This window comes from Xenopus tropicalis, chromosome 1 (assembly GCF_000004195.4).
Source record: "Xenopus tropicalis strain Nigerian chromosome 1, UCB_Xtro_10.0, whole genome shotgun sequence".
Lineage (NCBI taxonomy): Eukaryota > Metazoa > Chordata > Amphibia > Anura > Pipidae > Xenopus > Xenopus tropicalis.
In genome coordinates this window covers 122,701,327-122,773,415 of record NC_030677.2, presented here as the reverse complement: position 1 = coordinate 122,773,415, position 72,089 = coordinate 122,701,327, and positions in this window count along the sequence as shown.

Genomic DNA, 72,089 nt, shown 5'->3' with positions numbered 1-72,089 from the left:
TTATTATGTCCCTTAGGTGCCTTTTCTCCAGAGAAATAATCCCTAACCTTGAAAGTTTACCCTCATAGTTTAATTCTTCCGTTCCTTTTACCAGTTGCACATTGCTGCACTCTCCCTTTAATTAATGCCCTTTTTATGCAAGACATTTATTTACACTGCCTAGTGACACTGCCTAGAGTTACACAGTTTGTTATCCACAAAAACCCCCAGACCTTTTTCAATCAAGAAGGCCCCCAAATCACTATAATTTATAGTGTATAGTATATTACTCATAATTATGTTATTTCTATCAAAGTACATAACCTTGCATTAATCCATATTGAACCTGATTTGTCAGTTTGCTGTCCAGTTATTCAATTTTATCAAATCTTTCTGCAAAATGGCAACATTCAGCATGGAACTTATAGTTTTGTACAATATAGTACCATTAGTGAAAATAGAAACACTACCTACAATGCCTCAAGGTTATTAATAAACAAGTGGACCAAGGCGGTACTCCATAACAACACTGGTCCAATTAGAAAATGTTACATTTACCACTACTAATCTATCCTTCAGCCAGTTCTCTATCCAAGTACAAGTAATAAATGAGTCTGTTGTACTCCATAACAACACTGGTCCAATTAGAAAATGTTCCATTCACCACCACTAATCTATCCTTCAGCCAGTTCTCTATCCAAGTACAAGTAATAAATGAGTCTAGATTGTCCTTAATTAACAGTGTTATCAGTCTCTATACACTAGATTAACAACATGATTTGTCTGTACCTATCCTTGAAAATAGTCATTGTATTCATTATTGATCTCGTTGATTCTGGTTTGAGCAAGTTAGTACTGTGGTCCCCCTGCATCCCACATTACATTGCATTAATGTTGGAAATGGTGACAATATTTTAACTGCAGCTGTTCTCCACCTGACAGCAGCAATAAGCAAAACAGTCTGAGGCCTTTTTACCATGCTGTGTAAACAGACGACAGCCAAATACACAATACAAAAAATGGCGTACTTATCAAGCTGTGTGTTGATTTTCAAAAATTGCATACTTCTGTGTAAAGATCCGCCATAAAAGGAAGCAACCTCTAAAAAAAGATATGTGAAAATATTATTATTATTATTATTAACATTTATTTATAAAGCGCCAACATATTTTGCAGCGCTGTACAATATGTGGGTTTCATACATTGAACATACAGAGTAACATATAAAGCAATCAATAACCGATACAAGAGGTGAAGAGGGCCCTGCCCAAAAGAGCTTACAATCTACAAGGAGAAAGGGTTGAGACACAAGGTGTGGGAATGGGCATGACCAGAGTTGTGAGAGGTGGGGCACAGGGTATTGCTAAACTAGATTAGGGTAAGCTTCTCTAAATAAATGTGTTTTTAGAGATCTCTTGAAGGCAGAGAGATTGGGAGAAAATATGGCATTTATCGATCATGGGTTTTTTGTGTATTTTATTACAGAGCAACCTCTGCCAGAACCTACTTGCCACTTGTGTTTTTACCATAAACTTTAATGGATTATGCAAGAAATATAATGTAAAGAAATGGCTTCATTCCAGCAACATAAAATAAAACATACGCCTTAAAAATATGCTATTTATTTTTTCACAGCTTTTTACACTGTTTTTCTGGCATTAATAATTTTACACCTTATGGTATACAGGTATGGGATCCGTTATCCTGAAACCCATTATCCAAAAAGTTCCGAATTCTGGGAAGGTTATCGCCAATTGTCTCCGTTATAACCAAATAATTCTAATTTTGAAAAATGATTTCCTTTTTTTTCTCTGTAATAATAAAACAGTATCTTGTTCTTGATCCCAACTAAAATCGAATGTATCCTTTACTGGAGGTAAAACGGTCATACTGGGTTTAATTAATGTTGAAATGATTTTTCAGACTTACGGTATGGAGATCCAAATTATGGAACGATCCCTTATCCGTAAAACCCCAGTTCCTGAGAATTCTGGATAGCAGGTCACATACCTGTATAGGCCCCTCTGTGTACCATCAACCTAGCAGTGACTACAGCATTTCTGACCTGGAAAATGAGGTTAAAAAGGTTTGCTATATTAATGCTTTAAACAAAACTTGTTACTAAATGTTACTATTAAAATGAAATTAGATTTTTATCTTGTTATTATTTTTCAAGAAAGAAATATTAAAATTAGAATGTATAAACCTACTACAACAACTGTATATATGTAGGCATTGAAACCTTTCTTTTTTATATGACTAGTTATATCTTATTTACAGCCAAGTTCCATTTAATACTACAGTATATATATTTTTTTCATTTTTCTTTAGTACACAGTTGCCTAGTGTTGAAGAAATACTTTAATTAGACATTTTAAAGTAAGTTCAAGTTCTAAGTCCAGTATAGGTTACAGGAATAATGTATAGTTGAAAAGCATTTTTTTTCTGTATCTGTATTCCAGGCCATAAAATCTTTTACATTATGACAAATTACTAGTACGATCGAGGGTGTTTATTGAAGAGTCTATCAATGAGGGCAAAGAGGTCAAGCCCAATATAGTCAAGAGTGTTTGCTGTGTCCATTAAATGATCTAGAGCTCTCTGTCAGGAACAATACCAATGCCTTCAAGAAAACATTTTATATGCCTGAAAAATAAAATCATATACATATATAAACATTATAAACAAAAACATGACAGGAATTTTCTACATTAAAGACAATAAACATGTTCAAGCAGCATTAACCCTTCCTGGCTTTGATTGACCTATTGTATCTGATACCTAAATTGAAATTTTGTTTTTCAAGAGGAAATGCAAAAGCATCTATTCTTTTTTTATGAAATTTCCTTTATAGGTTAGATATTGGCCATCAGCTGTTCTATGGTTTTCCTAAAAGATCCTGGCCCGCTGACAATTAGTCATACCACGGCAGACATAAAATGCATCTTTGCCAAAAAGATGGCATAAAAGGGACCTGGGAATAAAGCTATGAATTCATGGATAAAAGTAAAAAAATAAGAATGATAGGTTAAGGTTGCCACATTATTTTCCTCTTATTATTGTGAAGTCAGTGCTTTCCGATGCCTTAGCCAGATACAGGTATAAAGATACATGTGGGCAAGAGGGCATTTGTTTAAATGGTTTCTTTTAGATTTTACTGATAGAGACTTTATTGAGACCAACATCAAGCTCTCTATGGATCATGAATTTTTTAAAAGGTAATTTGAATATTTAGTTTACATAATTATAGCCGTTTAGCTTTTAGAGGCTTAATTCTACCTACAGCTGCAGCAAGTATAGAATTGCCTATGTGAATGTATGATACAGTCTTTATGATTACAGGCTTTTGCTACTCTATAACATTCTCTTGCTTTATAAAAAGCAAATATTACCCCCCTGAATTTGAGGTGACACATACTGTACATTAACAGACATCTGTTTCAGATATTTGTGGGTGCCAAATGGTTATTTTAGACAACAAATATAAAAGATTGGAGGTGCAGCTTTTTTATATACTGCAACATTGTAAGTGTACAAAAAAACAGCGGAATAAAATGGAGTATCACTCTATACAGAATTATAGTTACCCTTTAATAAAAATAATAACATTTTGATAAGACTTTAAAAAGTCAGAAATTAAGAAATATTAATAGAATTGAGATCTCATTCAGACTTTTTTGATACAGTAAAGCGTATATTTCGTGACTCTGCTTACCTTTTTATATATTAAGGTTTCTCTTCTCTGCCAAGCCCATTCCTAGGTCTTTTCCTTGCCAGATACATGCTTAGAATTAATCTGTTAACATTGTACAATGTGCCTGCTGCCATTTCGAGCTTGTAAATGAGCCGTGACACCTTGGAGAACCTACCTTGCATAAACAATTTTAAAATTACAAATAAGGATAGTCTCTCCTAAAGTGCTAAAATGTAATAGTACAACACTGCTGGTAATTAACTTTTTCGTTTACAAAACTAACCTTAATTAAACGAACAGCAGAATTCTATTCTGCTTGGTTAAAATGATAAATTAAATGACATCCTAGTCCCAACAAATCAGACTGCCATAAGTGGTCCACTGAACCAGCCATGATGTGTAATATTCAGCCTATTGGAAAGTTGTGACCTGCCATATGTTGTCAATTTCCTAATTTCTTGGCTTTATCTAGCGTGCCCTACAACAATGCAACAACCAGCTGTTGATGAACCAATGTGCTAACCTTGCCAGACAGCATTAATTTTTACATCTAGCTGCTTCTATGTGTCTTCCTTACTGATGATGTACTGTAGCATGCATAATCACAAATGTGCTGTCTTTGTTTCCAGGAAAAAAAAATTATAAATAGAAAGCATAGCACAGACACCATGGAAATTGTAGATGTACTTATTGGAAGAAAATTAAATTAATGTACTATGAAATAGGTCATTATAAACCTTTGGTGGTTTGCTTTGTCTCTACAAGGAACCATATGTTTTTCAAGAAATAGCAATGACACAATTTGGCTTGACATAAGATTACGATTGCAGTTTACTATGACTTTATATAGAAAAAAATGTAACCTGCGTTTTATTTTTAAGAATATAAAACAATTAGATATCAGAAAATATATAGGAAATGTATATTGGAATGTGAACTCCTTAAAGAATAGACAAAAGCAAATTATATTAGTTAAGGTGTTTCCTTACCTGTTGGTAGTTTTTGTTGTACATAATGTAGGGATTTTAGCATATGCTGTGGTAAGCACTGCACATACAACTAATTCTGATTTATTTTATATGATTTTATATGTCCACAGTGTTTTATTAGTACCTCTACAGATGAATATGAATAATAATAATTGGAAGCCAATATGCTTCACTTGGGATCTAGATCTTATTTATACTTGAGAAACATACTGCTATTGCAATCAATACGTTTATTTAATGTATTCAGCTCATTAGTCCAATAACTTACAGTTACAACCATTGTTTTTCAAACTACTATTCAGGAACCCCACAGGAGTTATTGTGAAAGTCAATGGTAGCCACCAATTTCTCAACTGCCACATTATGTTTAAGGTTTTAATATTTACTGTTAGTGACTGGTCTTTTCTAGCAGCTTCACAATTTGTGCTATTGAGCAACTGTTAAAAAAAGAAATTGAAGTATCTGTATTTACTGAACTTCATAAGAACACAATAATGATGTAAACCATTTATTACAGTGATGCCAGACTGTACTGCATCTTAAAGTACTTTTAAAGACCTTTATAAATGCAAAAGCCACTCGGAAAAATAAAAGTGCAAATAATGTCTTGGATTATATTCCCATATTGTAACCAAAGCAATATTAAGTGATGCTGACTAAAGTTGGCAATGGCATTGTGAAGGAAAGAAATAGCTCACGGACATTGATCTCTGGGCAAAAAGAGTAACTGAATCTGCAATGACCGTTAGTCAATAAGTGTTTTATGACTAGACCACAAGTGTAAGGTCAAGTGCAGGAGCTAAATCTGTTATTAGCATAGTGATGATAGGGGAAATTGAAATGACTTGACTGCATGCGAAAACAATGTACGTTTTTATTAGCTGAGTTAAGTTGAACTGCAAATATGCTTTGGACTGTTTGTCAAAACTAAAATATATAAATATGCTAATGTAAAACATAATATTCATAAATGAGGAATGTTGCATGCATTCATTGTTTGCCCTTTAATGAATCTTTTAGGCCAAGCAAGGGCAGGGTAGATTTCCTGACTGTCTAAGTAGCAATGGGACACAATGGGGCCTTTGCAAATCTTTTTACACCATTTCTTTTAAGGAAACTCAAATGCTTTTACAAAAAAACAAAACTACCTTGAAGTCAATGTCATGCCAATCCTCTGGTGACCAATTCTGAACATTCCATTGGCATATGATCATATCACAACAGCACAACAGACTTTACAGGTGCTCTGCACTCCCATGTTTTTCAAATATTTTATGAATTTTAGTTTATTAACCTGTTTATTGCCTAGTACATCATTCATGTATATATACTCACTGTGTGTAAGGCAGCGGCTGTGCATTTTATCCCTAAAACTTTCCTGTGTTTGTCATATGCCAACTAGTTAGCCAGTGCCGGATTTCATATGCCCCCCCCCCCGTTTGTTGAACAGCGCAACCCCCCCCCCCCCCCGCGCGCATATGGAGCAATGGGGAAAGGTCCGGGAGCTACAAAATCTGCAAAAGAGGCTAAATCATAAATCATAAAAGTATATTTTTTGCTTCTGCTTTGGAATTTTTGTTGTATTTTGGGGTCATGATCAAAAACTTTCTAATATAACCACTAATGCTTAGTGACTTTTTAAGATATCATGCCTTTTAAACTTGTTGCTTCAGGGGTGTTTACAATATGTATTTTTCTCAACCCTCTCTCCTCTGTCTTTAGATGTTTGATATGTTATTGGAGGATTCACTGCCACTATCTCACATACATTTTTAGCATAAAAAGTCTCCAGTCATTTTAGCCTTTTCAGTGCAAGTGCTTAATGGTCTTTATTGCATTGTTTACCCCTTTTCTGAACTATTTTAAAAGCATTGCACTTGCACTTTGCAATGGACTCAATATTCTTTTCATCCGTTTATACAATGCATTATTATATAAGGCACTAACCATAAATCCATATTGAGATCAAAACAATATTATTGGTTTATTTTTATATTTAAATGTCAAGGCCCAGGCCTTTATCTAGAAAACCTCAGATCCCAAGTATACAGAATAATAGATCCCATACCCAAATATTGCTTATAAACTGTAGGATAAGCTGTTTTAGCAAACTAGTTGCCGAAAACAGAACACAAATTGGATTCAAATGTTTCAAATCTTAGGCTAAAAAAAGTAGGTCATTTTTATAAAATTGCTACAAATAGCTGTGGTGATGACTAAATGGCACTTGAAGGCAGCTACATGCACTGCTGTAAATGGACCAACCACATCTAAATAAAAGCTGCATATTTTCCTGAACTCCATTATCGTATTTGCAACTGTTAATAAAAAATTGTTTACTTCTATTTTGTAAGCCTCTTGGAACTTGGGAAATTACCCAGCACTTAAAGTTGATATGACAATCACAATACTTAAATACAGAAATAAATACTTAAATTGCAGAGTAGAAATGGGAGGATTAGATCGCCCTGTTTTTTAAGCACAAGTGGGAAATATAATAATTTAGATATGTGTGGATATCACATAGATTATTTTCTTTATTATAAGTTGACGTTTAGTATTATTTTTCCAATAACACATACACTGTTGTTCAAAGCTATATCTGAGCCTTCCCTTTAAGGGACAAGCAATGTTATCTTATCTCTTCTAAGACACCAGTGAGATGTCACATATCACAATGAGTGTGTGGGGCCAATACGACACCTTTTTCGTGTGCATTCCTAATAGAGCCTGAAGCTGCTTTGCTTTTCAACTGTGATAATCTCTCTGCCTTGTGTAGTTTGTCACATTTTAAATTACTTACTAAAACTACACCACAATTCAAAAATCATTTTCCAAATGAAAAAAAGAATTGTATGTCTATAGAATGAAACAAACAGTACTGTAGCTGTCTTGGAGTGATGAACTGTCCAACAGGAAATAATGAAAGCTATGGCTAGCCAGTTACAAGCTCCTCCTCCTTCAAGGCATGAAGACAGGTTTGCTAAAACTGGTAAATTTGTTGGTAGCAATTCATCATATGAATCAAAAGGGTTAACTTAAATAAAACATTTTTTTTAAAAAATCTATTACAAAATGTATTCTACTGGTTCAAGTCATGTTTTTTTTCTTTTTTTTTATAACTGGGAGCTCTGAAACACAATATTTATTGCATATTTGTAGAACAGCATGAACTATGGTTTTGCAGAAAACAATAATTTTATATGAAATGTTAAGTTTAATCAGTGTGGCGAAAGTATAATGTATGACTTATTTTCAATTCAGTTTGCTGTAGAACTCCATTTATGTCTAAGTATAATGCATGCACGACTGCTTAAGCCACTTAAAAAACGCTTCAATTATTCTTGAGTAACAGTTTAATTTGGTGAGGCCTGAATTATTTCAATCCATTACAATACAACAGTATCATAATTTTATTTATGCAGACAAGAACCTAACCAAACATTCCCAGTTTGCATAATTTAAATGAATAATTCCAGACTATATGTGGACATTAGTCTGATACAGAATTATTCATGCTAAACTGTTGGAATATATTGAAAGCTTTTTGCTGGTTTTGGCATGGAGTCTTAAGCCGGTTCTTTTTTTATTAAAAAAAAGTTTACCAGAGCTTGTTACCCATTAGTCAAAGTGCAAACACAGCAGGCTGTTTAGTTTATTCTTCCATTATATACTAAACCCATGAGACTGAGATGCTTCGACTATAGACATTTTGGCTTCATAATAAGATATAATATATACCATCAAAATACAATATATATAGTGGCACGTTAATAATCAGTGAGTGGCCTACTAGAGATTTTTTTAAAGCTAAAGTCTTACTTTACAGATGGAGAGACAATAGCAGAACAGATTTAAAGAGATAGTGACATTTCTCAGGTCTTACCAGAATTGTATTCCTTTTGAAAATGTGCCTGTATGGCCTTTAGGTTGCTTCTCCTTTAAAATTGTGCTGGACTCACTCTTATGGTCCTTTGGGGCTTGTCAATCAGGGCTTTTTTATGGTGCGTTTAACTCATTCCCTCTTATTTAATTATTTATGTGTGGCCTTTGCCTGTCTGCTTGCCTTTTCTATATTATTGTAAAGATCTGTGCCAGGATACTTGCAAGAATAACCTTTCAGTCCCCAGTGCTGGACTAGATCATTTATAGCATATATGGAGCAATGATTTGAATACACCATTAAAAAATGAGCAACACAGAGCAGTGTAGAAGAGGAGCAGTATCCTTCTCCATTTGAAGAAGTGGAGTGTTTTCACAGCAATATATTTTACTAATTTGGTGTGTTTATGCTGGTGATTTTCTGATTAAAAGTTATTTTTATTAAAGGACAATGAAAGGTTAATATAAATTAAAAGTAAGTCTAAAGGCATTCTTTTTAAGTACTTACTGCATATCTAAATTCCCAGATCCCTGCTTGCTTCTCTGAGATATGGTGCTGGCAGCCTACAGCAGTGTGAAGACTACAGTGACATCACTGAAATCTCTATGTCCTTCCTGTAGGCTGCCAGCGGCAGCTTTCCTGTTCTCTGAGCATGTGTGTAACTGGATCCTGTCTCCTGTTCTGAGCTACACATGCCCACCAGCCAATCAGAAGTGGATCTGGCAGAGGGGAGGGAATGAAACACATGAGCAGTATGAAGCAAGGAGGGAAAGGAAGGGAGAATACCTTTTTAGAGATGGCTGCCTGTTCTAGAAAATGTGAAGTAAGTGTGACTGAGTAAATATTTGATTAGGTGAGCCAAAAGTGTGGCGTTTTTACTAAACAATAGGAGGACTATTGGGCAGTATGCTTTTTAAATTTTGACTTGCATTCTCCTTTAAAGAAAAAAAAAATTGCAAAACTAAAGGTGTCACTATCAATAAGTGATATGTTGTTATTACTTTGAACTCAAATCTGCTTCTATTTCACTGCTCTGTATTGTCTCATAATCTGTAAGGCACAGCAATACTTCGGACTGAAGTAGTTTATTTACTGCCACACCTTCAAAAAAATTAATTTGTGGACTAGGCAACTTTTAGGTAAGTCACTGCCTGTACATCCATCATGAAAATAAAGCAATGTTGGGGTTATATTTTAAACATTGTAAAGATTAATTTTAATATATAGGCCAAGAATACCATTACTTAATTTGAAGCATTAGTTTTAAATGACTTGCATTAGTATATTGAATTATTTACACTGGTGGGGTTGAAGAAAACAAAGCACATTGCTGTATTCTTGACTAAGGGGCTGATTTACTAAGACACGATTTCGAATCCGAATTGGAAAAATTCCGTTTGGAAACGAACATTTTGCGACTTTTTCGTATTTTTTGCGATTTTTTCGGCGTCTTTACGACTTTTGCGTAAAAACGCGAGTTTTTCGGCGTCTTTATGATTTTTGCGTAAAAACCCGAGTTTTTCGTAGCCATTACGAAAGTTGCGCAAAGTCGCGATTTTTTCGTAGCGTTAACACTTGCGCGCAAAGTCGCGCCTTTTTCGTAGCGTTAAAACTTAAAAGGTGCGACGTTTCGCGCAAGTTTTAACGCTACGAAAAAATCGCGACTTTGCGCAACTTTCGTAATGGCTACGAAAAACTTGCGTTTTTACGCAAAAATCGTAAAGATGCCGAAAAACTCGCGTTTTTACGCAAAAATCGTAAAGACACCGAAAAACTCGCGTTTTTACGCAAAAATCGTAAAGACGCCGAAAAAATCGCAAAATTACCGATCATTACGAAAAAAACGCAATCGGACGCATTCGGCCCGTTTGTGGGTTAGTAAATGTGCCCCTAATTCTGATTATGATGGCTCAAGATAAAAACACTTACATTCTGCTGTGTCTGTACTGGTTGTTATGGCTTCCATCAGGGGGCTCTGTCTTTAGACTACATTTGGTATAAATTTGGCGGAGTGTAGCTGAAAGCCTGAAATAGGCATCAGACCTAAAGGTAGACTAGCTAGGGTTGTGGTTAGATCATGTTAGTTTGTAGAGCACCCAAAAGCTCCAACAAGAAAACATGAAGAGTTAGTACCCTAGTACAGACACAAGTGGAAAGGCTGAAGCATACATAGACCCCAAGAAAAGGCACTGCTGTGGTGCTTTGTACTCTGGGGCTGGACACGTACTACTACAGCTGGCTGTAACTAGTTATGGGAAAAATAATTCGGCTAGGCATGGATTTCCGCACTTCGCCATTGGTGGATTTGTTCACGACACAGGCAACAAATTTTTTTTTTTTTTTTTTTTTTTCAAAATCTAGTTGCCCTAGCATAGTCCGACTTACTATATTTTAAAAGTAATATGCTAATATTTTGGCCATCCTGTTAATATAGCAAAAATCTTGTTTGCAATATATTACAGTAAATGTTCATCATTTCAAGTCTAAAGAACAGCTGCATGCAAGTTGAAATACAAGAGCCATTACCTGTGACTACTACCCCTACCTAAAATCACATTGTTGAAAAATACATTATTGCTTTTAGTTAGTTTCAGCTCTGTGGAACTGTGTGTCTTGCAGTTGAGAATAATGAGTTATCATCAGTTATAAGAAGTTATGAGCATGAATCAATCAAATCAATTCATGAGCACAGTAGGAATGCTTATCTTTCTTGTCTCTAGAAGCCTTTCTTTTATTGAACAGATACAGTACAGTCCTCATTAAAGTGGGGACAGAAATTAAACTCCAGCTTTATGGAGAAATGACTTTCCATACAAGAAGAAGGTGATCTTCTGGTTCATTAACCATTTCTACTGTTGGAAACAGGAGATTAGCATTGATTATTGTGTGCCACTTGCGCTTTCCACAAATAAGGGACAAAATTTATAGCTAAATCAAACACATTTCTATGAAAAAAGAAAACTAAAGCCCAGTCATAGCAAAAATTCAGATTTGATTTGAGTTCTCATCATGTGCTTATATGCTCAGACCTTGTTTTTTTGTATTTTTAAAACAAGAACCCAGTTTGGTCAGGGTACTTCAGAAACACAGAGGGAACAAATATATACCTTTTCAGTAAGGTAGACATAACAGGGGCACTGGAGGCACTAGATTTCTTAGCAGGTACAAGATTAATGGTCAGGACATTTTGTGTGGAGGTCATCACAAGCAAATGATCACGGTGAGTCTTTCAAAGTCATGATGTTGAGGGTACTATTCAGCAGTTTTTCAAAGAAGTGGAGTAAATAATGTAAATCCTGCCCAGAAGTGCAACACTGGTAATCCCATAACATAAAAGGTGCAGGGTATGCACCCTATGCTATATAATTAATATCAGCAAGTTTTCAGCAATAAGACACTATAACAGCAATTTAAACGGAATGAGAAAGTTTCTCAAAGGTCACACATGGAGAGACTGGAGAAGAAAAGGATGATTAACTGTGTCAAAAGCTGCAGAGAGCTCAAAGATTATTAGGAAAAGGAAAGACATTTGGATTTTGTAAATATCAGCTAAATAAAACATGTATATCTGGCCATAATAAGTACATTCTCTACATTTCCTGCATGCGTAACACACTTTGAAATATACCATACTTTGGCTGCATGTAAAAATACCATTTTGTTCTTACCCTGAAATACAGTTATGTATAAAAGAAAAACAGTTTTATTTTGAAAAGTACAAGTATATACTTTTTACCTCTTGATGGTGGCCTAGATATTTTAGCTCACAGACTAAAGTAACTAGCCCATGTAAAAGCTATTTTGATAAATGGTAGGCTTTTTATTTAATAATGTGCTTTAGAGGCATTGTATGCTATAGTGAATGCAGCTACCAACATTTCAGTCAAAACAAATTACTATTATTGGTGGAGAATAAGTCATATAAATCAGCTGATAAATTCATAGTTCAGTATAAGAAAAAAAACTTCTGCAGTGGTATAAATGACATGACCAGTTCATTTCACTGGACATAATTCTAAAAGAATTAGACCAATTAGCAAATTTTCAATGTCCAGAAGGTTATAGCTAAAATAATTATTGGTTATGTCAAAGAATGTAATGAAGGCAGCTGCTTCTGGACAAAATCGGATTGTAACACTCAGTAAAGCTAGCAAGTAACATTTTAAATTGCTAGTTATGTGGACAAGATCAGCACCCAGGAGTCATTTACTACCGATCAACGGCAATTATAACTGCAACGTGTTTTCCATTACTGGGCCCAGTAATTGCACAACCTGGCAAGTTATTTGTGACAGATTATATAGGGCAGTCTGTAATTTATTTTAAGCCATTATAAATGCAATTGTCCACCTGTTAATACAGTGATTATTGCAGGGCTATTAAGGTGGGGGAGCTTAGCTTTTTAGTTTTGTGCATGTTCTAATGAACCCAAATAATATTATAAAAACAAAAGAAATGTTGACCATGTCTTTCCCCAAATAAGATTACAGTAATATTCATCAGTGCATATGGTAAATGCGGAAAAGCACTCATAAATGAAAGCACATTTATATTAATTTTATTTTATTCTCCATAGTTGTTCCACCACTCAGATTTTTGCCTCACTTCAGAAGGTGCTTCATGCCGCATAACTGGCCTTGTATACATTTTATTGTGTAATGCATTTTGTAAAGCCAAAATATGTGACTTGTGCTGACAAAATGTCGTATTTGTCAACAATATACATTGAAAATGTATTTGGTTGTACAGGTATGGGATCCGTTATCAGGAAACCCATTATCCAGAAAGTTCTTAATTACGGAAAGGCCATCGCCCATAGACTTCAATATAAGAACATCATTTTAATTATTAATATAATAATAAATACAGTACCTTGTACTAGATCACAATTAAACTATAATTAATTCTTATTGGAGGCAAAACAATCCTATTGGGCTTAAATGATGTTTAAATGTTTTTTTAGTAGACTTAAGGTATGGAGATTCAAATTACGGAAAGATCCCTTATCCAGAAAGCCCCGGGCCCCGAGCATTCTGAATAACAGGTCCCATACCTGTACTAGGAAAAAGGCTTCTGTCCTATTTTGATAACCTGGTTGGTGCAAGCTGTAGAAGGAACTTCAAGCACACCACATGATGGAGTCTGCTAAAACACGATCTTTAGTCTTCCATTTAAAATCAAGGTAGGCACCGTGATTTTAAATGGAAGAATAAAGATTGTGTTTTAGCAGACTCTATCGTTCGGTGTGCTTGAAGTTCCTTCTACAGCTTGTTATCTTCCTTTTAGCTACGGGTTCGGGGCCTTGAGCACCCGGACCACTCCTGGGCCTGGGTGAGCCACTTGAATTTTGTTTGATTTGATTTGCTGACTTTTCAGTTGGTTTGGGATTCAATATCTTTGAGTCTATACACCCGAGCCTCTACGAGTGACTGGTATGCTTTACATTACCATCCCAATATACTTTATAATATAGTTATCATTTTACTTTGGATTTGATTCTGGGGGGGTTATATTTTTTGAACCTGGTTGGTGCACTCTCAGATTGTGTAACACTGTATATATTGTATGGCACCCAAAGGGAGTCCATTCCTCCTCTTTTATTGCTTTCCACCTCTATCTCTCTCTTCTCTACTTCTCTTTTTGCTGTTTCATTCTTTTCTCACCTTCTTCCCTCAGGATCGGTCTGAGACTGAAGCTTCTAACTTTATTTTTGGTTTTATATACTTGTTTGAAAAATGCAATAAAGAAAAGGTGCTTGGTCAATAAAAAAACCTACGCACAAAAACAACATTTGTCAGCATAAATTATTTTTGGAGATTGCTTAGCATCATCCACCATCATACGTGACGTTATGTGTAATTGATCCCAAGGACAGTGCAAATATAGTCCCACACAAAAAGAGACAGTTTTTCAGCAATAAGCAGGATTCATTTTTGCACCTTCTTACTATATGCTTGCTCAAAGTCACTTACGTGTATATTGGCATAAAATGTATAATCTTTACTATACTGTAAATTAAAAATCTTTGACCAAGTAAATACAAAAATAAGTCTACTGGGTAACAACTTCTCTGAAGTAATTAATTAACATTATTTAAAATAAATAAAAATAAAAAAAAAATTTCTTGGAGCCTGAGCTGAAAGGCGTCTGTACTGTTTGTTGTCCCTGTGCTTGTGTGAGCTTCCTCCCACACGCCAAAAAGATACAGACAGGTTAATTATAAACTCCATTGGGGCAGGGTTAGATGTAGATGATGAACGACCTCTGTGAAGCGCTGTGTAAACATGTTAGCACTATGTAAGGAAAATGTTTAATGTGTCTCTGCACCATGTGAAACAGTTATTTTTTTTATAAATTGGTGCTTGGTACTTAAGGAAGCAGGGCTTGGGAATTTGCACTGATAAAGGTGCATCTCTAGCAGATTCAAAGCTAAGGTAACTTCAGCACCTCAATAATCAGAGCACGAATTATAAAACACCTTTGAGGTGCTGTAACAGTCTATTATAACCTTGTGAAACTCCCACTTCTTATCAAGCATTCACAGCTGGTTTGAAGAATAAGCACTAAGTGAGAATTCTTTATTTAAAGGACTTTTTTAAAGCAATCTTCAGACCAGTGTAGGTAACAGTAATTGGCCCTCAAGGCTCCATTGTTTTGCAGCAGGAACTGCTTCACTGTAATCTTACCTGGAATCATAACCATACACAGCACAAAATAAAATGCCTTTGGAACTACAAAGTGTGATTAAAAATATATATCAACATGTACCTCTTGTTCCTCGTTCCAGTGTAAAGGTTATAGCTTTTGGAAATGAGTATGGCACACGGAACGCAGCATACTTATACCTGCCTTGTACAATGCATTGCACTGTACCTTTATTTTAAAACTGACATCAAATAATTCCGATGTTTACGGTTCATGTGCTGTTTGGAAAGTCTTCCTGTACTTTGCAATATCAATTTTCTGCTGCAACATTACCTAAGCTAGGTCAGATTCCAAAAAAGAACAGTGCTCATAAACAGTGCCACTTGCCGCACGTCTAATGTACTTGCTGAAGTAGCGGTCTCATCAAAAAAGTTGTAGCTTCCTCAAAAAGTTACGGTCGTGTATTGGCATCTAGGACTCTGTGTTTCGTTATTGGTGAATTTTTTTGTGAAATCACTACAAAACTTTGCTGCGCAGATTTTCATCTCAAAAAAACGAGAAAGAAAAACGAGAGAAAAATGACCCCATTCATTTCAATGAATTTGGAATGGGAATAAAACTTGAGATAAAATGCCTATTTAATTAAGTGTATTTGGAGTGTGAAAAAAAACTCCCATTGACCAATGCATTTGGCATGAGTAAAAACACCCTTTGACTTAGAAAAAGGACACAAAAAATGCCCATTGACTTCAATGCATCTTGTACATTTTTTGCCATTTCGCAAATTTTTCCACAGTTTGGCCAAGCGAAATGGGACAGATTCATTCATGACATGAGTAACGTTGGAACTTGACCCGCCCTTCTCCCAACCAACAACCCCCTTTTACCTCTTTACTTACCATCCCCAATAAACACACAGACACCAATTCTTGGGATAAAAATGGCCGCAGAAAATTTATTAACAACAAGTGAAGTTTTAATTTAAAACATAACATAAATAACAAATGTGAAACAACATCTCAAACATAACACAAATGTTTGTATAACAAACAAATCAACTTTTAAATAGCCAAACACTGTAACAATCCAATAACTGCGCAGCTCAACTGGCGCTGCCAGCTGCCCTTCTGGCCCGGAACCAACTACCCAACAAAACTCACCTCCTAATCCACTTTCTTACCCCTGAGGTTCCAAGCATGCCAGCCCCACTTAACTATAAAACTCCCCTCCTAACCCAACCATTGCTTTCCCCCAACTTAATCACCCCGCCAACGACACTCCGCTACCTCCACCTCTATAGGGAGGGAGGGTGGGCGTTTTACTCTGCTGACTAAAATGGAGTGAGAAGCGGGAACAGTTACCAGCATTTTATACCCCTTACGAACTAACCAATCACCTGCAACTGGGAGTGGCTAAGTCTGTCCAACGTGTCTGTCATGCCCCTGCTTCCCTACGTTTTACTACGGGTCATTGGGCTACTTTACTGATAAATAAAATTTTAGTTTGGAAAAGAAACTCTAATACTTAAACTAATATATTTGAGATCACTTTTTATCTCTATCATTTCTCACATAACAAACCCCCCTCCCACAACTTTGAATACTGATATCTTTGCCCCATGTGTTATAACTTATTAGCGAGAGGAGATGTTGGATTTTAGCTTCCTATTTGGTTCTCCAAAGAATTATTCTTGGCATTTAGCACATCAGATTATTGAAATAGAACATTTAATTTGCTCCCATTGTAGAAGTGCTGTTTCATAGCTGTGCCAACATGGAGCTGTGACTAACAGAGATCTAATCCCTCCACAGCATTTGGCTCAGTTAAACAGACATTTTTAAATAGCAAGGGGATGCCCCAGAACTGCACTTTTGCTCATTTGATTATATAATGTTATAGAAAGAAAGAACAACAGGTCCTCTAAATCTTACAAGCTAAAAAGAATTAGAAATGTAATATACATTCTGAAGTTGTACATTCTCTTTGTCCTAAAGCTATCTAGCTATGAAAAGTTCGTGAAAACAGAAATTGAACATACACATTTGAAGATGACACAGTAAAAATAATGACAATTATGCTATTTAGTTTGGATATGTCAAACAACACCACACTGAAAAAATGCCCAATATGTTTCAAAATGTCTATTAAAAACCTTAAAACTTGCAGTAATGTGAACTCTGTAATGGAAACATTATTATAAAATATCTTTAGATGGGATCAGATCTGCATGTACCCAAGCTAAAGGTCCCCATACACGGGCCGATTATAGCTGCCGATATCGGTCCCTTGGACCGATCTCGATCGGGCAGGTTAGAAAATCCAGTCGGATCGGGGACCGCATCGGCTCGTTGATGCGGTCCCCAAACTGACTGCCCCGGCCGCAAATGTAATCCGATCATTTGGCCCCAGGGCCAAACGATCGGATTATTTTTTTAAAGCTACTTGCTACCCGATATCACCCACCCGTAGGTGGGGATATCGGGTGAAGATCCGCTCGCTTGGCGACATCGCCAAGCGAGCAAATTTTATAGTGTTTGGGCACCTTGAGAATCTGTCCCATTTCGGTTCGCCAAAAAGCTTTGCGAAAAGGCGAAAATGTTGTGCAGCAAAAAAAAAAATTGTCATGCGTCATTCTTTTTTGCATGCCCCATTTTTTTTTTAACGAAGGCGACAAATTTTGAGGTCAGATTTCATGGTCTTATCTAGTCTTTCAACATCACAATGTTCGTGTCACAAAAAAACAGTGTCAACCATCAGCTCAATTGGTGTATAGAACACCCTCGGTTTTTTAGACTATAAATATAATACTGTATTGCTTGATATAAAAACAATGTAATACATTCTAAAGTCGTGGCGGCAGTGTTTAAATAGTATCCTGTCATGCACCATGGCTAAATGGTTACCACTGCTGCCTTGCAGTGCTGAGGTCCTAGGTATGATGAATGATGTGTAATCTTTGTAAAGCTCTGGGAATATGTTGGTGCAGTATAAACAAAAAGTAATAGTCATGTACCTTCAGCACAAACAATATTTAACTATAGCAAAAAAATGAGTGCTAATTAAAAATGTACGCTGCAAATTACTTTCATTTTAAATCATTTCAAATAATCTACGACTACACATATATTAAAAACACATTTACTGTCAGAAGTAATTCTTTTCACATGAGCTCAGTTGATGTAAACATTACTGTGCCTTCTTTGAGCCTTGGCTACAACGTCAAACAATGAATTTATGAATTCAGCTGAAACAGTAAAAACCATATTCTAAACTGGACTTACTGAGTAATATTTCAATTATTTCATTACTCAGCCTAGAGACTAAATGAAAGGAAAAGACCCAGTATTTAAATACATGATAGAATCCTATAATCCAATCACATTAGTTTTTTTTCAGCCAGATGTTAGTTGAAACTACAGAAAGTATAATCTAATAACTATGAAACTCAAGTCTTTGATGTTATTCTCTCTCCCCAACACTTTGGGCCAGATATAATTTAGTAAGAAAACCTTTTGGACTTCAACAGAAGTCTATGGGGAAATTTGAAATTGAATTAGGAGATACCTGGCATACTTAGAGCAAAGTAAAAATGTATCCAATAAAGAGCCATTGCAACCCACCGTGCACCAAATATTGCCTGTGCTGGCCTTTCATATTGTAAATATTTTATTCTTTTTAAATTGGAAGCACACCAGAAAACTTCACACCCAAAATGTCTCTATTGTATGACAGGAACAGAAAATAGAATTGCAAAAATGATTACTAGAATGCTTGGAATATAATTAAAAATTGGTGAAAATCCTAATAATTATCAGTAGAATACACACATCACAATAGCATTTTTTTCCTTTGCAAATATGATAAAATATGTATTGTAACTGTATCAAATATACATTAAAATGCAAATGATTCAAGAGCACAATGCAGTGTACATTTCATGACATAATAACCTTATTACTCCAAATGTATGTGTATTGTATTAAGTCAGAAAAGATGCTCTTGTATCTGTACTCTAACAGTCACAATCAAACCTTTTATGCTAGTGACAGAATATGACAATATTGAGTGATGGCACCAACTGTAATCTGACAAGGATATTTTTATATAGTTTCCTAAGCAACCAACACATTGCTGTGTTATTGTTGGATAGGTATAGGTGCTGCCAGATACCATATCCTTAGGGGCTGATTTACTAAGACACGATTTCGAATCCGAATTGGAAAAATTCAGATTGGAAACGAACATTTTGCGACTTTTTCGTATTTTTTGCGATTTTTTCGGCGTCTTTATGATTTTTGCGTAAAAACGCGAGTTTTTCGGCGTCTTTACGATTTTTGCGTAAAAACATGAGTTCGAAGCCATTACGAAAGTTGCGCAAAGTCGCGATTTTTTCGTAGCGTTAAAACTTGCGCGAAACATCGCGCCTTTTAAGTTTTAACGCTACGAAAAAGGCGCGACTTTGCGCGCAAGTGTTAACGCTACGAAAAAATCGCGACTTTGCGCAACTTTCGTAATGGCTACGAAAAACTCGTGTTTTTACGCAAAAATCGTAAAGACGCCGAAAAACTTGCATTTTTACGCAAAAATCGTAAAGACGCCGAAAAAAATCGCAAAATTACCAATCATTACGAAAAAACCGCAATCGGACGCATTCGGCCCGTTCGTGGGTTAGTAAATGTGCCCCTTAGTGTATAGCTACATGGCCACTATAGGCAAATGCACTTTCCACTGCACACTGTACTGTCAATAAGCTTGTGTTACTTGTGAACAATTGGAAGTCTTTGTTCTGCTCGCCTTAATAAATCTACACTGTTCTATAGGTGTGAAATGTGTTATTTACTTGGGTTTTGATTTATATGCTTCTCCCTGAATGGATTACAAATGTCAATGTCCTTATAAAGGGTCAGATACGGCTGGATCTGTGTGCCTTTCTTACTATCAAATATAAAAATATAGAAATTAAGTTATCCCTTCCCTTCTTATAAAGACAATACAAAATGCCCCAGTAAAAGGTGCATCTATGCATATGCATACTGAGAACCCCTCTATAGAAGGATGGGTTAATTGAAATAAAATGGCAATTAAAAACAAAAAGTAAAAACTGTGCTGCAAGCCTAAAAGTACATTTTTTATGATACACTCAAATCTGCAACTCTATGGTTGGTATTACATTATATAAACTGGGATCGTGGGACCTGTCTCAGCATTTAAGTCAGCAATTCCTATAGACAGGGACCCAAAGGGCTACATGGCTACAGGAGGGGGTAGGCCTATTATCTTCCTGAATTCAGTAGAGTTTTCTTACAATAGAAAATTGCAATTAAATGAAGTGTATGCACCAATATTTTAAGTGGTTCCAAAACTAAAATAAGGAACACTAATATAGGTTATTCAATGAAGGAGCTGTTGTTGAATAATGAAAAAAATGCTATGTTATGTCCCTGTGCTCCATTGTCTATAAGTCTCATTTCAATTTCTTTATAGTATGAATTGTTTTATTATGCTAAGTATATCATACACAGGAATGGGAACACATTAGGTTTTATTAAAACCATTTGTACACAGAATACAATTACTCAGAACATGTTTGTGAATAAAAATCAAACAATATTTTGTAATTAGCTTTTTTCCTCAAGCAATTAGCAGAATATTGCCAGTAGTGATGAGTAGTAAAGATCTCTGCAATTAGTGATGTATTTGTCTGTGTCATGGTGATGTGGTCAGCAATATAATTGGCAATGACTGTAATACTGTATGTCTGTAAGTAATTAGTTATAGCAATAAGTGTGCTATTTGTCCTAAAATTTTGCGATATGTGCCGTTAGAATATCTGTAAGGGATTTTAATTAATTTATAAGGAAAATAAAGTTTGCCACACTGTATCAACCATTATTTCATAATCATGAAAAAAAACCCATTATTGAACATTCATAAAAAATATGGGCAATGATTCGTTAAAAAGCATGTACACATCAGGGCTAATTAAAAGTAGTTCATAGTATTGAGCCACGTGTGAGTTCACATTTGGTCAGTTGCGATATAAGGGGTATCTCTTGGCCCTAAGGAACTGAAACCTGCACCTGCCTGGAGTTAACAGCCAAGTAGCTAAAATAAGCCTGTGTATGACCATCTTAAGGGGAATTGTTGCTCTTTGCACCTCATGCTTGATTTAAAATCCACTCTAAGGTGCAGAGTACAGCACTGGCAGGGCAAGAAATTTCTGTTCTTATTTCCTGCCATAGGGCAAGCAGTATTGACACTGCCATCCATCACTCACATGAGTCAGATTGATGCACAATTTTAGGGGTGAGTAGTGGGGCTGGAATGGAAAAAGCACGGGTCTTCAAAGGGGATCTAACCCCCTAAAAATGAATTATAGTTTTTCTCTGAGCATTACACTCATTTTGTATTTTTAGTTGTTTCTGGGATATTTGCAGTTTAGATTGCATATGCTGGCCTTTTGTTTCAAATGAGAAGACTGAGCAACCCTCATATTCATATTAGATGATAAGAGCTGTAGAACATAGTAGGCACAATGTACTAGGTGCTGCCATATATTTTCATTTTTTTATTCCCATAGATATGCAACAACCGAGGCTGAAAAAGTTTCCAGCATTTGCCCAAATATAATCTACCTAACCTCTATCTGATTTCTAGTGGATCTAGGAAAAGGCATTTCATATATTTGCACCCAGTAGGTGAAAGCAATTCAAAATCGGATGATTCCCTGGATTTATTTTGTCCTGAGAGGTACAACCAAAAAATGTCTTAATTTGCCTGATGCTTTAAATTGGCATTACTGTTACAGGTTTAGATTTGGTTCACCTAGGAACTCAAGGTTCAGCCAAATCTGAATTCTGGAAATGGCCAAATAGTTCAGAAAGCATATAGCACATATAAATGCATATTTGTATATTTTCTTTTATAATGAAACTGTGCACCCTGTAGCCAAATGATAATGGAATACAGTTGAATACGAATAAAACTGTATGGCATTATTATTTGGATACATTTGACATATCTATGCTAGCATTGCTTTATCTTTACTAAGCATGTCCTAAACACCAGGTTCATCTTGTTTTACTTTACAATAAAATTCAAAGCAACATTGTTCATTCTTAATACAAAAAAATCAGAGCACTGAAGTAACAGAAGTGTACTGTACATGGACAGGGTAGATGATAAAGGAAAATAATACATCTGATGAAAGCCAGAAGGGAGAAAAGAGGATGGAGGATACAAGATGGAATAAACAGTTACTGGATAAGAAGAGCTGCAAGGCCACCGAGTAGTACCACTTTATTGCTGACCATAGTGTGACCCTTTCATCATCTTTCATATTTGTGGTTTCCAAGGAAGAGGGTAGAAGGCAGTCTTAATCAGTCATGTCTCAGTATATAAGGCTTTTTGAGAGAAAGAAAAACAGAAAGCAATTGCTTTTAATTTATGGTTCTTTACTTTGCTGACCTTGGTCCTTGTCTCTGATTCACCTTTGTTCCCACAGAGGTTTTCTGTGGCTATGCTTCAGGTATGAAGTATCGTTCAAGGTTACATGTCTATTCTTTGTTGTGTGTTTCCATACTTTACATGCAATGTTACATTTTCTTTAAATAGTACTTAATACAATGTTACTTGTAAAATTGTTACAGCTTTTCCACCAGTCATGCCAAATAATATGGGAACATACTTTGTATTTGCACGTATGCAAATAATGTATATTTGTATTTATTTAAACTAAATATATATTAACACAACATTCAATAAGACATGCCAAGTGTCAATAGACACATGGCTATACCTGCCCCTGATAGCTTAGGTGGGAAAAAAAGGCACTCAGGTGAGCAAATCTTATAATGAATATTGCATTGCTGAGAAGAGTAAAACAAATACCCAAGAACTGTGTAAATGTGTAAAGAGAAAAAATTAAAGCCAGAGGGTATTGGAGCTCTGATAACTGAATCTGCTGAAGATAGAAGATAGATAGGTAGAGGTTTTTAGTGATGAGCGCGGAATGGCGAAAAATTAGCGAAACACATTTGTTACACGATTTTTTTTGTCGCCCACGTCTTTTTTTGGTTGCCCATATCTTTTATGGTCGCCCACGTTTTTTTTGTTGCCCCTTTTTTGACGCAACCGTGCCCAATTTGACATGAAAGCTCAAAAATTCGCTCATCACTAGAGGTTTTGTTTACGCTAATTGGAACCAGATGAAATAGGCTTTATTTATACAATACTAGGAAATTGGCTAAGTAAGAAAGAGGAGCAATGTAAGAAAGAGAGTGGATTATTTGACAGCTAATAAATGGCTACAAATGCCCAGGCTGATAAAGGAAGTAAATTCAATGGCTCCCTTTGAGACTATTCTGCTTAATATTTAACTAATCTTTGATACCTGGCTTGGTACCAGAACACTGCAATGTATTGCAGCTGTGGTGCTGTTTTTCAGAAATGGAGATTATTCCCAACTGGGAAATAACAGACATGTAAGCTTGATGCCTGTGGTAGAAAAAATGTTAAAAAAATAATAGATAACATACTGGAATACTTTTTAAATCACATTATATTTGTCCAGCATATTTATGTACTTAATAGCTCTAGCCAACAATTCTAGCATCAACGTAAGTTGAAAACTAGATCCTGGTATCACAGTGCATACTTGAATAGAAAACTGGATGAAGAAGAGAGTACAGAGTGTCATAATAACTGGATCTTTTTAACTGGATCATGTTTTTAAGTAGCTCAAGTGTCTGCCATGAGGTCATACCTTTTTTAATGTGCAGTATAACCAAATATAAAAAGTACTGGGACAAACATGTAACGTCTTTAAATGTTAATATATTTTCTATTTTATAATAAAAAAAGGTTTGCAACCCACAACTTAGAGTAGATCATTGTGATGTACCTTTGAGCTCACTTCATATTCAATAAAAAGGGCAATTATGTCCTGAATGTTTAAACAGAAATATGATTAGTACAGGGGGATACCTATTATGGCATAGACTTTCTTTGTACTGGCTAGTGCTAGTTTAAGTCTATTTGACTGGTCACACCTAACCACATCATTCCATGCAACCCTCGGCTGTGAGATAACACAGCTCTTCAAGCTTTTTACAATGGAATCATAAATACAACAAATTTATATTCCACATTAAGGGGGGCATTTACTAAAGATCTGATATTTTTTCTAATTTAATTTTTTAGCACTAAATGTCGCAGAAAAAAAATTATGACTTTTCCGAGATTTACTATGCGTCAAAACAGCTAAAAATTCGAATCTGACAATTCGCTAGCTAAAACTTGCTGAGATCATGTAAAAGTAAATGGCAAAGGTCCCTTCCCTTGAGGATCCTTCTTTTGCTTGGAAACTTTAGAAGTTTTGGATTTTTATACAACAATATGAAAAATTCCCAGTTTTCATGCAACAAGTTGAATTGTCGCATGATTTTTTTGAATTCTTGTGACTTTTCTGCAATTTTTCCCAAGCAGACTCTTTTACTTCAGACGTTTTAGTAAATGTAAGGCATTCGCGGAAATGAGTTTATTCAAATTTTAAAATAAAAAAATGACATTAGAGTTTTAGTAAAATGTTTTTACATAAACTATATTATAGCTTCTGACAGTTTTTTTACCATTGCAAGGTAATTACACATTGTACAGGTATGGGAACTGTTATCCAGAATGCTCGGGACCTGTGGTTTTCCGGATAAGGGATCTTTCCATAATTTGGATCTCCACAATTTAAGTCTTCTAAAAATCATTTAAATATTGAATAAACCCAATAGGCTTGTTTTGCCTCCAATAAGGATTAATTATATCTTAGTACAAGGTACTGTTTTATTATTACAGAGAAAAAGGAAATCATTTTGAAAAATTAGAAGTATTTGATTATAATGGAGTCTATGGGAGATGACCTTTCTGTAATTTGGAACTTTCTGGATAATGGGTTTCAGGATAAGGGATCCCATACCTGTATTTAAATGCACCAAATTCTTGCATTTCTTGCCATTTAACATAACCACAACTAAGCTTAAGGGCTCTGGCACACGGGGGAGATTAGTCGCCCGCGATTAACTCCCTGTTCGCGGGCGACTAATCTCCCCGAGTTGCCTACCCCTGCCATCCCACCGGCGAACATGTAAGTCGCCGGCGGGATGGCAGACGCGGCGGGGCAATTTCAGGGACTCGCGAGTCTTTTTCGGCGATTTGCGCGAAATCGCGCCGCCGTGTCTGCCATCCCGCCGGCGACTTACATGTTCGCCGGTGGGATGGCAGGGGTAGGCAACTCGGGGAGATTAGTCGCCCGCGAACAGGGAGTTTTATCGTGGGCGACTAATCTCCCCCGTGTGCCAGAGCCCTAAATTGCAATTTTATGGAATGGATCCACTTTTATTAGAGTTAATATTCAGTCTTTACTAAGCTTCCAGTCAGGACAAGTCCCCACTAAATCAGATTTTTGATTGTGTGAGATAAGATTCCTTTTTTTGGCACTAGCAGTAGATTAGCCCTTAAAAGCCATTATGCAATATGTAAACACTATGTAAACACTAAGAAACAGGAATTGACATGTTTTAGCAATGATAAACATCCAGAAGGAAGACATATGTGTGTAAATTACTATTATAAATATAAGGTATCTTTCTATATGATCAGTTGTTTTAACGCAGTAACAAAAACCATGAACTTCTGGGCCATGAAAACAGAACAAATACATGCTTTGGAATTATTACAGAGCTAGGGCAACTTGCAGGATACCCATGTGAAGCAAAATCAATATTGTTTCTTGGACAACATTCATTTCTGTATTTATACATAAACTCATTAAAGGGACCAGTGACTAAACTTTTTTTTAATAAACATCTTTTCTCCCTGGGGCTGCCATCAGAAATCTACGTTTCTGTTGTAGTTGTAGTCAGTGATGAGTCGATGAGTTCTTCACCAAAACAATTTCTGAAAATTCACAAAAAAGTGAAATTTTGGCAAAATGCATTTGAGTCAATACAAAGTTGAAATTATATTGCAGTTAAGGCATTTTCTTAACCCTACAATAGCATATAAGTTGCCCTATCTTGTTAGAGATTTTCCTTTCCACTATGCCACAAGTGTTTTTCATAGGAAAAGAAAAGACTCCCATTGTGCCAAAGATGAATTCCGGTCCATATTTGAGGGAGGATATCTGTGATATCACTGTCATGTGATCATCTAGACTTTTGTTCTCTAGTAATATATACACACTAAGGTCATCAGCCTATGTAATGGTAAAGTGTTGCAAGAGTTAATTTAATTTCTTCTAGTAATATGATCACTGTAATAGCCAATATTACATAAAAGCTAGATCCTGTGGGAGCAGGGTCAGTCATCATATAATGTAAGCTGATGATCTGGTCTAGACCTTAACCTAATGTCCCCAAAAAAGCTCATCTAGACCTTAATTTCATGTCCCAAAATGAAGTATATAAAATCCAAACTGTTCCTTTTAATATGCATGCAAAAGCAACAAAAGCTAAAACTGTCTTACACTGAGTTGTACCATATGATGCTGTATGAGTATCGGACATACAGAACATAATACAGGTATGGAACCCATTATCCAGAATGCTTGGGACCAAGGGTATTCCGGATAAGGGGTCTTTCTGTAATTTGGATCTCCATACCTTAAGTCTTATAAAAAATCAATAAAACATTAATTAACCCCAATAGGATTGTTTTGCATCCAATAAGGATTATTTATATCTTAGTTGGGATCAATTACAAGGTACTGTTTTATTACTACAGAGAAAAAGGAAATCAGTTTTAAAATTCTGAATTATTTGATTAAAATGGAGTCTATGGGAGACAGGCTTTCCGTATTTCGGAGCTTTCTGGATAACGGGTTTCCGGATAAGGGGTCCGATACCTGTAATAACAATGTCAAAGTTTTTTTCTGTGTTTTTTCCAGCATTTTTTTTTAAGCTAAACAAAATTCATGGTGAAAATTTTGCACAGATTTGCAAAAAAATTCCAAGGGTCAAAACAACAGATTTCACCACAATAAAAATGCCCTCATTATTAGTTTGTGTATTTGCTTACTACAAAGGCACAAACTGCACTATATAATTTGCTTTCATGCCATAAGGTAGGACAGAGAAAAAACTTTAAGAAGAAAGGGAAGCTTTAAAGAGCTAATTAATCATGGTGATACTTGCCCTACAAGGGAGAGGCATGAAGTTCACCCTTCATGGCCCTTCATGTATTGCCTGCAGGACATAATGGAAATAAAGGTTTTATGATTCTGCAACACACTGTTACATTAGGTATTAACACCTGGAACTCTAGAACTTTGAATTGAAATTTTAGAAGAAGGAGTGTTTAGTGACATTGTTTTTCCTTCTTCCAAATGTATTTTTTTTCTAGTCGTGTCTGATACTGAACATGTCTGGTATTTTCTTATCATCTGGAACTAATATCCAGGCTAGCTGCCTAAGGATATATTCCAACTTGTATGCTTTTTGATTTATATGCTCACTCTGCTGTGATTAATGGCATCAAAGAATTACATTCAAGCCCTTGTTTGAATTAAGTTGTTAAATAACAAAGGTTTTTTTCACTGTACATCATTATCTGTAATATATCTTCTAATTTTTAAATGTGTCAGAAATAGTTTCATTTGGATGAATACGTTTATCAAAATTCAGAACACACTGCTAGTTCAAGGTTATCTTTCTTCTTCTCTAAGCTTGTTTAAATACATTTATCATCTCTTGTTCCATCCTTCTTTTGTTCTCCCTTTCTTTAATCAGTAGCTCAGATGCTTAGGATGGACGATACACACTTATATCCAACACAATCTCGATAAACTGCATTTTGCTAAAAGTACAACTATTGTTTTTCAGTTTAAAGTTGAACAATCACAAATGGGAAACTGCCTCGAGCAATTCATTGTCGTTTGGTTTTTCTGAAGTCAAGCAAAGTCTCCTCCTGAAGGCAACTTTGCGCAATTTCAGAAAACGAAGTGACACATGTGCATTGCCAACCGCAATTCACTTTGTTGCTTGTGGAAAGGCATTTTGGAGAGATCAGCTGCCACAGTAGTTACTACCGAGATTTATCGCGGGCAACTAATCTCTCAGTGGGGTATTAGCTTAATATAGCCTACAGTGAGAATCCCAGAAAATCTTCCTATTGTTTGTCCAAGTGATCACCCCAGATAAATGAAATCCCTAAACCCTTACCAGCAGCTGCTGATATTTAATTATAGTGTATCAATGACCTGCAAAAAACACATGGCAATCTTGCTATGTTATCCTAGAGGCTGACATAGAGATGATAGGAGTGAGCCTTGCTGAAGTACCTTTTTGTATTTGATATGACCAGGGCAGTGTCAGAAGCACCGATTGCCCCTACCCATATACACCAACCACCCCCCTATTACTACAAGTTTATAACCATGAAAATACATGCCAAGGGGGGCATTTAATATGAAAAATAAAGTCACAAACCCAGAAAATTCTTTGATTTGTTTCCACAACAAATTCAAATCCAAAAACTCTCCACCTAAAACCTGTTGAAGTCATGTAGAAGTCAATAACAGATGTCCCTTCTCTACCCTGGAAATTTTTCTTCGTTTCAAACTGTTGAGTTATTTGCTGTTATTGTGCGACAAGTTTACAAAGTTGTGCTTTTGGTGACATTTCTGTGATTTTTTTCTCACACATGCTTTTGCACTTTGGATTTTTTGATAAATGTCTGGCTTTTGTGGAAACAAGTTTATTCTTGGTTTCAGAAAAAAATAAAGCTGCCCCCCAAGGGTCCAAGATAGGAGTGAAAGGCCACAGCTTTACTGACACAAGGGTTAAAAGCCAGATAACTTGCACAATTAATCATTGTTTATGACAACAGCAGTCTTGGAATGCTTGTCACGAAAGCTCCACAGGAATGAACAGACATCAAACTCTGGGCTCACGTGAACAAATGAAAGTAAACTAGGTGTCACTCTGCATCCCTACCTCCTGGGATACCTAATTTGTGTCTACTGAACAGGTAAAATACCAGCCCCCTCTCTACTCCAACAAGCATTCTGCCAACTGGCACCCAAAGCTGTGACAAAAATGCACAAACCTCAGGAAGAAGCATTCTAATACAAACTGTGCAGTATAACTACAGGGAGGAAGGGATGCAGCTCCCTGGTCAAACCTGGAACTACCCCCTTTAATACCCCTTTCCTCGCTTCTCCTTATCTTCCCATCATTAACCATTTCCTATCCTTGCATTTGCTTGCCTGATTTAAACTCCCCTGTAGCATTGTTGTGCAAGAAGGTGTTGCCCTATCAAAAAAAGTTGACTTCAACTTTCAACATTTTATTAGGGGTTAAAGCATGACAGATTCTTAAAGCAATGCTGCACAATTAAACTTTTATGGAAGAAAATCTCCAGTTCAGAATTCTGAATCTCTCTTTACACTGTTAATACTGCTCAGATTTTGTTCCTGTAAACTCCAGTATATTGTCAGGAATTATAGCAGGTCAGGAGTGTATTCTTAAAGTAACATTGCTTAAAAACTGTTCTCTGTTTCATTGGGTTCAGGTACCTATTGAATGAATAGACTCTTCCTGTGAGAATGACTTCTAATCTGCGTATATCTGGCTCCATATTCTTTGCTCCTGGAGCTGGAAGCATTGAACACTGGTTTTCTAGCACTGAACAACTAAACAGCAGTATGTCCACTTGCTTTATGTTTGATTAAAATTGTTAGATAATAGCAAGATAGCTAATGGCAAACTCTTAAGCAGATTTCTCATTTGTGAATATTCATGCACGTATAATTAAGTCTGCACTACCCCAGGATGCAATTGGGTTGTTTTACAAGTGGTTTTTACTACTTTCCCAGAATGCTTGCTGTTAAGCAAATCAAAGACACTGAGGTTTGGACCTAATATTTGCTTTACCACTTAATAAGTTATTGTGAGAATTAATGTCTCCTCTATATTGATATTCTTCAGTAAGAGAGCTGTTGGTCTGTTATTGATATTCTATAAAATAAGAAACTATGTTGCTTTTACAGATAGATGTTATACTGTGTGTTCCAGTTCATACAAATAGAAATGATTGTCTTAAAAATAATAGTCAACAAGTGAATTATATTTTAACCATAATAAGCTATTCTTTTCCATATCAAATATGCTGGCAATACACGATCATTTATCATTTATCTGTACTATTTTTCATTCTCTCTCCCTGTAGTGGAGTTGCCTCTGTCATAAGCTCCAGAAACATTGTATATACTTCCTAAATTTAGATAAATAGCAACAATGAAAAGAACATAAATAACATTATAAAAATAATGCAGAAAATAGAGCTTTGGCAATTCTTGCCATGCCCGTCATTTGGGCTAATTAACATGTACTGCTAAGGATAGAAGAAAATCCAATCTACTGTTCCCCATTCATTACAAATGACAAATATTTGTTTAGCTAGAAATTAAACTGCAGATGTCAGGCAAATTACTATTATCTGTCTAGAATTCTCACATTTCCATTTATAAGCTTCTGTATGTAAGGGACTAAGGCAAAATGCAAAATTAATGAATAGTTTGAGCAAAAAGAACATTATGCTACCAATCCAAAGGAGTCCCTTGGGGTGTATAGGGAGGTACATATTGTGACAGCTCTATTTATAGCTTGCTTTAGCAGAGTCCAATGGGGTCAGTAAGTGGGGGGGGTTTTGTAGCAGGATGGGAAAAGGTTAATTGTCATTGTGTTTTAAGGTTAGCAAGAAGGACATTGCTATGTTAACTAGGTGGGGCATGTAAACTACCATTCAGTAGATAGTTCGCATTTATATTATTTCTACCAAAGTGCATAACTTTGCACTTGTCAATATTGAACCTCATTTTCCAGTTTGCTGCCCAGTTTTCCAATTTTGTCAAATTGCTCTGCAAAGCGGCAGCAACTGAGAAAAGTTTGGAGACTGATGTTAAACATTTGAGAATGGCAGCACTTTAAATTTCCCCATTAAAAACAGTAAAATAAACATGATTGGTTGTCTGTGGCTCCACCTACTTTTTTTCAAACCTTAAATTATTGTCATCAAGTGACTAACTAAAGTTTGGGGACCCTGGCGTGAATAGTATAAGAATGACAGCATTTTAAATTTAAACAAAAAAAAAATGTAATAGATGAAATCTGGTTGGCTGCTGTTGGCTTAACTCACTTTTTCAAACCTAAAAATGCAGTCCCCTAGTGACCAACTGTGAAGAGTTTGGGAACCCTGGTATTAGTACTGTGAGATTTCCCCATTCTGGTAAAATCTGATTGGCTGTTGCTGGCTCTGCCCACTTTTTCTAACCTTGAAAGGCAGTAACCTGGTGACTAAACTCTGCAAAGTTTGGGGGCTTTAGTATTCATTTTAAAGAATGGCAGCAGTTTAAATTTAAACCAATGAAAGTCTATAGGTGAAATCTGATTGGCTGTTGATGGCTCCACCCACTTTCGAAGCCTAAAACTGCAGTCCCCTAGTGACCAACCGTGAAGAGTTTGGGAACCCTGGTATTAGTACTGTGAGATTTCCCCATTCTGGTAAAATCTGATTGGCTGTTGCTGGCTCTGCCCACTTTTTCTAACCTTGAAAGGCAGTAACCTGGTGACTAAACTCTGCAAAGTTTGGGGGCTTTAGTATTCATTTTAAAGAATGGCAGCAGTTTAAATTTAAACCAATGAAAGTCTATAGGTGAAATCTGATTGGCTGTTGATGGCTCCACCCACTTTCGAAGCCTAAAACTGCAGTCCCCTAGTGACCAACTGTGAAGAGTTTGGGGACCCTGGTGTTAATCCTATGAGAATGGTAGCAGGTTGAATTTCCCCATTAGGTAAAATCTTATTGGTTGTTGGTGGCTCCACCCACTTTTTCTAACCTTGAACCGCAGTTACCTGGTGCCTAACTCTGCAAAATTTGGGGACTTTTTTCTAGCACTAACCACCTAAAACAATATGCCCTCCCTTTCCAACATTTCATTTATTGTGAAATTTTATGTTATGTTATTTATGTTATCAGTAACCAACAATGGTTACTGTACTGTACAGGTATGGGATCCATTATCCAGAAGCCCGTTATCTAGAAACTTCTGAATTATGGAAAGGCCATCTCCCATAGACTCCATTATAAGCAAATAATTCTAATTTTTTAAAATGATTTCCTTTTTCTTTGTAATAATAAACCAGTAACTTGTACTTGATTCTAAATAAGATATCAGTAATCCTTATTGGAGGCAAAACAATCCTATTGGGTTTATTCAATATTTAAATTATTTTTAGCAGACTTAAGGTATGGAGATCCAAATTACAGAAAGATCCCTTATCTTGAAAACCCCAGGTCCCAAGCATTCTGGATAACAGGTTCCATACCTGTACTAGTAACATAAATTCTCACTGTAAAACTGACAGGCATCTGTGATTAAGTTGTTGATGCCTATTTGGGAGAGCTAGGGGCACATATGGGAGAATTCTAAGGAAGGTCTATGGCTTCTTCAAATAAGAAAACAGATAAAGATGAAAATGCAGAACTGAAATGAGCACTGCATGTTCCTTTTCTAGCTGTCAGGATGAAGAACGCTGTCCTGTTGTACTGCATAATTAAAAATGTGTTCCTGTTTTGCCTGAATAATAAAATCAAGTTATTAAAAAAAACATCTTAAAATGTAATACTCTGAAATATTTCACAAGGATTAAGATCTGGGTGTATTTTCCATTTGGGTATAGTTTTATAACACAGAACAGAAGTGACCAGAGGAATGATGTTTATAGCAATATAAAGGTCAGAACAGATATACATACAATTACAGATGACAGGGTGGATGGAACATTACAGTACCAATGTTTTTTTTTCTCTTTAGAGCAGTGACTGTAATTAGAAGTGAAAATGGCACATCCACATTCTTATGACAGTGATTTTAGTGTATTACACTGGATATTCATGGACTGCAAAATACAAATTGCACGGGCTAAATCTCACATTTTCAAAATGAATGCCAGAGTTTATTCTGCAAAACGTACAAAATGATACAGTTTATTTGTCGAAAAGTACACTCAAATGGAAGGTTTACAGCATTTTCCTCATATCTGATTCTCCCAAACAGGGCACATTACGATGATTTAGAGGAGGCTGTGTGAGTTTGTATAGTTACAAGATGTTACAGTATTTAATGCTAGATATGGTTCTTTTACTCAACTCCAGAAACTATATAACACATTCATGGAATAATACATTAAACATTTGCTTTTGTGTTAAAGGCAAATTGGATTATTTTAGAGTAATGAAATGGATCCCCTTAGTCTTAAGAATACATTTTATCATTGTATTGATAATTTTATTTCATATTTTAAAGGAGAAGGAAAGTCTAAGTCACTTGGGGGTGCCAAAATGTTAGGCACCCCCAAGTGACTTAAATCGCTTACCTTTTACCCCGGGCTGGTGCCCCTGTACGGAGAGAACAGCACCAGCCCGGGGTAGCAGCGATTGCTTCCTTCTTCCTTGTTCGCTGCGCGTGCATGCGCAGTAGAGTGAAAAGCCGAACTTTGAACAGAGAAGTCGACGTTTCACTCTACTGCGCATGCGCCTGTCCTGGACATTTGCCAGCAGCGCGAATAGGAAGGAGGAAGCGCTCGCTCGTGCTGTTTTCTCCTGACAGGGGCACCAGCTTGGACAATCAAATCCTTTTCACAGCTTAAAGAGATACTGACATCAGAAATTAAACCCCTTTCACAACTCTCATAACATTGTCTTTGCGTGTTATTTATAATTTTGCCATAAAAGTGTTTGCCCAATGCTTTTACATTACACATCCAATCCTCATGTTCTTTTATAGGAGGCTGCCATATTTGTGCAGCAGTAATCCATTAGCATTAGAAGCTATAACTGACAGGCTGAGAAGGGACAGTCAGGTTGGCAAAACAGTCAGGTTTAGGAACTTCAAATAATAATTACTTACAAAAGTAGCCCTATCAGTGAAAAATGATCATCATGACCTATAGGCAACTTTTTAAGTACATTCATATTTTAGTTTTTTTTTATTGAGTAGTTTTCTTAAGTGGTGTCAATCTTTATATAAAATGGCACCAACATCTCATGCTTATCACTGGATACAATAAATAGAAAATTAAATCCTTGACTTCTATGTTCCCTTGCCTGATACATATACCATGTTATGGCTTATGTGTCAAGTAGGCCTGTTATGCTAGGGAAATAGCAACATCTGGGTAAAGGTCAATCCAAGCTTGATGGTATAGAGCTCAATAAATAGGTATAAGATAATAACAGACCTGAATCGCTAGACAATGACAACGAAGACTAAAAAAAACAGGTTGAAGAGGTCATAAACCTTCTCTAAAACCTAGATGTGAGCATCAAGAATCTAATAACAAATGCAAGATTGCAAATATCCCTACCAGTCTTGTTTCAAGCATATGGCCTTTATTTTAATTTTGACGTTTTAGGGGACTGGCTCTAGAATAAATATATTAAATGCATTCAGTAATAATCACATTAAAAAAAAACAGAATGCCTCCTGAACCCTGAACCAAGATGATTCCTGTTGAAAGGCCATCTTGCATTTATTGGGCCAGTGGCTCCAGAAAGCTGGTAGCAGCTGCTGTCAGCATCAAGTTTTTCTTTGTCAAAAGTTAGCTTTACTTTGTCATGCTGGTTTTGTAAAAAAGATGGAAGATGGATGCTACATCCATTTAAAGCAGATCTCAGAGCAGAGGGAACTTTATATGAAAGAGCTGCAGTTGACATTGTTTCTTTTCAAATTTCCCCTCTGGAAACCAGAAGGTCAGTTTTGACATTGAATGTCCCCTTTAATATTTTATTCAAGATGTCACTGGACTATAGCTTCCAGCATACTTTAAGTTTTAATAATATGTTTAAATATGCTGGGAGTTTTAATTCATCAAGACATGTGTGGAGCACTGTTATGGAAGGTTTATGTCCCCTTAACAACAAAAGATTACAAAGACTAACAGATGAGGGAAAAAAAAGAATTACATTAAAATTTGCAATGCAATAAACTGTTCAGGGATGATTATTCCACTGTAAATGCAAAGTCGCATTCATATTTTTGCATATTTTTAATATGCACAATGCCATAAAAGAAAAAACCAAGAAAAGTGGGCATAATTATGGTATAAGTAAATATAATCTGCTTTGTTAATAGTAAAGCAGACAAACAAAGTACTTGGTTTCATGTCTATTTCTTTATGAAAAAGTTGGGCTCTTGGCACTATCAATGTGGCCCCTGAGCACAAGTGAGGCAAAGATAAGAAATTTGCCCCTGATAAAACCCTGGGCTGCTGTGTGTGAGTAAAAGGATCAAATAAGGGCTCAAACTTAAATTGGACTATTATCTGAAAATGCATAATCTTATATATCATTTCCTATTATTTACAAGAAGAATGGGTCATTTATATATGCTCCCTTAACTGCAGATGCTCAAAAATTGACACATTAAGATTGTTTTGCAATTCACTAAGGTTTCTGTATTTAAACATGCTTCTGTTCTTCAATATACTGTAAGTGCAAACTGCATCTCTGATTCTTCTGATGAATGGTACTCAAGTGCACCTACTGACACTGGGAATTCTGGAGCTACCACTATCCTGGAACCTGGTGGTAGCTCCAAGCGATAGGTGCAGGCTTGCTCTCAGCAAATTGAAATTAAATGCTGTTTTGAACCCGCACTCTAGAAGTGAGGTAACCTGTATTTTGGAAATGCTAGATGCAGCTTTTTAAATATAATTTTTATTAGTGTTAATAGAACAATAGTTCCTACCTTTTAGTAGACAATATATCAAATAGCCCCCTGAAGATGAAGCCAGGGTGTCCAGGGTGTGAGTTGTCTTTTGGCAAACTAGCAAAAATCCCAGAGTGTCCTAATGCCACCCCAGATCTGCAGTGTAAGAAAAGAGGTTTGTCAGTGGACTGATGTTTGCAAGGTGCGCTTACAATAACATAATACTAGAACATGACTGATCACCTACACACTGCTTAAATGTGTGCGACAATTTATAAGTTAAATTAATGTCGTTGTACACACCTTGCTTAGGCTAAGATTAATGTGACCCCATAGCTAACTGCACATTTATTGTCACTGTTATGTACCGCCCATTGTTCCATTGGACTATAAAAGAAAATTATAGGAAGTATTTTTCCTCTGTCAGTGTTTTCTTTAATCCTCTGCCAGGAGAAAGCTTGCACAAAGCATAAAAGGCAATAAGAACATGACAAAGTAACCAAAAAATATTGATGCTTCATACATTTTTAATGTGTTTCCTGCAATGTGGACAAAATGCTCATGTGCAGGGATCATAATGTCTGAACTAGAAAAATGCCAGCATTAATGTTTCCAAAGAACACAGAATTATAATTATTTTCTAAACCCAAGAGCAATGTTTTAAAGAAAAAGTAGATTTGCTTATTTCAGTGTGTTCTTCATCTTCTTTTCTACAATCTGTTATGAGCTGTGGCTAGGAATCTAAACAATATATCATTTAGTTGTGCCATTAAAATTCAGTTCAGAAACTGTTGACAAAAATGTACACTGCAAAACTAGGTTACCTCCTCCGCTCGGTTTTGTAACAGTACCAAGAGCCTTTCTAAAGACTGTTAGCACTTATTGACACATCTGTGAGGTGAGAATGTTTCTTCAGCAAAACTAGTATAATTAAGATGTAGCCTCGCAATTAAGAATCACATGAAAAGATAAATGTTTTGTTGCATTTTAAATAAGCTGGAAATGTTATAAAATTGTGCAAAAATGGGAGTTTTACCACCATTGTGCTTCTAGTTCCCATTGCTTTACAGAAAGCTATTGCATCAAGAGCTTTGAGGGGGTTTGGATTCATCAGCTTCCCAAAGGGGACATACAACAAAATCTGATACAGTGGAGCTTCATTTAAGTTAACAACTCTTACTAACAGCTTGGGGAAATACTTCATCCAGTTCTGCATAAACTGTGATGATAGCTTAAAGGAATACTAAACACTGCATTTTATTTGTTTATTTCTGTCTAGTACAAGGCAATGGATACATTAGACGCTGTTTTATTTTCTATCTATGCACCGGCTAGGAAAATATCAATAGAGTCTTAACAATTAGCAATCATATGCACATAAACTATTTACTATACATTGTCTGTCATTTATAATTGTAATTGCTGTCTATGGCACTAGTGAGAGCCAATGAGACTTTTGCCATAAAAGATCTGCCAAACCACGTGCTATGCCAAATCACCATGTTTATGTTTTGCAGTGTATTATAACAATGAGTAAGTTATCAACCCCGCCCCCCACAAAAAAAAACACACACACACCCATTCTATTTACCCAAAATATAAACTTTATACTGAAAGTCATTGCCTTAAGGCAGTGATCCCCAACCAGTGGCCCGGGGGCAACATGTTGCTCACCAACCCCTTGGATGTTGCTCTCAGTACCCCCTAAACCAGGGAGTTATTTTTGAATTCCTGACTTGGTGGTAAATTTTGTTTGAATAACAAGATTTACTACCAAATAAAGCCCCTGTAAGCTGACAGTGTGCATAGAGGCTGCCTAATAGCCAATCACAGCCCTTATTTGGCACCTCCATGAACTTTTATGCTGCTTGTGTTGCTCTCCAAGTCTTTTTACTTTTGACTGTGGCTCACGAGTAAGAAAGGTTGGGGAGCCCTGCCTTAAGGCAAAGGACTGTATTTTTTCTTAGACAAATAATTATCTCGTGAAAGGTTAATAGTTTTCTCAAATTTTCTCATCTTGGTGCAGTGGGGTTGCTTTTACTGTTTACCTTTACTGCTGGTATTGTAAGCATTCATGAAGCTAAAGTTAAAAGTATCTTTGCTTTTACAATGTGACACATGTATGTTGTAGTAGCTCCTGGGTTTTATCTGCTCAATGTACAAGCAAAAATGTGAATAAATTGGAGAAATACCAGCATGCTATTGGCAGCTACAGAAGAGCTATAACAATCACAAAGAAATATGGTGACTTATTCAAGGGTGTGAAACTCCAATATCTCTCTATCATACTCTATAGGATTACTGTATAGGCTTTAAGCTTACACTAAGGTTTGTTGAGTATGCTAAGACCATCTCAAGTTTCCCTAAACCTGGACTGGTGGCATACAAATTCTGTGCTTTTTATTAACATAATGTCACTTCTAAACACAGAAGGTCAGACAGAACTGTATTCCAGAAGTCAAATTAAAAAGGGAATAATAATAATGACAGAAGCATAAAGTACATCTACATGATGGGGACTGTAATGTCATGCCCAATCAGATACAAGTAAAACATTCACAAGAACTTAAACAAAGGGCAAGCCAGAAGAATAAATAAATCAAGTTATACAGTGAAATCTACATTTGGACAAGTGAATCGTGAAAAAATGTGTCAAGCAGAAACTCATGCCAATCCTTGATGCAATTTTCTTCTGAAAAAAGCCTGTGATGCAATTATTTCCAGAAATAAGATTCCTGAACACACTAACACCCATAAAGAATAGTATTTATATATATATATATATATATAAAAAAAAAATATATATATATATATATTCAACATGATAGAATGCACTGTCACTTTCTTGAATAGCTATGCAAGTGACACCAAGTGGACAGATAAGTGAAATGCACTTTAAGATGTTTGAAGTTTTGCACATTTAAATGAACCCTATTGAGGCATGAATTAATATATTAATATATATGTGTATGTAATATAAAAATGTAAAGAAAGAGTACCTTACACACAGGGACTAAATGCAAAAAGAAAAAAGTGTTTATTGAAAAAAATCCAACGTTTTGAGCACAGATAGTGCTCTTCCTCAGGGCAAACCAACAAACTGAATCTCAACACCCATCATAAATACCATACCACAGAGAATGCCACCAAAAATGGCCACAGTCACCAAGGGAATCAATGTAAACAAACCCTTCACCAGAATTAAGTAAAAACGTAAAGTGCATTTAAATAAAATCAAGTGGTGTGATGCTTCAAGAGCACGAAAGTAAAGTAAGTAAAGTAAGTTGCAAAAAGTGTTATATTTAGGAGACATCAAGTATAGCATAATGAAACAGGACAACTGCAGCAGGACTCACCAGAGTAATTAAGAGAGAACAGACTTTGATCGGCCACACAAGCCCTTGAAGGAAAAAGTCATATGTGCCTGATAGCCACCGAACATCAAATCAGTGTGTAATCGTTAAAGTTATCATGCGGAGCAGATTGCGTCACCCAGTGGGGCAGTAGCCAATTGGATGTCAGCAAAAGCGAAGGAATATATATATGTATGTGTATATATGCATATATACTGTCGTCTATATCCCATTGTAAATGGAGAATTGAATATGATAATAGTTATGTTAGGCCTGGGCCAGAAAACCAGATATGTTTGTTGTTCCTCATAGCATGTTCCTGTAATATCTTATTTGCTAATTTATGTTTTAATTTTTTATTATATATATATATATATTATATATATTATATATTATTTTTTATTATTTTTATAGTCTTCAAACCTTAAAATGAATTATTACATAATTTTGTTATGTGTTCGCTTGATGGTGCATGGGAGTTTTCCCAAAATTAGTTTTCCTGTTTTCCCTGGTGTCTTCCAATCTGGCAGCACTGGCACGCTATGTGCTATTAGTCCTAATGTTTGACATCTTAACATTTTAGAATGGTCCATTTATTTTGTTTTCATCTATAATCTTAATTAAACATTTTACCACAAAAAACCCCAATTAAATCAACAATTATATAAAGAAACATCAAGACTTGGAATGTATTACATATATTTTTATTGATAAATGAAAAAAAAACTATTGAATTAATAGTATTGAAAATAATTTGCACATTTTGTTTAAATAGCATCTCCCTTTTCTAAACTTTTCTTTTTTTTTTTTTTACTTTAACGTCGTGCATGAAGGGTTTGGAATCACTTCAGGCTGAGCTGGGAGCCGATCCACTGAATATGTTAGTATGGCACAGGCCAATGCTTGGATATGTTTATTTTCTACATCTAACTCAGAGTAATCCCATGTGCCTATATGCCTAGCTAGGCCATTTATTTTTATTGTTGGCTTACCAGTTTATCAGGTGCAGTGTAATTAGAGAATTTTGGCAAAGAAAGTGGTTTTCAATGGGAGCTGGACCTGTTACAATGGACAAGTACACTGAAAGGTCAAAGCACAAATCTGCCAAATAAAGGTTTAGGATCATGAGATATTTCCAAAACCTTTGGTTCAATGATCAATGAAAGCTAGAACACAGCAAACTCTGCTGCCCTGGGTTCCAATATGAAAAACAATTATAGACGTGCAGGTGCTGTACTTTAAATGCAAGATGATTTTTTTTTTAGCTGTGATCACTGGAAATGCTTCCATCTTGAGCATGGTTAACCTTCTGCGTAGACTCATTTAGATCTTTTCCAAGCAATAAAACTAATTTAAATTATACACACAAACTCATAATTATATAAACAAGGATATGCATATAATTATCTTACCAAGATACTTTGAAATGAAAGGAAAAAAAAAACAATTTGCATATTTAGGATCCAAACATTTTTTTTTGCAGTGAAAATTACTTTTAGATAAAAAGCTGTTTTTTACTTTTATACATTGTAATGTACCAAGATTGTGTATTGTATCCAAGAAATTGGGGTGTCAGTCCCCATCTGATTTACATCACAGAACATAGTACTAAACTGCTCAATAAATAGCAAAGATATTTAAAGAAAAACACAATCTAATGTATTTTCAGAAATTAAATATTAAGTAGAAATATTCTTATAAAGAATATTTTAGAAATAAATGAATGGTGATGATGACTACTGGTTATACCCTCCTATAGAATAGAAGGTTTGTTAGCAGTTGTTGGTTGAACTTGCTGTTTCCTATTGGGCAAGTGTTATTCACTGGGTGGAGGGCAGTTTGTTAGGCACCCCTAGCAAATATAATAACTAACCTTAGACTTTAAAGTTCGGAGTTTTACTCTACTGCGCATGTGTGCGATTCAGGACAGTAGAGGGAATCCCTGGAATGTCGGGAAACATTGCAGCACTACAACAGCCTGGCTGACTTTACAGCCAACAAGCCTTTCTGGATTCTAAGGTTAGCAATTACATTCACCCCCACTCACTTTACTCCAAAGAAGACATCACAAACTCAAAGTGGCAGTATACCCCCCTTTTCAACGTGCATTCAATGAATAGGGCTTGTGCAGAACATACTTTTTGCCTATTTGGCCAAAATCCATGGATTTAGTTATTTCTTGAGCTATATATATACTGTGCGCCAGTAATCTAATTATTTACCATTTAAAATATGCTTTGTATTAATGATATTAATAAGCCAGATGTGTAGCCAGTCTGCTGCAACATGCCCCCAGTCATTGCCCATAATTGTCAGTCCCTTGTGCTTACATTTTGCCAGGTGCACATAAGCACAAAACAACATTGTGTTCACTGCCTGCTGGAATGATAGGTGTAAGACTATATGGATCAAAGCTGCTGTTGATCTATGTATGGTTACTAAATAATCCAGTAGCTATGAGGACTGCATCTTTACTGAACTCTTAGAACACTACAGTTGTAATGACGGTGTGTTTGGCTCAACTCTAGAATTTGCCAGATTGAAAGGAATACTTTTACAATGTAAACATTACCTTGATGAGGTATCTCAATACCTCATCCTTTTTTTTGCAAAAGAGGTACAGTAGTAACATTGCACCATAGTGTAATAGGAGGCAAAGCTTAAAATGCCAGTTTCAAGCATCAATAAATAGAATTGCTAGTCAAGGTGGTGTAACAACCATGCAGCAGGTGTCTACTGTATGACTCCAGCTTCCTGGCCACCATTCACCCCTGCAAACAGGCATGGAAGGGAAGGATCAGCATCATGCATTTGGCTGTCCACGTAATGGGACCTGGAAACTTTTTTGGCAGGGGTCCAGCTCCCTAGCCTTCACTGGCTAGACAGTTTGTTGATTTACACAGACACCTTCACTTACAATAAAACTAAACAAAACATTTAATCCTTCTGCTTGAAAAAAAAAACATTTGAACAATGGAATGTACAACTTACAAAGCAAACATATTATGCAAAAAGTATATTTTTAAAGTTTTATTCCATATGTCATGTCTGTCCTCACCTCACACAGGACCTTACATTCACCCACTGAAACATGTGCTGTGCTATCAGATGTACTGTGAATAACACTGCTTTCAAACAGTGTCCTTCGGAGAACAATACATAGCCACAGAACTATAGGAGCATGATTAATTAGCTTAGAAAAGGCAGTTGCTAAGAAAAGTGAGGTATGACAAAAGCTACTGTGCTCTGTCATAATGAAGGTAGGTTTGTACATTGTGCATGGAATGGCTTACTTTAACAAGAACTGAATTATACGTGATATGGCTCATAGGAATAATAGGGTAAGCTGTGAATGAGTGCACACATACCCTTTTCACATAAACAAACAGCAAGTATGACCTGTGTATATATTCCCATTAACTGTAGTACACTGCTTGGATGTATTACTTAGGGGCGTATTTATTATGCTGTGTAAAACTAATTCGCCGTTATTTTCCATAAGTTCCGGTGGAAGAAATACACGTGAAAAAATTACGCCGTTTTTATGCCATTTTTACACGGCGAAGCCTGCCGATGTGTGGCGAATTTTCTCGCCGTTTTTTACACAGCATAATAAATATGCCCCTTAGTCCATCAGATTAATAGAACTGGTCAAGGTTCAAGTAATACTGCACCCACTGAAGTAAGCTGACAAAACTGCTGATAACAAGGCCCCCTGCAATAATGGAAATATGTTTGGCTGAACATATATATTTAAAAAGAAAGAGAATACTTTATTTTTTGGTATATGGTCAACTTAACAGAAATAAGTAATATGGTAAATAGTTGCTTAAAGGGAATCTGTGATCTAATAGTCTAAAATCACCATTGGATTTAAAAAGTAGAATGAATTAAGGCTTTTTTAGTATATGCATAGTTAACTGTAATTTCTAATTTGGTTAGTAGATGGAAGCAAAAAAGTTGGGCCATGACTAGAACATCCCCACCCTGGTTTCTAGCAAAAGGAGATGTCCAAAGGTTAATAGGCTATGTAAGAAATTGAGAATAGCGTAGACATTGTAGCTAGCCTCAGGAGTGAGACTAGTGAACATGGGCAGCCTGGGCACCAATAACGTAGTAGAAGTTGGACAGAATGTTCCAACACAAAAGATTTTACAGGGATAATCTCTACTTCCTTGGTGACCTCATAGAGGACTGTGGGCTTTGTGTCATTCACATGACTGCCCTGAAAGACAGACAGTGGAGTAAGTAAATGAGAGAAGGAAGAGAGCATGACTGGACTATAAGTGGACACAATTAACAGCCACAGTTGGTCAAGGCTGTAGTGTTTGTTCAAATATTTGGAACAAGGCTGCAATAAAGTACAAGATCTGGGACACTGTCAGGGCTGGCCACTATGCAGTTGTCCACCCATGGCAACTGTAAATGCTAGTTGTTAATTGTATCTGCTTTAGTCATCTACCATTGTTAAATATCCAAACTCCAATTCAAAATAGGCGCATACATTGTATGCTGCACACTATAGACTATAGATATAGAGGGAAAGTTTTATTGGGAGTGGAGTCCTCATCAATGGCTAACAACACTGCTAGTGCTCTTCCACATGACAAGGGCATTGGAGGTTTATGGAGAGAGGGAGAACTGTGGTGTCTGTGAGGAAGAGAGAGACAGTGATTTACAATTCCAATAGTAATCAGAGATCTATCAGCAAACAATGATCTTTCATGGAATGCTAAGGGTGATTGGAGAGCTAAATATCAGAATCTGCCTTTATTTTGCAGTTGTATGCCAAGGACATTCCTACTGAAAACCTACCAAAATAAAACTAAATCCATTAATGAGAAATATTTAATTTCATTAACAGAAAACACCTGTATGCTTAGGCATCACATGTAAAAGAGGAAGACACACAGTGACACAGAGGATCTTTACAAAATTGTTAATAGATGAGAGATGAAATATAAGAACATGTCAGAGCAAATAAAAGGAGACCTGATGGGGTTATGACCTTCCAAAATGAACTGAAGGCCACAATATGTGAAGTGTGAAAGCAACTAAAAGTGCATTTAGAATCAGTAGATTTGGAATTGATCTCAAGGCTTATAGTGAGAGAATCCAAATAATTGGATTTTAAATAATAAAATAAATTTTCTGTACAGTGTGTTGTTTGCAACGTTGAGGGTGCTTTATCAGCAGCAAAGGCTGACACCATATTTGCTTAGTCTATGGCAGGAAAAGCAATTGATACCTTTGATTGATAAAATGAGTGCAATCTGAAAGCCCACTTTTTAATACGATGTTCCAAAAATAATATTGTGTAAGAAATATCTAGTATACAATATCTAAAAACAGAGTTCATATTCTGTCCCTATTTAAAGGAAAAGGAAGGGTAACATCACTGGGGTTTGGTATAGCAAAGCCATGTAAATGCTAAAGTTTTGTACGGCTTTTTAAAGAAGAGAAACACCCGCCTGGGGTTGCAAGTAGATAACTAGAATTACATGTTTTTTTCCCTTTTTTTCTGCCGGAACTTATTTGCTTATGATGTAAAATAATGGCATCAAACCTGGTATTCAGAAGGTGTAATATAAAACACACACTTTGATAAATTTGCCATTTAATTTATACAGCTTGTTTCATTGTTTTTTCCGGCGTTTAATGGTTTTACACAGCACGATAAATAGGCCCCCATATACATGGTGTAACACTTTTTGTGTATTGAAATAGCTTATTATTAGATATTGTCCTGAGTTCAGTAAGATGTACCCACCCCAGAGCATACTCATTGCCGGCTTTCTTCCATATCTGGGTATTGAACCAAAGTGTAGATCATACTAACTCCAAGGGCACAATAATCAATATAACATCCCAATTATTACAGACTCTATTTGAAGCAAATTGTTATTTTTTTTCTATTTTTCTCTGTAATAAAAAACAGCACCTTATGCTTGGTGGCAACTAGACTATAATTAATCCTTATTGGAGGCAAAACAATCCTATTGGGTTTATTAAATATTTAAATGGTTGAAATGGTCCAACTTGTGGATAAAATACCTTTATCTAGAAAACCCCAGGTCCCAAGCATATTAGGTCTCACACTTGTATTACATATGATGTTTTATATTTTAATTGTACATCATCATCAGTACCTTTAGTTCAGGGTTGCCAAGAGGTAGATATACAACAAGTAGAAGATGGTTAGAATTCTATTCCAGAACTCTATTTTATTCAAATAATAAAAATGTTTACATTTAGTTCTGTAATAATAAAACAGTACCCTGTTCTTGATCTTGAAGATATAATTAATCCAAAACAATGCCATTAGATGTACTGTATTTAATTTTTAAAGATTTTTAAGTAGACAAAGTATGGTGATCCAAATTCCAGAAAGACTCCTTATCCAGAAAATCCCAGGTCCTGAGGCTTCTGGATAACAGGTCCCATACCTGTGTTACAAATGAAAAAAAGATTATGTCCCTTATTTTTTTTATTCTAAAAAAGGTGTTTGTGGTAAGTACAAATGCAAGGGTATATTTTGGCTGCAGTCAGACCACCAATCACTATACTGCCTAAGCTGGAGATTTTTATCAAAACATTTCAGATAGAAGTAAATAAATAACTAAGGTAAGGTTTCTTATTAATAAATAACACTGAAATAGACTTCATATGATTCCAGTATGGTTCACCATAATTTAACTTAATTTTATGGGATTAAATTAAAGATGAATACATTTTGAAGACACATGTTTTGCTTAAGGAAATCCTTATTACTAATCATCATATGAGAAAAAAATGTAAGGTTGGCAAGATCTCCTGTTTGTCAAAACTGTCTGTTAAAAATATTTTTCTGAATTATAAATATTGGCTTCAATATATTACATTTTAAAAGCATTCTGTTATCTTTCTTTCGCTCCATGGGGGAAAATTACTCTCCAATGCTTCTGTGCCAAAGGCATCAGTTTGTTTACACTAAAATTGTTTGAAGTGGCATTCTTCCTTGCACAGGACTTGATACTAGTCAAAATGTAACCGGAGGAGACCCTGTGATGACTCTTGGCGATAAAAGATTTGTATTTTAATACAGTTCAGCAAGTTAATGCTTCTGAACCTTTCTCACTTTTAGACATGCACTGAAATGTGTGACATTAAAAAAAGAAAAGCAAGAATTCCTCACTCATATAGGATATTTGGCTATAGGGTTTGACTATAATAATAATAATAATATCTGCCCCATTTACGTAACCCAAAATTCATGCAAAATCATGCTGATGCACATACTATGTATGCAAGGTACTGCTTTCATAAATGTATTTAAATCTTCAGGAGTTACTTTACAACAACAACAACAACTTACATTGGATCACCATACCATAAGGTGGCCATTTACTAATGTTTGTATTTTTCTATATAATTTTTTTTGCTAAAACCCTGATATTTTTGTGTTAAAAAACACACATTTTTGCCAGTTATTATGGGGCCCATTTACTAAGGTTTTCTTAGAAAAGTTTGAATTTTTTTTCATGTTTAATTTTTTCGAGGTTAACGTATAGGTTTTTTGGCAGTATACAATTGTTTAGTTGTTTTCTTGGGAAACATTGCAAGAAACATTCAAGATTTATAAAACTTTATGTGACTTTTTTTGACAAAAGTACGCCAGGTTTAAGCTGCTGAGAACCATTGAGTCCTATGGAGGCTCAGAAAAGTAGAGGAGTAAAATAGTGAGTGACAGCCTATGACCTGTTATAATGTCATTCTAGAACTTCTTCTCAGAGGTCAAGAGGTTCTTATTCAAGAGGATTTTAACTCTCCTTTTTGCATACTCACATATAGTCCTCAATTTCCTCATATTAAAAGAGTAGTGAACAAATATCTGCCCATATTATGTACTGATCCTAGGCTTAAGAGCATTTTAGAATTAGGCTGTAGATTTGTGACTAGGAAGAATCTATCTCCTGTGGCGGTGCCACGCATTTTACTTTATGTCCTCTTATATGTAGGGGTAATGAATTTACATCTTCTGTTACTAATAAGTCTTATACAATTGGCCAGTATATTAATTGAAACATTAAAAATTTTATATATTTGATTAAATGTCAGAAATGGGTATGCAATACGTTGGACAAACCTTGCGGAGTCTTAAAGAACGTATTCGGGTACACATTTCTGACATTCGAATAAGAAAAGAGACAAATGTATCCAGATATTTTTTGTCTTGTTCTATGGGAAATTAAGGTTTTTTTCCAGGACTGAGGTATAGAGGAAATTTTTGGAGGGGTGGTGATGATTTAACATATAAGATATTAAAACGAGAAGTTTCTGGCTTCGAAACAAAAATGTACAGTGTGATGTTGGAAGCCTTCCATAAGACTCAATGGCACTCTACAGACCCAACCTGGTGAAAAGATAGTCATGATACCAAAGCTTGAATGAATAACAACATTTTCATAGACGTTGCGAAAAGTATGACTTTTTTGTGGAACGTACCATGAAAAAGTTGTGAAATTTTAATGATATTATCATGGATATTACGGGGCTGGAGTTATCCATGGCTTATGGATGCTAGATAGCTAGTCATATGGGGAAATTAATCCCACCATTATTTTCTATTTCATCCAGTTTCAAGTTAATCTTAAACACATTATTATTTTCTAACATTATTGTGCCATTTAATAAATGCAAGAAAATGTGAAGTAAAGTTTATATGCGTTCCAAGGACAGAAAAATTCTAGTTTTAGTAAATCTGCCCCTAAGTGTCAAAACCACAAAAAGCACACATGTAAAAATATTCCATCTAAAAGTTGTTGAGGTTATGAAGAAGTCAATGGGAGCTGCCCTAGGCAAATTGCAACAATCTTTAATCCATGGTTTTATAAACTTTCAGGGTTTTTCATTTGTAAGTCCATGAAGTTTAATACGAAAACGCATGAAAAAGCACAATAATTGTATGGTTTTTGCATTCTTTTCATTCCATATGTTAATTTGTTTATGCTTTATCAATTTGGATGTTTTAATGAATGACTAGACATTCGTGGTTTTCATAGAAATGAGTTTATTCACGTGTTTAAAAAACTTGAAAACCACTAAAATCTGAATGCTGATAAATCTGCCTCCAAGTCTACGAAAAAGTAATTTAAACATTAAATAAACCTAATGACTGTTTTACCACTAATATGGATTGTTTTATATTTTATGTAAATGATTAACAGTCATGTGTGATTTTATTTGTCTCCTGAGGGCTAGAATATGAAAGTGACCATATCACCACTGTAGATTAGTAACAGTGACAGGCTTGCATTGATCTGTGGTGGAGTGCTCATAACATATGCTGGTTTCATGAATGTATTATTGGCTAGTTTGTCATGTGACATGTATCTATTGATTGTTTATTTTTTTTTACCAAAATTGTTTTCTAATCACATAGTCATTGAATTTGAAAAAAAATATATGTATATATTTACATGTGTATATATATATATATATATAAATATACATGTAAATATATACATATATTTTGCCAGCATTTGCCACATTTGTATTTTATTGTACTGCTCTGGCACCCAGGCTTCAACCCCCATTGTGTGGTGTGCTACCTGTGTTGGGACTATATATATATATATATATATATATATATATATATATATATATATATATATATATATATATAAAGAAAAAGAATGAAACGTGCCACACAATCCTCAATATTTGGGGCAAGTACTCAAAAAGATGTCACCATTATAGAAACAAAATACAAAAAAAGAAAAAAAATGACACAGCCCTCACTTCATTAGATGCAAGGTTCAGGTATATTAAAACCCATTCTTGTCCCAACAAGCAATGTTTCAGAGTATTCCCACTCCTTCCTCAGGCATATAGGAACAATAAACTCGTGTGCAACAATACAGGCTTTTTAAAGTGCAATACAGGAAATCACCTGTAGGATATGACATCACTGTATAGGTCTTAACATATATATGTACTGTAAATGTAACCCTATGTATTCCTTTCCAATCACAAAATTCTAGACATCTCCCCCATACTATATCACTGTCCCTAATTTGACTAGAGGAGAAAGAACAAAGTCAGAAAACAGTAGAACCTTAACAATATAAAAAAAACATAGAGATCATAATATTTATTTGAACCATTGGGTGCCAATGCCTTTAATTAATGTATCCACCACACCTCACTTTTTATAAGTAGCAATTAATGATGAGAGAATAGATTTGCGAACTGATGGGAATGTTGCACATAAAATGAAAATTGTTGCACGCGTCATTTTTTTAAGTGCACATCGTTGTTTCGATGTGCGCATCAGGAAAATGATGCATGCCGTTTTTTTTGACGAGCATCATTTTTTTTTTATGCAGGTGACACTTATTTGTCCCGTGGCGGATTTTTCCACATCAAATTTTTCCCTGTTTCACAAAACAACCGCCAATGCTGAAACGCGGAAATCCACTGCGATTCCATGCCTGGCAAAATATTGCGCCCATGACTAACTGTGCCTGGCAAAGCCGACCGGGCTCACTAGGCAACCTGGCCAACTTGGCCCGCCCCAACCAGCCCCCCTCCCCTTGTGCGCGCATGCAAATGAGCCCACAATGGACACACAGGGCGGTGGGGTTGCTGGGGCCACTGCAGTGGGGGGAAAGGGTCAGGAACTAGAGGTAGGTAAAAGAACAGGTACCAGCCGGGCCACCCCCAACATTACAACCTAGGCAGGTGCCTCTTCTGTCTACCCCTAGTTCAGGCCCTGAACACTAGTATTAATTCCTGGTCTCCACCACGTTTAGGTGGGGGGGTACATACTCCAAGACCATGTATGTTAAATCATATTCAGTATGTCCAGCCTCAACATAACATTTAGAGACAGGCAACTTGGTATTACCTCTCCTAATTGTTGACCTATGTTGTGATATATGTGTATTCAACTGCAATGTGGTATCACCCACATAGATGAGACCCCAAGGAGAGAGCACAAAGACGAGCAAGTATACCACAAATTTTGACAAACATGTAAAATATCCCTTCAGTTGATAATCCCATCCAGGCTTTTTTTCTTTTGATATATAAATATATACACTATGGGGCACATTTACTAATGCACGAACGTCCGAAAAGCGTCCAAATGCATTTTTTTCGTAATGATCAGTATTTTGCGATTTTTTCATAAATTGTTGCGACTTTTTCGTAGCCGTTACGACTTTTTCGTAAATTGTTGCGACTTTTTATTAGCGTTACGGCTTGCGCGGATTGTCTTTTTCGTAGCCATCGCGCAGAGTATGAAAGTTTAAGATTCATTCAAGCTTCAGTATTGTGACTTTCCTTGGGCCAGGTTGGAGCTGCAGAGTGCCATTGAGTCCTATGGGAGGCTTCCAAAAACATGCAAAGTGTGAAAGTGTTGCCCGCCATTTACGAGCGCTCAATACAAAAAGTCGCGACAATATACAAGCAAATCGTAACGGCTACGAAAAAGTCACGAAAATTCGCGCAAGTCGTAACGGCTACGAAAAAGTCGTAACGGCGACGAAAAAAACACAAAAAATACGAAAATGTCGCAAAATGTTCGTTTCCAATCCGAATTTTTCCCATTCGGATTCGTGGATTAGTAAATCAGCCCCTATAAATTAGATATATGTATTATTATACATTTAAGTATATATGTACAGTATATATATAAAAACACATATGTATATTTATTAACTTGACCATTAGTGATGAACGAATCTGTTCCATTTCCCTTCGCCTAAAAATTCGCGAAACGACAACAAAATTTGTGAAACGTAAACGGAAAATTCACAAAACGTGTTTGTCACACAATTTTGTCGCCCATGTCTTTTTTTGTTGCCCACACCCAATTGTACGTCACCACGCCCATTTTAACATGACCGCGCCCTTTTTGCAGCGACCACAACTTTTTTTTGATGCGCGACAAATTTTTCGCCAGCGAATTTTCTCTGAAGTTTTGCAGAACAATTCACCAATGGCGAAATGCGGAAATTCGCTGCAAATCTATGCTTGCCGAAAAAATTCGCTCATCACTATTGACCATCTGTAATTAAATATTTTCTATGCTTAAATGATTTTCTCAGGGTGAAAGCTCTACTGTTTCAGCAACAGTAAGTAAGGATACTGAAAAAATATGCAAAACAAAATATTTTCTAACCTTTGAAAAGAGCTCACATAACATCATTTCTCTGAACTTCAATCAGAAGGCTCAGAAGTTGGCCTTTGACAACAGACTCTGATGCAGTGAAGCCTGGTTTGATTTTGTAAGCTTGGTCAATGCACATCATTTTCCATAGAAATCAGATATAAAAATGTAAGCCTTATAAAAAGTTCCTTTACATATATAAATCATTCTGTATCCTAAATATAAAATAAAACCTGTTAGTGTTGTAAAGTTAAATTTAATTTCTGATTATTAAAGTTATACCAACACTTAAAACAACCCTCCAAAATGTCAGTGTACATTATAAGTTCCCTATAGGTCATATTGATCATTTTTCTTTGATAGGGCTGCTTTTGTAAGTAATTGTTACTTGAAGTTCCTATACCTAACTGTTTTGCCAACCTGATTGTCCTTTCTCAACCTGTCAGTTATAGCGTCTAAAGATAATGGATTACTGCTGCACAAATATGGCCGCTCCCTAACAGAGTAACATGGAGGATCAGAGAGGTACTGTAAAAGCATCGAGCAAATACTTTTAAGACAAAATTATAAACAACATGCAATGACAATGTTATGATAGATGTAAAGAAAGGTTTAATTTCCAGTGTCAGTATTAGTGACAAGTGAATCTGTCCCAAATTAGCGAAACAGGGAAACATTTGTGAAACATCACTACATTACTTTTTTTACATGACCGCAACTTTTTCTTCACTCTAATATTTGTCACAGCAGTTTTGTGCAAAAAAATTGCCAGTGGCAAAATGCAGAATTTGAGTGCAAATCCATGCCTAGCGAAAAAACAGAGATGGAGATAGCTGATGTACTCCATTTTAGAGTAATATGATCTGACTGGGATTTATTTGAAGGTTTAAGATATCACACTCTAAATTATCTCATTATAGGTAGTAATCAGGATTAACAGCAATCTATAACACATTTCCTTGCTAGGAAGTTGAAAGGTGGTTTTGAATTAAACGTTGTGATTTTGGCTTTTGATACAGTGCCACATAATGTTTGATTTCTAAACTATAGTGTGTTGGTGCTGGTTGTATAGGTATGGTATTTCTTATCCAGAGACCCAGTATCTAGACAGCTCTAAATTACTGGAAAGCCGTCTTTGATGTTGTGTCCATTTAAAGCAAATAATTCAACCTTTTCATTTTTCTGGTACAGTTCCTTGTACTTGATCCTAACTGAGCTGCATAGAGCCATATTGGTGGCAAAACAATCTTGTTTGGTTTATGTAGTGCTTACGTTTTTTTTAGCAGTATTGTGATACAATTTATGTAAAATCCCCATTTTTGACAAACTCTATGTCCTAAGCATTCTGGGTAACAGATGCCATACCTGTACTATATGTATATAGACAGAGAAGCTACTGAAGGCTTTTGTACAGAGGATAGTTACCTTCTGTATCTGGACCTGGGTCCATGTTTTTCTTCTATATTTAGGTGCAGATTTATCAAAATGTGAGATTAAAGCGCAGCACAGAAAAACTCACCCACTATGGGATTTTAAGAATCATATGCATCAAATGGTAAACTCTAACTTTCACCCTATATGCGTCTGAAAATCCCATAGGAATGACAAGAAAGTGGGTGAATTTTTCTGTGGTTCTCTTTAATTTCACATTTTGATAAATCTGCTACTTAATCTCTTTATTAATAAGTTGGAGAAGGGAATTGAAATCATTGTATCTGTGTTGATGACGCCACAAAACTGTGCAGAATGTATTAAATTCATTCAGGAAATGTCATGCTTCCAGTGGAATCTTGACAAACTGGCATCTAGATGGTTAAGATAGCCTTGAGATTCAGTGTTGATAAATGTAAGAAATGCTATGCACTTGGGAATTATGAAGGTTGTTTATACCCTTAATGGCCCAAGCCTGGTGAATGCTTTGTGGAGAGGGAGTACTTGTGGATAATAAACTGTAACAAGCAATGCCAGTAAGCAGAAGCAAGGGTGAGCAAGATGTTGTTCTATATATTAAAAGAGAGAAAAATAGCTTAACTGATAAAGGACATAGTAGATCTTGCCAAGCTGAATTATTTACATTGGGATTTTTTATAGTGAAAAATAAAAAGTATGGTTCACCCTAAAAGTGTCAAAGGGTTTTGTGGTGTTTTTTTCCATTTTTTTTCCATCATCAAAAACATTAAATAGGATTTTCTTTTGGAACAGGGGCAAATACAGTGATGACATTGTGGGATTGTGAATTGACATTAAAGATTAATTTGCATTTTGTCACCTATAGCGGCCTTAAGTGGAGGTCAAAGCATTTTATTTTTAGTTTTAGCGCAGTGCTATGTGTGTAGCATGAGGCATGTGAATACCTTTTGTGCTTGAATTTTTACAATAATGCTAGCTGTATCTTGGTTTTATTAGGCTGTGGTTTTGCATTAAGACTTTCTTTCTTTCATTTGTCTTTGTACATTATTGTTTTATTATTGGTTTTACTTATTTTTATGCTGTGCTATATTATATTGATTTCAACATTTCAGTCAAAATAATGAATTTAATAAGTTCCGATCAGTGTAACTTTTTCAAGCAATATTTTATGAAAAATAGGCACAACTTCAACTAGAAAGGGAAGCTTGAGAACAAACTTCATGTTAGTTTGAAAAACATGAAGTCACTGAATGAAATCGGATCTGTTGTTGGCTTTGCCCACTATTTCTAACCTTGGATCACAGTTATATAGTAAAAATCACTGTGCAAATTTTGGGGACCCTGGTTTTAATAGTGTATTAATAGCAGCAAATATAATTTCCCCACTGAAAGTCAACAAGTGACATCTGAGGCAGTTGGTGGCACCACCCACTTTTTCTAACCTGGAACTGCAGTTACCCAGTGACTAATTCTGCAAAGTTTAGGGACCCTAGGATTAATAGTTAAAGAACGGCAGCAGTTTAAATATAAACCAATTAAAGGCAATAGGTAAATTGTAATTGGTGGTTGGTGGGGGTTCTGACTTTTTCTAACCTTGAGTCAAAGTCACCCAGTAACAAACAGTGGGCACCCTGGCATAAATAGTGTGAGAATGGCAGCATTTTAAATTTAAACCAATAAAATTCAATAGATGAAATGTGTCTTTTTCTAACTTTGAATGGCAAATACCCAGTGACTAACTTTGGAAAGTTTAACAACCCTGGAATTAATACTTAAATAATGGCATCAGTTTAAATATAAACCATTGACATTTAATGGGTGGAAATGGATTGGCTGTTGGTGGCTCTGCCCAATTTTTTTAACCCTGAATATGTAGTCAGCCATTGACTTACTGTGCAAAGTTTGGTAACCCTGGCATAAATAGTGTGAGAAAGGCAGAATTTTAAACCAAATTCAATAGGTGAAGTCTGATTGGCTGTTGTGACGCCACCCATTTTTTTAAAACCTAAAAATGCAGTCTCCTAGTGACCCTGGTGTTAATACTGTGAGACTGGCAAGTTGAATTTCCCCATTAAAAATCAATAGTTAAAATCTGATTGGCTGTTGGTGGCTCCACCGACTTTTTCTAACTCTGAACTGCAGACTGGTGACTAGCTCTGCTAAAGTTTAGGGACCTTAATATTAATATTTAAAGAATGGCTGCAGTTTAAATTTAAATGTATGAAGTCTATAGGTGAAATCTGATTGGCTGTTGTTGGCCCTGCCCAATTTTCTAAACTTTGAACGTAGTCACCCAATGACAAACCGTGCAAAGGTTGGTGACCCTGACATTAAACACGTGAGAATGGCAGCAGTTAAAATTTCCCCACATAAAACAATGAAGGAAATATGATTGTCTTTTTGCAGCCCCACCCACTTTTTCTAACCTTTGACTGTGCAGTTTGGAAACCGTGGCATCAAACCAATAAAATTCAATATGTGAAATCTGATTGGCTCTTGGTGGCTCCTCCCACTTTTCAAAAACAAAACTGCAGTCCCCTAGTGAACAACTGTGAAAAGTTTGGGGACCCTGGTGTCAGTAGGGCAGCAAGTTGAGTTTCCTCATTGAAAGTCAATAGGTAAAATCTGATTGGCTGTTGGTCGCTCAGCCCACTTTTTCTAACCTTGAACCCCAGTTACCTGGTGCCTAACTCTGCAGAATGGCAGCAGGTTGAATTTCTGCCAAGTCAATAGGTAAAATCTGATTGGCTGTAGGTCGCTCAGCCCACTTTTTCTAACCTTGAACCCCAGTTACCTGGTGCCTAACTCTGCAGAATGGCAGCAGGTTGAATTTCTGCCAAGTCAATAGTTAAAATCTGATTGGCTGTTCACAGCTCCGCCCACCTTTGGGCATCCAACAATCATCATATTTTCATTCAGGCTGACACCATGATTATGTTATTCAAGTTTGGGGGGTGTAACTTCAAAGCTGTAAGTGTGGCAGCAGTTTGAAAATCTACCCTGTCAAAGTCTATGGGAAAATTGGGGTGTTCGGAGCAGCGCCACAAACAGACAGGGGGGCAGGATTGTTCAGAAAAGCACAAGCAACCTGCTCCGCTATAGGGTGAAGAAGTGTGGAGAGTTTGGATGTTGTACCCCTAAAACTGTAGGAGGAGTAGCGTTTAGAAAATGGGGGGTGCTTAGAATATGAAGAAAAAAATGAAAAAGCGGAAGAATAAGTCGAAGTTTTTCAACCCAACATAATAAGCTTTACAGTATATTCCTTATATCTCCATTTGCCAGGCTTTGTAGACAACTGGTAATGGGTTCCTGTTCTAATTTACACCTTCAAACTTTATTTACAACATAAACTTGACAAGGAAAAACAGTGTTTATTGATAACAGCAAAATGCTCCATACCCTCTGCTGATATTTCTTCTGCTAATTGCCTATTAGGCTATTCAGGATATAAGGAATATTGACAACAAATCAAACAGTTTCAGGTTTGAAGACACTGAAAAAAAAAATGATTCCTCTGCTGCAATTTGTTAGAACAATAGACCTACATCTTCAAAGCATGCCAATTTTCACAGCTCGGGCTGAAATACTGTTGTTGCAAGATTAATATATAAAATAGTGTGTACAAAAGATAACAAACCTGTAGGGGTAGAACATGTGTTTGCAAATAGGATATGGGGTACAATGTGTCCTCAAAAATAAAAACATACAGGAAGGCTCTATCCATTTATCCTGGAGACCCAAACACATCCAACCACTTCTTGTTCCTTCATTTAATTTTCTCCTTTTAAAAGTAATTCCAGGGCATTATCTCCCCCTCTGTGCCTCCGGCTAAAGTTTCTTTCCACAATAAAATAATTCAATGTATTCTTATCTCTTTATTTATAGAATGTTTAAATATTACAATATATGTTGATTTACTTGCTGCAAGTGCAGTTTCTACAGTATTAAGTAGAATAATATTTTTTGAATACAATTTATATATTTTTTTTTTAATAAAGAAGAAGAAATTAGAACTACCTAAGTGCTACCTAGTTAAACAATCATGAAATATTTAAAATTAGTAGACAATTACATTAGGTTACTTTTAATCAAATGGAATTTAAGGATTAATTTTGAAATTCCAATCTGACATCAAGAAGTCCAAGAATCCCAATGTACTGCAACTTCTGCTACTTATCACACTATAAGAGCAGATTTATGATTGCTCAAGCACAAAAGGCTCAAAAGGAAACCTGGTGTTTTGGGGGTTCCTTAATGAATGCTCTAGCCTCATGAAGTGGCGGTTGCTTAGGGCACGTGATAGGGGTGCAGAAAAGGTACATGCCTAGGGCCCCCCAGCTTTGCGCCCTAGGCACATGACTCTTCTGCCTACCCCTAGTTCCGGCCCTGGTGATCTGGTTGTGGTTGAGAGTAGAGCAGTCTGGTTTTTTTTTGTTAAATATATGTTTGCCAAGGCCCATTTTCATCATCATGAAAACTGATTTCAAGAATCTCTGCATAATCTTTCCAAAAATGGAACACCTCTCCCCCATCTTCACAGTTTCTGAAGCATATTGGGAATAATTTGAATTCTTTTTGTTTTCATGGACACAAATTAGATACTATCTATTTTCATGTAGAATCCTTAATTGGTCTGGTTAAAAATATTGATTTATTCATTGTATAGGTATGGGTTCTATTATCCGTAGACCCCTAATCTTAATTATGGGAAAGTCATCTCCCATAGATTCCATTTTCATCAAATAATGCAATTTTTTAAAAATTATTTCTTTATAATAATAAAACAGTACCTTGTACTTGATCCCAACTTATGAACCCTTATTGGAGGTAAAACAATCCTGTTGGGTTTATTTATTCCAAATTACAGAAGCCCCCTTATCCAGAAAACCCCAGGTCCCTAAAATTCTGTATACAAAGCTTATATCCTGCTTTATGACTCTTCTAAAATATTTTAGTGCTAGATGGTAAGGTAGGGGTTTTAATCCTAATAAAAGGTACAATATGCCTGTAATGGTACTGTTTACTTGGTGGGATATTTCTCATGTTCTATACCCTTCAATGTTTTGATACCTCTTGCATTAAGATTCCACAGGCATTTTGGATTCTATTTGGGTTCCATTATGTAAGGGCTTTAGTCTCCAGTCTTGGAAAGAAGAGTGTGTTTTCAGTAATGTATGGCACTATCCTTAGTTATCGTTCAGTTATCAAATTTAGGATACTGAATCCAGAATAAAGTTTCCTTATTCTTGGGCCCACAGCTGGCAGGTGCATTCTGGTTACCTTAGGCATTTGTGCCAATGTTTTCTTATAACCTTATTTATTTCTTGAGTTAAAGGGAACCCTGAACACAGTTTGGACCTTCAGTGGGACCCTTTGCCAAACACTTGACTTAAATTGGGGAAAAGTCTGACAACCACTGCCATAGACTCTATAACTTTTGTCAGGTAAATGGTTATCTTGCTAATTTATTGCAGATATAAGGTCTTGTATAGGGGCCAATTCTCCTTGTGGACCCAGAGCTCCATATTCCATATGAACGTTTATTAAAACAGCTCTACTCATTAGATATCACTCTTGTATAAATCTTGTATGCTTATGCATTATAATGCATTATGTAACTAACATTGTGTAGCACACTTACATATTAACTGGGGTAATTGTGTAAGGTACAGAAGTAACTTGTGTATAAAAAAAAAAAAATCCTTCTTCCCTGTAGTCATCTATCAAGTAAGGAATCAGATTTGTGACATGTGCAAGAAAAGTTTCCTTTGAAAATTTGTATTGCTTGTATACTTATAAAAAGACAAATAGAAACAAAGGGCAAGTATCTGATTAACATGAACTTAGAGAACAGAGAGATGGCAAAAATATATGAAGGTGCAGTCCATTTTATAATGCATATAACGCAATGCTGACATTTCATTATAAAGAGTACAATTCTGACAGAGGGCCCAAGATGAAATATGCACCTGCAGTATTTGACCTTTACAACTAATCATTATAAAACAAAACCTTGTATGTAGTCCTTTTGTTAAATGGCATGTGACAGATATCCAGCATGAAGCTTTAAATCAAACGTAATTTCAGGCACCAAACTTAGTTTCATGTGTGTATTCATATAAAGAAAACCAAAGAATGAATTGAAATAGATATGTACAGTACAGACATATTCTGCAGTGGTCTTCCTCTAAATACTGGGGCCAGAAGGGATGTCACAGAGAAGCAGCACACTCGCTACAGAAGTGACACATCAGCGAGCACACAGTGACAGCACCCTACTAGGGTGGCAAAGAAAGCCAAACACATTAGTATATAATCTCTCTGACAATTTGCTAACATATAAACAAATGTCTGTGTTACAACGTGGCTTATCTTTTAGCCCTACAAATGCATGCAATACTTTTAATCTGGATGTTGATTTACAGATGTTTTTCCGTAATTTGTGATTAAAAAGACATTTCTCTTAAATTCCCAACATCCCTTCAACCAACTGGGTTACGCAATAAAAGTATTTTTTTTTACCTCCAGCCACTGATAATTTGGTGAAAGCCTATATTAAATTGGTTAAACATAAACCTCTAATGGGCCACAAACCCAATTTAACATACAAGAAGAGGCTTTGTATAAATAAATTACTCTGTAATGAGAACATGGTTTTTAAACCAGCAGACAAAGAGGGTGCCCTAGTGGTATTAAATAAACAATACTATATGAAATAAATATTGATGCAATTGTCTGAGTGAGGTATACTAGAAGGTCAGCACAGACCCCCTTACCTCCATACAACAATGCATCATGAATAAAGTCTTCACAGCCTTTGAAATTGGCATAATAGACCAGGACCTTAAGACTTTTGTCATTAAAGAAAATCTGATTACACCAATATTTTATACCTTACCAAAAATACAAAAACATTTACAAAAAACACTGGGTCCCAATATTGTGGTGATATTGTGCTGATTCTGTTCTTTCCCCATTGGCTATATTTCTTGATAAGATTTTACAACTCTTAGTTCATGTTATGAAATATATGAAGGATACTGTGCACTTACTCAACAAGTTAAAAGAGGTTAAGATACTGAGTCATGGGATATTTTTGGTCAGTTTTGACGTGACTAGTTTATTTACCTCCATCCCACATGATGCAGGTCTTTGAACATTATTGTAGCACTACTGAATATATGGTATTACAGAATTTTTTTTCTTGACTTTTTAGAGATTGTGCTACATCAAACTAACTTCCTATTTGGTGATTCTTATTACATACAGAGCCCCCCCACGTATGCCAATATGCTATATGACTTTATTGAGGAGACACATATTTATAACAATCCCATGTTCATGTAATATTGCCTCCTATATTTACTTTGCATAGATGATAAAATAGTTATATTGGATGGCACACAGAATACCCTTATAAATGAGATTGTTGATACACCAGTAATGCTTTACTCAACGTGATCAATATACCCCTTAACTTTACTATGGACTTCAACAATGCTGAATTTTCTTGATGTTCAAATTATGTGAAATGGTGACAAACTTGACACAATCAGTATAAAAAAAGTTACAGATAAAAACAGCCTGTTGCATTTTAATAGTTTCCATCCATACCCTCTCAAGTGCTCACTTCCAACAACACAAGTCACATGGGTCAGGTGTATAGTCACTGATTCATAAGACTATGAGAACCATGTGAATGATATGTTTAATAGATTTAGAGAGAGGGGCTATCCTGTTGAAGTGCTTAATGAGAGCTTAATGAAAGCTAATCAAAAAACCATGGAAGAATTACTTCTACAAAAAAAAAACCACTCAAAAAGATAATGACAGAATGGTGGTTGTCAGCACGTACAGTATGGCTAATAAACAGGTTGGCAATATTTTATGTTAATACTGGTCCATTTTACAATCCTGTTCATCAGACATAACGGAATTTCAATTTCCCCAATGATGGCATGTAAAAGTGCCAGGAAAATGATCTGCCTTGTTAAAGCCAATATTGGTGGACAGAAAAAGGTAACACTTTTTTACAAAATCTAAAATTCAGGACATTTCCATGGTTGCTCTGTACACAATGCAATTTGGTAATCAAGGGCAATGTTTTTCATCATCCACGCTTGGGCTGACAATACAGAACAACATGATATTACACATGTGAGTCATCATTTGTAATTTATTTATTGAAATGCCCCTGTGTTTTGCTGTATGTTGGTGAGACTACTGAAAAAGTTAGGGATTGTATTTCAAAACACTGGCTTTACCGGTAAACCTGTATAGTACACCTGGTACACTCGGTACACCTGTACGGAAAGGCGTAATGGATTTACCGATACACCTGTAAATTACAAATCTTGACTCACATGTGCATTTTCAGTTAGAAGGTCATTCCCGGAGTCAACTAAAGTTTCAGGTGACTGACTTGGTGGATAAACCTAGGATAGGGGGGAATAGACATTATTACACAAACTTGAGATGCAATGGATTAATTGGTTAAATACAAACTGGCCCAAGGGAATAAATAAGGATTATAATTCTGCTATGTTCATATAATAAGACGAATTGTAGATTTTTGTGATCTTTGTTTTAAATAGTTCATTACCTGATAATGATATAATGAACTACCAAATGGCTTTATCTTAGTGCTGCTAATGCCACCTACATACAGTGGACCAACTGATCGGAACACAGTGAGGGTCATCTGTCAACCATTGGCAAATTTGCATGGGCAGTAACTCATGGCATCCAATCAAATTGTAGCATTCATTGTTCTACCTGCAGGTGACTGGAAAATCAATCACTAATTGGTTGCTATGGGTTACTGCCCATTGGCAAATTTGCCCAGTGTTATTAAATGAGCCCCACTTGGTATAGGTATTTCAACACGTATCAGAATTAGTAGCTGTTAGTAATATTACCAAATTTTAACAATACTCATAACTTTATCACTGTATGCATGTAAACACCTCACTCTCTTTTGTGAAACATTTACTGATGAATCCTTCTCCCAATCCTTCTTTCTCCTCCTTTTCCCCTGCCATTTTCCTCCCATCCTTACCACTATATCACTACTTTCTAACAGTAGTGACAGTTAAGATTGAAAAGGAGCCAAGGGAGGCCCAAAATGTTGCCTTGTATTATCTACAATTTTTGGAGCCAATAAATTACTTTTTGCAACTTGCACCTTGAGTCTGGTGTGCTACAGCAAACTTCATTGTTACTTCCTGTAAATATTGGATTAGACTTAATCCATATTGTAACACAATATTGTAAGAGACGAGACAGATTATAAACCGTGAGTATCCTTCCCCAGAAAGAGTTTGCAATCAATAAGGATTGAAGAAAATTAATAAGGAAGGATAATAGGAATGGAAACAGATGAAGCAACAAATTTAAATGGAAAGGTAAAATTAAAGGCCTGTGATTAAGGGTTTACACACGCAATGCGTCCGGCTTTCTGCATCACAGTAGTCACTTATGGTTTTTATTAACCAATAAAGGACAGTTTTTATGCAAGTAGTCAGGTATATATTACGAAAACAGTGGTGTTTTGTGTATACTTTCTAGTTGTCTGACCCAGGATATATTTTTTCCTGAAATTTTCCCATATCTCTTCCTAAGTCTCTAGTGATATCTCCCATTTAAGCATATAATTATGCTTTGGAAAAGAATCAGGGAGTAAATTAATTAGTATATGATAAATAAAGGAAATGACAGCTTACTGGGGGAGGCCCGGCTTTCTGAGATTCTCAAAGCAGGTAAGAGACATCGAAAGGGATTGGATATAAAACTTTGAACAAAGTGAGCTATCTGCATATATTAAAAAAGTGGGCTGGTGGGATTTGGTGCTTATTTTAAATGGCATTAAAAGTTAAGAGCTTGTAACTTCAGGGGTCAAGAAAATCATTTACAGTAAACAGTCCCCTATGGCCTCAATGTGCTTGGAATGTAGCTAATACACCTGGAAGGAAAGAAAAATTAGCTAAAAAGGAGAGGTTTTTGACTCGCCAGTCTATATTTATCCTTACAGTAAAACAATATGTAATGTAAGTAGAATTTACTTGCATTATGGATATTTTATATGAGTTTACAGCACCTAATAGCATTATCCATACTGCAGGGGTTGTCTGATGGTACATACATTATGTATTGTCTACAGCTATAGTTTAAAGAAGAAAGTTTGAAATATCAGCAGCTTTCTGCTTGCTAGGGTCTTGTTTACCTTAGCAACCAGGCAGTGATTAGAATGTGAGACAGGAAGATGTATAGGAGAGGGCCTGAAAAGAAAGGTAAGCAATAAAAAGTAACAATAATAATAAAATCGGAAGCTCATGGAGCAAATGTTTTTTTTAGGAACCAGGGTCAGTGACCCCCTTTTGAAAGCTGGAAAGATGAACAAGAGGAGGGCAAATAATTAAAAACTATAAAAAAAATGAATAATGAAGACCAGTTTCAATGTTGCTAGAAACAGAATATTCTATAACATATTAAAAGTTGAACTAAAAGATGAACCGCCACTTGCTATGAATAAATGCAGGGTTGGACTGGGCCGCTGGGACACTGGGAAAAAACCCAGTAGGCCCCGGTGTTAGTGGTCCCCGCCGGCCCAAACCCAACCACTGTTGGCGCTCCCCCGCCCCCGCCTTATTTCACTTACATGCTATCAGGGGAGGACGTCAGGCAATGACTGAGGCCCCTGTTGGGGGGGGGTTAGAGGGTGCGGTGGGTGGACGTGGTTGGCGCTTGCACCTTGGAGCGGCAGCCCCAGGGGTCCCTTCACCCCCCCAGTCCAACACTGAATAAATGCCTCTGCAGGTAGTAACACTATAGCAGTATACAGATGTGTGACTTTAGGCATGTAATCTGTAAAAGACTGCATTCGATTTTACTGTATATCGGTGCAGAATTTGAAGTACTATCTGTTAAAATCCTGCTGTGATATTTAAGCAATATTGCAAACAGTGTCAGAAAGGTCCTTTTTTTCTTATTTAGAATGTAAAGAATTATGAAGATTCCCTGTGTAATTGATTGTGATCTTAATACTCTGGCAAATCAATGTACAAACAAACAGCTTCTTCTGAGCCTCTCTAAAATTGCTGCAATCCATTTCATCAGCGAGGCATACTCAATTCCACTTCTCTGCTTTTAGATTTATGTAACTGGGATAAAATGTAGCCCCTGGCTAAGTTGCGACACTGCATTAGAAAAGAGTGGTACACATCCACAGAGTTTATGCATGTGCTTTTTTTTTTAATACAGATGAGAAAATCTCATTTGGGCCAAAGGATTGTTACAGGAAATGAAGCATCCCTTATATTGCTTTGTTACACTCTGAAGGCAGCTTTTCACTGTGCTCATTATTGGCATCCTGTTAACACTTGGGTACAAGAGAACACATTTAACTTGAGATATTTTTTTTTCTTGCATTCTACTTATCAGTGCTGGGTTCCTAAGCCAATATATCCGGTTTTAAAGAGACACAATTAAGAAGGCAATTAAGTGAAATGAAGCAGCAGTGCTCTGATCAGTTGTTAAAGAGAAAGACAAGTAAAAAAAAAACAAGTATGTCAGTATTTACTTTGCAATATTTTCTAAAGGTTTTCCTTTTTTTCAATTTCTTTAGTTTTCTTTTTGTAGATGCAGTATTTCTTAAGTTATCTAAAGCAGTGGTTGGTTATTAGATGTATATGTGTAAACCTGCTTAGTGCTTGAAAGCCAGTTCTAAATAGTACATTTGTTTAAGCTGTATAGTAATTGGCCCTGTAACATGTGGATTTTCTAGGTGTCTATTTATATGGGCAGTTGCATAATTTGTATGTAATTTTCTTATTGTTCTATAGATTCTTCTTAATTTCATTTGCGTTTTGACACTCCTATGCTTCTGCTACAACTAGTGGCCTGCAGCCATGTTTCTAATATGCACTTAGTTTTCACCCAACAGGCAACACACACTCCCCTGTAAGCCTCCCTGCCTAAAGAATTCACCACAGAATAAAGACCCCAAGTAGTTTCTTCATTTAGCTATCTTAATAAAGGTACTCATGATGCATCATAGTGTACATATGACTTAGTATCAAATGTAGAAAACCTGCTGGGAATAACATGTATGTCAGCAATGCTGAATGAAACATTAGGCTAACAGCCAACAAGCCAAGTTTTTACTTTGGTACGATATACAAGTAGTCAGCTCTCCTTTGGCAGTCATGCCAAAATGCCTTTCACACTATTGCGATACTATACATTTTGGCCGTCAGACTGCTCAGAAGACCTACAGTATGGCATTCATAATACTGTAATGATGTTTTATGTTTGTACCTAATGGTATGAAATAGGTCGTTTTTAAAAATGTGGTTTTCTCTGGGTCATTTATCAACCACTAAAATGTTTTCCTTACTTTGGCTTGTCCCCCCTGAAATGTTACTTTTGTGCCACAATTTGTGGCTGAAATAATTGAGTTAAACAAGAATAAATGAGTTAAGGAGCCTTGCATTATTTCTGTGTGTGCAACTCTATTCATTTGTGATGGCTATCTAGGGAATTATTCATACATGGCTATCTAGGGAGCTATTGTCCCACTTATTTGTTTTGGAGATCCAACATAGGAAATGATCCTTCCTTGTTACCAGGCCTGCTGTACAAATAAGTTCCTGCACCAATTCTGAACCTTCCCTGCTAATTGAAGTGCTACCATGAAGATGTGCCAATTTACCATTTCAGCACTCACTAGCTGACATGCAAGATGCCATTATTAAATATTGAGTGGTTGTCCAAGCGCCATGGTGAGTATGTAGCAATCAAGGTAAATCACAGGAGTATCTAAACATGCAGATACCATTATATAGTAGCTCAGGTGGATTTCGGTTTGCAATATCCATATTGGCCCAAGCTTAACTGTCACACTTAATTAATTATCCCACAAGCAGAGGAAATATTGCAATATTGCTCTACTGTTATGGCCTGGATTTAATCAGCTGGCACCCTAGGCTAGCACTGCTCATCGCCCCACCCCCCTTCTCCGTCTCAAGCAATTGTGCATATATGTCAGGTACGTAGTACTGAAGATTTAAAGAGGTATCCAATCTTCTGTGTGTCCCCAGTGCTTTTGAGACAAATTCAGATGTGTATCGGTGGCATGCCACCTCTGTATTCCTGCCAGCCTAGGCTTGGGCCTTTGTGGCCATGCCACAAATCCAGGCCTGCTCAAAAGGAGCCGTATGAGCTAGTCTATAATGTGGCCAAAGTCAGATATAGGTGGACAGAACCACAAAGAGCAGGTAGGAAAATGATCCATAGTTAGGCACAGGTGCAGAATATACCATAATGTTTTACAGGCAAAGGTCAAATTCAAGAATAAAGCAGAGTAACAGGACTGAGCAATCACAATTAGAGCCAAGCTTAAGCAAAGAGAGCAAAAGGGCAAAACAGTGCCAAATCAACACAGTCATACAGATTGGTATTGAGATGCACATTAAAAAACTGTAATGTAACAAAGTTTCACCATAAAAAATATATCAAAAACATGGGAGTGACCTGTTCTGACTTCTGACTTTGAGACACTGTATAATGCAGAATATATTTATGATCTCAGTCTGTGGGTAGAGGAGAGGTCTGAATCCCTCTTCTGTTATTTCTGTTTTTAATAGACTTCTTATTGCACTTGACTAAGTTGGTCTTGGCACCCCCAAAAATTAGGCCTCTTTGTACATAATGAATAGAGTATTTGGAACCCTAAACATTGTAATTTCTTCAGCCTTTACTATATGGGGTACAACAATTTCCTGATGGATCATATAGAATTTTAGAGAATTTATACAACTTTGTGCAATAAATCTCTTTGGTCCAACTGCCTAGAACAGGATCATCTTACTGTATGTATTCACCTTTTATTTGCCATACTATATAAAACCCTTTAGAACAATACTCATCTATAAAATGGTTTAATTGATCTGTATAATAAACAGATAATAATAGATTTATGATAGATAGATGATAGATAGATTGTTTTTATTCTATATCATTATTCATTCTAGTGGGTATGTAACCTTATGTTTTCCATTACTTCTTTTCATGACCATAATTGTTTCTTCCAGTAAGTGGAGCTTCTGTCCTCTCATAGCCACAGGATACATCTATTTGAGTGACAGAACAGTGCTGTTATCTTGGTTAACCGCCAGTCATAAAAGTGGTGGAGCTTTTGTCACCTATTTTGTCATTTTTCTGTCGTAAATCTCTCACTGGATTATGATGATTAGGACCATGCATCCTGTCCTGCTTTAGGCACATCATAACATTTGTGCTTTCTTTAGTGAATTGTGCTATGAGAAATATTTTAAAGTATGTTTGTTGTAATGTGTTTGCAGTATAAGAAATACACTTGTTTAATTCCAGTTTGTACAGACAGACATTTTTTGAGCATTTTAAACAGACGCACCATCAAATATGAAATAAAGGCAGAATAGTTGTCAAAATGTTAATGAAATATACATCTTGTTTATGGTTGTTTGCTCAATAAGCTTAGGATTAAAATCAGGTCACATTATTCAAAAAGGAAATGGAAAATTACAATTTTAAAGCTAGTGTCATATTTGCTATTTTTTCCTCACTTAAAAAAGATTTTTTTAACAATAAAATGTATATCACAGCAAGAGGGGGATAGACTTCAGTTCCCCATAAGGTCAGCCTAGCTGCTGATTGGTTCCAATCCTACAGTACAGTGTGCTGAGAACTGCCGGCTCCCCTGCACATCCAAAGAATTCAGTCAGCAGGAAGTGGGACAGATGGGTGGGACTAGTGGGGTTTTGGTGGAATTTCTCAATAAATTAGTCTGAAACACAACTTTTTTAAACACAATACTTCTATATTTAGAGGAGTATAATTCACAGGTACATTCTTACTTTTTATATATGTCTCCTTTAATAAATATCCCCCTTAAAGTGTATTTTACTTGGGCATGAGGCAAGTGCTGGAGCATAAAGCAACAGCACTAGTGATGAGCAAAAATTTTCAGCAGGCATAGATTCACTGCAAATTCCCGCATTTCCCATTGGTGGATTGTTTTGCGAAACGGATGGAAAAATTTGCAGCAGAAAGGTTTGCAGCACGGCACAAAAATTGTTGCCCCCCCCCCGTCAAAAAAAAATTGTCACGCTTCAACGTTCCGTGCATTTTCAAAGATTCAAAAATTTGTTGGCGAAGTGAAATGGGACAGATTCGCTAATCACTAAACAGCACCATTCATTAAGAAGCAGATTAATCCAAATCTTGAATGTGGGTTTATTTATTAAAAAAACCCTCAAAACTTTCAATGAAAATTGCAAAAACACAATTGAAAACAATGAAATTACATTCTACCCTTTATTTTCAAAGAGTCTGACAAAGTTCAAATGAAACTTTAAAACTGGAATTGAAAAATAGCTTCAAATTTAAAAACACAACTCCTTTTGAGTTTTATATGAATTCGCCAGCTTTTAGATGTTGATGATTTTTTTATTCAAGGTTTTGCGTTTTTTGCACTTAACCAATTTTAAAAATACGTGTTTGAAGTTTTTGTAGCAAAAAAATTGAATCAAGGCAAAAAAATCACCAATCACCATCCCATAGACTCCATTATAAGCAAATAATTCTAATTTTTTCTAATGGTTTCCTTTTTCTCTGTAATAATAAAACAGTTTTTGTACTTGATCCCAACTAAGATATAATTAATCCTTATTGGAAGGAAAACACATCTACTGGATTTATTTATTGTTTAAATAATCTTTTAGTAGACTTAAGGTATGGGGATTCAAATTACAGAAATATCCCTTATCCGGAAAACCCCAGATCCCGAGCATTCTGGAAATTGGGTTCCATACCTGTACAGGTCTCTGGGTGTGTCTTGCACCTTAAGGTGCTTGTGCTTGGTGCCATTCAGTAGCTACTAACAGTGCTACCCACTGCAAGGGTGCATGATAGATTGTAGGAAAAAACTGTGTGATTTGCTGAAAATGTTTGCACTTTGCACCTTGCGCCACTTCATTAATGAGCGATAATATGTCATCTAGTGGAAAAAAAGGTCTTTTGAAGGACTGTTTTGAAAGCCAACCATAAAAGTTTTTGATTCTTTTATTGTTTTTTAACCTTACCACAAAGCTTATTTTAGAGTGAACCTGAGTGTGTTGTAGATTCAAGACAATAATGAATTTCTTTATGATTTATCTACTGCCTTTGTACATCAATACCTCTTTTTTCATGCATTCACAACTCAGATGATAAGTTGGATGTAATGCTTGATCCTCTTGAGCTCCCTGATTGAAGCTGTATTTTAAAGCATAGCTGGCAACTGTTCAAGCTTAATTGCGGAATAAGCATTTCTTCCAGTTGCTTTATTATATGTAATCTATCTTTCATGGTAATAATCTCGCTCTCGGTAAATACCATTTTTTAGCCTAATACATCAATAATCAATTATAATTACTTTAAAATGTATTCATGATGAATCTCGTATATATTTTATAGAAACTTGAGACTGTGAATATGAAATGAGTTTTCTCTTAGTCACATTTCCCAAGTACCCAGAGGATGTTACAGATACGCATATAAAAACTCGAACAATCAGGAGGGGAATCTGCAATCAAAATACAAATGCTCTGTGGAGCAGTGATTTGCCATAGATGGAAATAACATGTATTATGCATATAAAGGCTTATTGACGAACACAAGCACAAGTGAAAAGATCTAAAATGGACACAGAATCGTGTACTTTGCATCTATGCACCCGTTCAGTCTGCCCTGTTAAACTGAGTACAGCAGCACATGAAATATGCAGGATGGAACAGACATTAGGGAGCACTGCTTTGAGGAAGTGTTACTTGTAAGGATTCCTTATCATGTTACGCTAAGGGGAAAACGTTGCTTCACAATTTGCATGTCATTTGTAAAAGTGTATATCATATGCTACATCTTATGCCGGGATAATCCTGTATTTTTATAAAAAAAACATGTAGTTATGTGTCAATTTTTACACTTTGCTTCTCTCACTCTTTCTCACTCTTTCTGTATATATATATATAGAGGTCCACATGCTTCAGGCCAACATTAGACACATAACCTGGGAACAAAAGTGAAGCTGCAATAAAAGGCAGCTACCAACACTTCATTGTTTCTCCACAGTTCTTCAGCCACAATAGAGGTTATATATATAATAGAGTTATATTTGGCAAAGTGGGGTTTATTCGGTTGGGAAGGGGCAAGGGGGGGAATGAGAACTGGACTTAAAATGTACAAATAGGTGGGAGGCTAGTTCCCCTTTAAAGGCATTGTGGCAAGGGTACCCAAGTTCACTCCTCATGATCTGTTAACAGGGCAGATTATTAGTCCAACTCAATGCTAAGTAACATGTTTAAATTATAATAAGATCAGAAATGATAACTGTCGATTACAAATGAAACTGAGACTACCGACATTAGGTTTGCTATGTTATCCATTAAATGCTGCTAAAATGTACATTTTGCACAGATACTCTGTAATCAGCCTACGTGCATCATGCAGATGGAACTGGTAGCTAGAAGCCATGCAGTATGTTATATTAAAATGTCACGCAAAATTTGCAGAGATGAAAACAAATATGCATAGACACATACTGCATAGCTATATAGGAAACAGAGAGGTTGGTTAAGCCTTATAGCTTAGGTAGATTTACACTCATTTCTTAAAGGGTGAAGTGACAACCTAAGAAATGATCTGCTCATTTTAACTAAATGTCTGTCTGTTTGATTAAACATCCATTTCCATTGAAAGCTCGGTTGCACCTTAGGACCCTGAACAGATCCCATATTTTTTTTTTTAGTTAATTCATATTTTATTGATGTTTTCAAATGTAGAAAACATTGCACGCGAACAGTGTACATCATTTGACAATATTTCAATAGGTTACAAGGAAGAAGCATGAAGTTGAGCTATATCTATTGGTTTCCTAAATCAGTATTATTGGGATAAGATAAGACAAGGGGGCAGATTTATCAACATTTTTATTTTTGTGGTTTTGGAGGTTTTTGATAGTGATGAGTGAAATTTTCGGCAGGCATGGATTTGCGGTGAATTTCCGCACATCCAAAGTGGTAGAAAAAATGTGCTGTGGAAAAATATTTTGACGCATGCAATTATTTTGTTGAGGAACGCGACCATTTTTTAGATGCGCCCCATTTTTGCCATTTCACAAGTCTTTTTAAAGATTTGCACATTTTTCGGCGAAGCAAACCGGGACAGATTTGCTCATCACTAGTTTTTGAAACTACCAAAAGACTAATTTCCTCTTAAATCACGAATACCAAGTGATTTATTAAAACAGCCTTTTAAAAAAGCATGAGCAAAACAAAAATGCAGAAAAAACATGAAAACCACAATTGTTTTGCTTTTTTTAATGAGTAGAGCATCAGAAAAATCCCAAAACTTCTAATACCATGAAGCAAAGAAAGATCTTTCAGTTGGAATCGAGGACAGATGCCATTAATTTCTACATACCTTGACAGCTTTTAGATTGCATATTTTAAAAAAATTGTGTTTTAGCAAAAAAATGTGAATTGCGGAAAAAAAAAAGTAAATGTCCCCCCCCCCCAGAGTAAAGTATAAGAACAGATCACAATTTTAAACAGAAGCACATAAAATATGGGGCAGATTTATCAAAATGTGAGTTTAGAGCCTAATACATAAAAACTAACCCACGTTCTATTCATTCCTATGGGATTTTGAGAAGTGTTAGAACTCACCATTTGATAAATGCATTTTTAAAAATCTCACAGAACATGAGTTTTTCTTCCTAAAGGACAACAATTTTTTTAGGCACCACCCGTACTTTATTGCACATTTTTATTCTTTACTGCACATTTTTATTATATTTAATATTTGTATTTTTTTTTTTTTGTTTGTCTATGTAAAGTTGGGAGGAACACGGGTCAAAAAAATTTCATTTGTATTTGTATATGACAATAAACTTGAAACTTGAAACTTGAATCTCTTTAACCTTGGACCTGCCATCTTTAGCTACTTTCCCAGAGATTCTTCATTCAAAGTTGATGGCGTAGTGCTTTAATTAAACCTGGGCATGGTGATTAAACATACCTGGGCATTACAATGTGAATTTGCCACTTATTGTCCCTTTATATAGGGCAACCTAATTATCAGAAAATTGAGTTTTAGTGCTGAGTGTAGATACTGTGCAGTTGTGAATACTAACACCTCATTAAACAG